Source organism: Ictalurus punctatus, chromosome 2 (genome assembly GCF_001660625.3).
Source record: "Ictalurus punctatus breed USDA103 chromosome 2, Coco_2.0, whole genome shotgun sequence".
NCBI lineage: Eukaryota > Metazoa > Chordata > Actinopteri > Siluriformes > Ictaluridae > Ictalurus > Ictalurus punctatus.
In genome coordinates, this window is record NC_030417.2 from 32,691,964 (window position 1) to 32,745,728 (window position 53,765).

A 53,765-nucleotide genomic window follows, 5' to 3' on the forward strand; every position below is an offset into this window, starting at 1 on the left:
ACATGCCCACAGTGTAACAAGAAAACATTCCCCACGCCGTTACACCCACTCCACCGGCTTGGACTGTTGACACAAGGCAGGATGCGTCCATGGATTCATGCTGTTGGCGCCAATTCTGACACAAGCATCTGTGTGCCATTAGAAGAACCCGAAATTCATCGGTCATCAAAAACACCGCGTTCGTTCCCCTGTTTGGCTGAGCAGTGCTGATGAGCTTGTGCCCACTGCATCCGCGGCTTCTTGTAGGTAGGGCACTTTAATGCACAACAAGAGATTGGGGTTAAAATCTGTTTTCCCCCTGTCTAGTCAGCAACAATCCTCAAATAGCCTGTGGCTTTCAAGTGATGGTCGACTGGAATTAACATGCCCACAGTGTAACAACAAAATATCCCCCACGCCGTTACACCCCCTCCACCGGCTTGGACTGTTGACACAAGGCAGGATACGTCCATGGATTCATGCTGTTGGCGCCAATTCTGACACAAGCATCTGTGTGCCATTAGAAGAACCCGAAATTCATCGGTCATCAAAAACACCGCGTTCGTTCCCCTGTTCGGCTGAGTAGTGTTGATGAGCCTGTGCCCACAGCATCCGCGGCTTCTTGTTCTTGGCTGACGGAAGTACGAAGTATGTTTTCAGTGGTAGAGCATTTGACTGCAGATCAAGAGGTCCCTAGTTCAAATCTGGATGCCCCCTGTCTGGCTTTCTTCACTCTCCCTTTAAGTGGTTTATACTCTAGACCAGGAATATGCAGATTGAAATGACCAATAGCATGATGGATGTCAAACAATTCAGTATTGTATTCAGATCCTGAGATTGAGAACGGCAAGGGAGAGCAAAGAACCCGTTTCCATTTTCATGAAAACAGTTTGAGATGACTGTTCTTAGAGACGTGGTGCATTATAGTTTGGAAGTAGTAGTTGATGGGGTGAATTGTGGCACATAGTCTGCAACAATCCTCAAATAGCCTGTGGCTTTCAAGTGATGGTCGACTGGAATTAACATGCCCACAGTGTAACAAGAAAACATTCCCCACGCCGTTACACCCACTCCACCGGCTTGGACTGTTGACACAAGGCAGGATGCGTCCATGGATTCATGCTGTTGGCGCCAATTCTGAAACAAGCATCTGTGTGCCATTAGAAGAACCCGAAATTCATCGGTCATCAAAAACACCGCGTTCGTTCCCCTGTTTGGCTGAGCAGTGTTGATGAGCTTGTGCCCACTGCATCCGCGGCTTCTTGTAGGTAGGGCACTTTAATGCAGAACAAGAGATTGGGGTTAAAATCTGTTTTCCCCCTGTCTAGTCAGCAACTATCCTCAAATAGCCTGTGGCTTTCAAGTGATGGTCGACTGGAATTAACATGCCCACAGTGTAACAAGAAAACATTCCCCACGCCGTTACACCGACTCCACCGGCTTGGACTGTTGACACAAGGCAGGATGCGTCCATGGATTCATGCTGTTGGCGCCAATTCTGACACAAGCATCTGTGTGCCATTAGAAGAACCCGAAATTCATCGGTCATCAAAAACACCGCGTTCGTTCCCCTGTTTGGCTGAGCAGTGTTGATGAGCTTGTGCCCACTGCATCCGCGGCTTCTTGTAGGTAGGGCACTTTAATGCAGAACAAGAGATTGGGGTTAAAATCTGTTTTCCCCCTGTCTAGTCAGCAACAATCCTCAAATAGCCTGTGGCTTTCAAGTGATGGTCGACTGGAATTAACATGCCCACAGTGTAACAACAAAATATTCCCCACGCCGTTACACCCCCTCCACCGGTTTGGACTGTTGACACAAGGCAGGATACGTCCATGGATTCATGCTGTTGGCGCCAATTCTGACACAAGCATCTGTGTGCCATTAGAAGAACCCGAAATTCATCGGTCATCAAAAACACCGCGTTCGTTCCCCTGTTCGGCTGAGTAGTGTTGATGAGCCTGTGCCCACAGCATCCGCGGCTTCTTGTAGGTAGGGCACTTTAATGCAGAACAAGAGATTGGGGTTAAAATCTGTTTTCCCCCTGTCTAGTCAGCAACAATCCTCAAATAGCCTGTGGCTTTCAAGTGATGGTCGACTGGAATTAACATGCCCACAGTGTAACAACAAAACATTCCCCACGCCGTTACACCCCCTCCACCGGCTTGGACTGTTGATACAAGGCAGGATGCGTCCATGGATTCATGCTGTTGGCGCCAATTCTGACACAAGCATCTGTGTGCCATTAGAAGAACCCGAAATTCATCGGTCATCAAAAACACCGCCTTCGTTCCCCTGTTCGGCTGAGCAGTGTTGATGAGCCTGTGCCCACTGCATCCGCGGCTTCTTGTAGGTAGGGCACTTTAATGCAGAACAAGAGATTGGGGTTAAAATCTGTTTTCCCCCTGTCTAGTCAGCAACAATCCTCAAATAGCCTGTGTCTTTCAAGTGATGGTCGACTGGAATTAACATGCCCACAGTGTAACAACAAAATAGTCCCCACACCGTTACACCCCCTCCACCGGCTTGGACTGTTGACACAAGGCAGGATGCGTCCATGGATTCATGCTGTTGGCGCCAATTCTGACACAAGCATCTGTGTGCCATTAGAAGAACCCAAAATTCATCGGTCATCAAAAACACCGCGTTCGTTCCCCTGTTCGGCTGAGCAGTGTTGATGAGCTTGTGCCCACAGCATCCGCGGCTTCTTGTTCTTGGCCGACAGAAGTAGGAAGTATGTTTTTTGGGGGCATTGCTGTGCGGTAGGGCACTTTAATGCAGAACAAGATATTGGGGTTAAAATCTGTTTTCCCCCTGTCTGGCTCTTGTCTGTATTGAGGTACTCTTAGCTGTGACATGATTATAACTGGCTTTGATTGCATTACAAAGGACCATCCTATACAAAGCAAGCAGTGATGCTGCGCAGTGGAGTTAACGTGGGGGTATAGCTCAGTGGTAGAGCATTTGACTGCAGATCAAGTGGTCCCTAGTTCAAATCTGGGTGCCCCCTGTCTGGCTTTCTTCACTCTCCTTTTAAGTGATTTATACTCTAGACCAGGAATATGCAGATTGAAATGACCAATAGCATGATGGATGTCAAACAATTCAGTATTGTATTCAGATCCTGCGATTGAGAACGGCAAGGGAGAGCAAAGAACCCGTTTCCATTTTCATGAAAACAGTTTGAGATGACTGTTCATAGAGACGTGGTGCATTATAGTTAGGAAGTAGTCAGTAGTGGATGGGGTGAATTGTGGCACATAGTCTGCAAGAATCCTCAAATAGCCTGTGGCATTCAAGTGATGGTCGACTGGAATTAACATGCCCACAGTGTAACAAGAAAACATTCCCCACGCCGTTACACCCCCTCCACCGGCTTGGACTGTTGACACAAGGCAGGATGCGTCCATGGATTCATGCTGTTGGCGCCAATTCTGACACAAGCATCTGTGTGCCATTAGAAGAACCCGAAATTCATCGGTCATCAAAAACACCGCGTTCGTTCCCCAGTTCGGCTGAGCAGTGTTGATGAGCCTGTGCCCACAGCATCCGCGGCTTCTTGTTCTTGGCTGACAGAAGTAGGAAGTATGTTTTCAGTGGTAGAGCATTTGACTGCAGATCAAGAGGTGCCTAGTTCAAATCTGGGTGCCCCCTGTCTGGCTTTCTTCACTCTCCCTTTAAGTGGTTTATACTCTAGACCAGGAATATGCAGATTGAAATGACCAATAGCATGATGGATGTCAAACAATTCAGTATTGTATTCAGATCCTGAGATTGAGAACGGCAAGGGAGAGCAAAGAACTTGTTTCCATTTTCACGAAAACAGTTTGAGATGACTGTTCTTAGAGACGTGGTGCATTATAGTTAGGACGTAGTCAGTAGTTGATGGGGTGAATTGTGGCACATAGTCTGCAACAATCCTCAAATAGCCTGTGGCTTTCAATTGATGGTCGACTGGAATTAACATGCCCACAGTGTAACAAGAAAACATTCCCCACGCCGTTACACCCACTCCACCGGCTTGGACTGTTGACACAAGGCAGGATGCGTCCATGGATTCATGCTGTTGGCGCCAATTCTGACACAAGCATCTGTGTGCCATTAGAAGAACCCGAAATTCATCGGTCATCAAAAACACCGCGTTCGTTCCCCTGTTTGGCTGAGCAGTGTTGATGAGCTTGTGCCCACTGCATCCGCGGCTTCTTGTAGGTAGGGCACTTTAATGCAGAACAAGAGATTGGGGTTAAAATCTGTTTTCCCCCTGTCTAGTCAGCAACAATCCTCAAATAGCCTGTGGCTTTCAAGTGATGGTCGACTGGAATTAACATGCCCACAGTGTAACAACAAAATATTCCCCACGCCGTTACACCCCCTCCACCGGTTTGGACTGTTGACACAAGGCAGGATACGTCCATGGATTCATGCTGTTGGCGCCAATTCTGACACAAGCATCTGTGTGCCATTAGAAGAACCCGAAATTCATCGGTCATCAAAAACACCGCGTTCGTTCCCCTGTTCGGCTGAGTAGTGTTGATGAGCCTGTGCCCACAGCATCCGCGGCTTCTTGTAGGTAGGGCACTTTAATGCAGAACAAGAGATTGGGGTTAAAATCTGTTTTCCCCCTGTCTAGTCAGCAACAATCCTCAAATAGCCTGTGGCTTTCAAGTGATGGTCGACTGGAATTAACATGCCCACAGTGTAACAACAAAACATTCCCCACGCCGTTACACCCCCTCCACCGGCTTGGACTGTTGATACAAGGCAGGATGCGTCCATGGATTCATGCTGTTGGCGCCAATTCTGACACAAGCATCTGTGTGCCATTAGAAGAACCCGAAATTCATCGGTCATCAAAAACAACGCCTTCGTTCCCCTGTTCGGCTGAGCAGTGTTGATGAGCCTGTGCCCACTGCATCCGCGGCTTCTTGTAGGTAGGGCACTTTAATGCAGAACAAGAGATTGGGGTTAAAATCTGTTTTCCCCCTGTCTAGTCAGCAACAATCCTCAAATAGCCTGTGTCTTTCAAGTGATGGTCGACTGGAATTAACATGCCCACAGTGTAACAACAAAATATTCCCCACGCCGTTACACCCCCTCCACCGGCTTGGACTGTTGACACAAGGCAGGATGCGTCCATGGATTCATGCTGTTGGCGCCAATTCTGACACAAGCATCTGTGTGCCATTAGAAGAACCCAAAATTCATCGGTCATCAAAAACACCGCGTTCGTTCCCCTGTTCGGCTGAGCAGTGTTGATGAGCTTGTGCCCACAGCATCCGCGGCTTCTTGTTCTTGGCCGACAGAAGTAGGAAGTATGTTTTTTGGGGGCATTGCTGTGCGGTAGGGCACTTTAATGCAGAACAAGATATTGGGGTTAAAATCTGTTTTCCCCCTTTCTGGCTCTTGTCTGTATTGAGGTACTCTTAGCTGTGACATGATTATAACTGGCTTTGATTGCACTACAAAGGACCATCCTATACAAAGCAGCAGTGATGCTGCGCAGTGGAGTTAATGTGGGGGTATAGCTCAGTGGTAGAGCATTTGACTGCAGATCAAGAGGTCCCTAGTTCAAATCTGGGTGCCCCCTGTCTGGCTTTCTTCACTCTCCCTTTAAGTGATTTATACTCTAGACCAGGAATATGCAGATTGAAATGACCAATAGCATGATGGATGTCAAACAATTCAGTATTGTATTCAGATCCTGCGTTTGAGAACGGCAAGGGAGAGCAAAGAACCCGTTTCCATTTTCATGAAAACAGTTTGAGATGACTGTTCTTAGAGACGTGGTGCATTATAGTTAGGAAGTAGTCAGTAGTTGATGGGGTGAATTGTGGCACATAGTGTGCAAGAATCCTCAAATAGCCTGTGGCATTCAAGTGATGGTCGACTGGAATTAACATGCCCACAGTGTAACAAGAAAACATTCCCCATGCCGTTACACCCCCTCCACCGGCTTGGACTGTTGACACAAGGCAGGATGCGTCCATGGATTCATGCTGTTGGCGCCAATTCTGACACAAGCATCTGTGTGCCATTATATTAGAAGAACCCGAAATTCATCGGTCATCAAAAACACCGCGTTCGTTCCCCTGTTCGGCTGAGCAGTGTTGATGAGCCTGTGCCCACTGCATCCGCGGCTTCTTGTAGGTAGGGCACTTTAATGCAGAACAAGAGATTGGGGTTAAAATCTGGGGTTAAAATCCATTAGAAGAACCTGAAATTCATCGGTCATCAAAAACACCGCGTTCGTTCCCCTGTTCGGCTGAGCAGTGTTGATGAGCCTGTGCCCACTGCATCCGCGGCTTCTTGTAGGTAGGGCACTTTAATGCAGAACAAGATATTGGGGTTAAAATCTGTTTTCCCCCTGTCTAGTCAGCAACAATCCTCAAATAGCCTGTGTCTTTCAAGTGATGGTCGACTGGAATTAACATGCCCACAGTGTAACAACAAAATATTCCCCACGCCGTTACACCCCCTCCACCGGCTTGGACTGTTGACACAAGGCAGGATGCGTCCATGGATTCATGCTGTTGGCGCCAATTCTGACACAAGCATCTGTGTGCCATTAGAAGAACCCAAAATTCATCGGTCATCAAAAACACCGCGTTCGTTCCCCTGTTCGGCTGAGCAGTGTTGATGAGCTTGTGCCCACTGCATCCGCGGCTTCTTGTAGGTAGGGCACTTTAATGCAGAACAAGAGATTGGGGTTAAAATCTGTTTTCCCCCTGTCTAGTCAGCAACAATCCTCAAATAGCCTGTGGCTTTCAAGTGATGGTCGACTGGAATTAACATGCCCACAGTGTAACAACAAAATATCCCCCACGCCGTTACACCCCCTCCACCGGCTTGGACTGTTGACACAAGGCAGGATACGTCCATGGATTCATGCTGTTGGCGCCAATTCTGACACAAGCATCTGTGTGCCATTAGAAGAACCCGAAATTCATCGGTCATCAAAAACACCGCGTTCGTTCCCCTTTTCGGCTGAGTAGTGTTGATGAGCCTGTGCCCACAGCATCCGCGGCTTCTTGTTCTTGGCTGACAGAAGTAGGAAGTATGTTTTCAGTGGTAGAGCATTTGACTGCAGATCAAGAGGTCCCTAGTTCAAATCTGGATGCCCCCTGTCTGGCTTTCTTCACTCTCCCTTTAAGTGATTTATACTCTAGACCAGGAATATGCAGATTGAAATGACCAATAGCATGATGGATGTCAAACAGTTCAGTATTGTATTCAGATCCTGAGATTGAGAACGGCAAGGGAGAGCAAAGAACCCGTTTCCATTTTCATGAAAACAGTTTGAGATGACTGTTCTTAGAGACGTGGTGCATTATAGTTAGGAAGTAGTCAGTAGTTGATGGGGTGAATTGTGGCACATAGTCTGCAACTATCCTCAAATAGCCTGTGGCTTTCAAGTGATGGTCGACTGGAATTAACATGCCCACAGTGTAACAAGAAAACATTCCCCACGCCGTTACACCCACTCCACCGGCTTGGACTGTTGACACAAGGCAGGATGCGTCCATGGATTCATGCTGTTGGCGCCAATTCTGACACAAGCATCTGTGTGCCATTAGAAGAACCCGAAATTCATCGGTCATCAAAAACACCGCGTTCGTTCCCCTGTTCGGCTGAGCAGTGTTGATGAGCCTGTGCCCACTGCATCCGCGGCTTCTTGTAGGTAGGGCACTTTAATGCAGAACAAGAGATTGGGGTTAAAATCTGTTTTCCCCCTGTCTAGTCAGCAACAATCCTCAAATAGCCTGTGGCTTTCAAGTGATGGTCGACTGGAATTAACATGCCCACAGTGTAACAAGAAAACATTCCCCACGCCGTTACACCGACTCCACCGGCTTGGACTGTTGACACAAGGCAGGATGCGTCCATGGATTCATGCTGTTGGCGCCAATTCTGACACAAGCATCTGTGTGCTATTAGAAGAACCCGAAATTCATCGGTCATCAAAAACACCGCGTTCGTTCCCCTGTTCGGCTGAGCATTGTTGATGAGCCTGTGCCCACTGCATCCGCGGCTTCTTGTAGGTAGGGCACTTTAATGCAGAACAAGAGATTGGGGTTAAAATCTGTTTTCCCCCTGTCTAGTCAGCAACAATCCTCAAATAGCCTGTGGCTTTCAAGTGATGGTCGACTGGAATTAACATGCCCACAGTGTAACAACAAAATATCCCCCACGCCGTTACACCCCCTCCACCGGCTTGGACTGTTGACACAAGGCAGGATACGTCCATGGATTCATGCTGTTGGCGCCAATTCTGACACAAGCATCTGTGTGCCATTAGAAGAACCCGAAATTCATCGGTCATCAAAAACACCGCGTTCGTTCCCCTTTTCGGCTGAGTAGTGTTGATGAGCCTGTGCCCACAGCATCCGCGGCTTCTTGTTCTTGGCTGACAGAAGTAGGAAGTATGTTTTCAGTGGTAGAGCATTTGACTGCAGATCAAGAGGTCCCTAGTTCAAATCTGGATGCCCCCTGTCTGGCTTTCTTCACTCTCCCTTTAAGTGATTTATACTCTAGACCAGGAATATGCAGATTGAAATGACCAATAGCATGATGGATGTCAAACAGTTCAGTATTGTATTCAGATCCTGAGATTGAGAACGGCAAGGGAGAGCAAAGAACCCGTTTCCATTTTCATGAAAACAGTTTGAGATGACTGTTCTTAGAGACGTGGTGCATTATAGTTAGGAAGTAGTCAGTAGTTGATGGGGTGAATTGTGGCACATAGTCTGCAACTATCCTCAAATAGCCTGTGGCTTTCAATTGATGGTCGACTGGAATTAACATGCCCACAGTGTAACAAGAAAACATTCCCCACGCCGTTACACCGACTCCACCGGCTTGGACTGTTGACACAAGGCAGGATGCGTCCATGGATTCATGCTGTTGGCGCCAATTCTGACACAAGCATCTGTGTGCTATTAGAAGAACCCGAAATTCATCGGTCATCAAAAACACCGCGTTCGTTCCCCTGTTCGGCTGAGCATTGTTGATGAGCCTGTGCCCACTGCATCCGCGGCTTCTTGTAGGTAGGGCACTTTAATGCAGAACAAGAGATTGGGGTTAAAATCTGTTTTCCCCCTGTCTAGTCAGCAACAATCCTCAAATAGCCTGTGGCTTTCAAGTGATGGTCGACTGGAATTAACATGCCCACAGTGTAACAACAAAACATTCCCCACGCCGTTACACCCCCTCCACCGGCTTGGACTGTTGATACAAGGCAGGATGCGTCCATGGATTCATGCTGTTGGCGCCAATTCTGACACAAGCATCTGTGTGCCATTAGAAGAACCCGAAATTCATCGGTCATCAAAAACACCGCGTTCGTTCCCCTGTTCGGCTGAGCAGTGTTGATGAGCCTGTGCCCACTGCATCCGCGGCTTCTTGTAGGTAGGGCACTTTAATGCAGAACAAGAGATTGGGGTTAAAATCTGTTTTCCCCCTGTCTAGTCAGCAACAATCCTCAAATAGCCTGTGTCTTTCAAGTGATGGTCGACTGGAATTAACATGCCCACAGTGTAACAACAAAATATTCCCCACGCCGTTACACCCCCTCCACCGGCTTGGACTGTTGACACAAGGCAGGATGCGTCCATGGATTCATGCTGTTGGCGCCAATTCTGACACAAGCATCTGTGTGCCATTAGAAGAACCCAAAATTCATCGGTCATCAAAAACACCGCGTTCGTTCCCCTGTTCGGCTGAGCAGTGTTGATGAGCTTGTGCCCACAGCATCCGCGGCTTCTTGTTCTTGGCCGACAGAAGTAGGAAGTATGTTTTTTGGGGGCATTGCTGTGCGGTAGGGCACTTTAATGCAGAACAAGATATTGGGGTTAAAATCTGTTTTCCCCCTTTCTGGCTCTTGTCTGTATTGAGGTACTCTTAGCTGTGACATGATTATAACTGGCTTTGATTGCACTACAAAGGACCATCCTATACAAAGCAGCAGTGATGCTGCGCAGTGGAGTTAACGTGGGGGTATAGCTCAGTGGTAGAGCATTTGACTGCAGATCAAGAGGTCCCTAGTTCAAATCTGGGTGCCCCCTGTCTGGCTTTCTTCACTCTCCCTTTAAGTGATTTATACTCTAGACCAGGAATATGCAGATTGAAATGACCAATAGCATGATGGATGTCAAACAATTCAGTATTGTATTCAGATCCTGCGTTTGAGAACGGCAAGGGAGAGCAAAGAACCCGTTTCCATTTTCATGAAAACAGTTTGAGATGACTGTTCTTAGAGACGTGGTGCATTATAGTTAGGAAGTAGTCAGTAGTTGATGGGGTGAATTGTGGCACATAGTGTGCAAGAATCCTCAAATAGCCTGTGGCATTCAAGTGATGGTCGACTGGAATTAACATGCCCACAGTGTAACAAGAAAACATTCCCCATGCCGTTACACCCCCTCCACCGGCTTGGACTGTTGACACAAGGCAGGATGCGTCCATGGATTCATGCTGTTGGCGCCAATTCTGACACAAGCATCTGTGTGCCATTATATTAGAAGAACCCGAAATTCATCGGTCATCAAAAACACCGCGTTCGTTCCCCTGTTCGGCTGAGCAGTGTTGATGAGCCTGTGCCCACTGCATCCGCGGCTTCTTGTAGGTAGGGCACTTTAATGCAGAACAAGAGATTGGGGTTAAAATCTGGGGTTAAAATCCATTAGAAGAACCCGAAATTCATCGGTCATCAAAAACACCGCGTTCGTTCCCCTGTTCGGCTGAGCAGTGTTGATGAGCATGTGCCCACTGCATCCGCGGCTTCTTGTAGGTAGGGCACTTTAATGCAGAACAAGAGATTGGGGTTAAAATCTGTTTTCCCCCTGTCTAGTCAGCAACAATCCTCAAATAGCCTGTGTCTTTCAAGTGATGGTCGACTGGAATTAACATGCCCACAGTGTAACAACAAAATATTCCCCACGCCGTTACACCCCCTCCACCGGCTTGGACTGTTGACACAAGGCAGGATGCGTCCATGGATTCATGCTGTTGGCGCCAATTCTGACACAAGCATCTGTGTGCCATTAGAAGAACCCAAAATTCATCGGTCATCAAAAACACCGCGTTCGTTCCCCTGTTCGGCTGAGCAGTGTTGATGAGCTTGTGCCCACAGCATCCGCGGCTTCTTGTAGGTAGGGCACTTTAATGCAGAACAAGAGATTGGGGTTAAAATCTGTTTTCCCCCTGTCTAGTCAGCAACAATCCTCAAATAGCCTGTGTCTTTCAAGTGATGGTCGACTGGAATTAACATGCCCACAGTGTAACAACAAAATAGTCCCCACGCCGTTACACCCCCTCCACCGGCTTGGACTGTTGACACAAGGCAGGATGCGTCCATGGATTCATGCTGTTGGCGCCAATTCTGACACAAGCATCTGTGTGCCATTAGAAGAACCCAAAATTCATCGGTCATCAAAAACACCGCGTTCGTTCCCCTGTTCGGCTGAGCAGTGTTGATGAGCTTGTGCCCACAGCATCCGCGGCTTCTTGTTCTTGGCCGACAGAAGTAGGAAGTATGTTTTTTGGGGGCATTGCTGTGCGGTAGGGCACTTTAATGCAGAACAAGAGATTGGGGTTAAAATCTGTTTTCCCCCTGTCTAGTCAGCAACAATCCTCAAATAGCCTGTGTCTTTCAAGTGATGGTCGACTGGAATTAACATGCCCACAGTGTAACAACAAAATATTCCCCACGCCGTTACACCCCCTCCACCGGCTTGGACTGTTGACACAAGGCAGGATGCGTCCATGGATTCATGCTGTTGGCGCCAATTCTGACACAAGCATCTGTGTGCCATTAGAAGAACCCAAAATTCATCGGTCATCAAAAACACCGCGTTCGTTCCCCTGTTCGGCTGAGCAGTGTTGATGAGCTTGTGCCCACAGCATCCGCGGCTTCTTGTAGGTAGGGCACTTTAATGCAGAACAAGAGATTGGGGTTAAAATCTGTTTTCCCCCTGTCTAGTCAGCAACAATCCTCAAATAGCCTGTGTCTTTCAAGTGATGGTCGACTGGAATTAACATGCCCACAGTGTAACAACAAAATAGTCCCCACGCCGTTACACCCCCTCCACCGGCTTGGACTGTTGACACAAGGCAGGATGCGTCCATGGATTCATGCTGTTGGCGCCAATTCTGACACAAGCATCTGTGTGCCATTAGAAGAACCCAAAATTCATCGGTCATCAAAAACACCGCGTTCGTTCCCCTGTTCGGCTGAGCAGTGTTGATGAGCTTGTGCCCACAGCATCCGCGGCTTCTTGTAGGTAGGGCACTTTAATGCAGAACAAGAGATTGGGGTTAAAATCTGTTTTCCCCCTGTCTAGTCAGCAACAATCCTCAAATAGCCTGTGGCTTTCAAGTGATGGTCGACTGGAATTAACATGCCCACAGTGTAACAACAAAACATTCCCCACGCCGTTACACCCCCTCCACCGGCTTGGACTGTTGATACAAGGCAGGATGCGTCCATGGATTCATGCTGTTGGCGCCAATTCTGACACAAGCATCTGTGTGCCATTAGAAGAACCCGAAATTGCCCTTCTTGTAGGTAGGGCACTTTAATGCAGAACAAGAGATTGGGGTTAAAATCTGTTTTCCCCCTGTCTAGTCAGCAACAATCCTCAAATAGCCTGTGTCTTTCAAGTGATGGTCGACTGGAATTAACATGCCCACAGTGTAACAACAAAATAGTCCCCACACCGTTACACCCCCTCCACCGGCTTGGACTGTTGACACAAGGCAGGATGCGTCCATGGATTCATGCTGTTGGCGCCAATTCTGACACAAGCATCTGTGTGCCATTAGAAGAACCCAAAATTCATCGGTCATCAAAAACACCGCGTTCGTTCCCCTGTTCGGCTGAGCAGTGTTGATGAGCTTGTGCCCACAGCATCCGTGGCTTCTTGTTCTTGGCCGACAGAAGTAGGAAGTATGTTTTTTGGGGGCATTGCTGTGCGGTAGGGCACTTTAATGCAGAACAAGATATTGGGGTTAAAATCTGTTTTCCCCCTGTCTGGCTCTTGTCTGTATTGAGGTACTCTTAGCTGTGACATGATTATAACTGGCTTTGATTGCATTACAAAGGACCATCCTATACAAAGCATGCAGTGATGCTGCGCAGTGGAGTTCAAGTGGGGGTATAGCTCTGTGGTAGAGCATTTGACTGCAGATCAAGTGGTCCCTAGTTCAAATCTGGGTGCCCCCTGTCTGCCTTTCTTCACTCTCCCTTTAAGTGATTTATACTCTAGACCAGGAATATGCAGATTGAAATGACCAATAGCATGATGGATGTCAAACAATTCAGTATTGTATTCAGATCCTGCGATTGAGAACGGCAAGGGAGAGCAAAGAACCCGTTTCCATTTTCATGAAAACAGTTTGAGATGACTGTTCATAGAGACGTGGTGCATTATAGTTAGGAAGTAGTCAGTAGTTGATGGGGTGAATTGTGGCACATAGTCTGCAAGAATCCTCAAATAGCCTGTGGCAATCAAGTGATGGTCGACTGGAATTAACATGCCCACAGTGTAACAAGAAAACATTCCCCACGCCGTTACACCCCCTCCACCGGCTTGGACTGTTGACACAAGGCAGGATGCGTCCATGGATTCATGCTGTTGGCGCCAATTCTGACACAAGCATCTGTGTGCCATTAGAAGAACCCGAAATTCATCGGTCATCAAAAACACCGCGTTCGTTCCCCAGTTCGGCTGAGCAGTGTTGATGAGCCTGTGCCCACAGCATCCGCGGCTTCTTGTTCTTGGCTGACAGAAGTAGGAAGTATGTTTTCAGTGGTAGAGCATTTGACTGCAGATCAAGAGGTGCCTAGTCCAAATCTGGGTGCCCCCTGTCTGGCTTTCTTCACTCTCCCTTTAAGTGGTTTATACTCTAGACCAGGAATATGCAGATTGAAATGACCAATAGCATGATGGATGTCAAACAATTCAGTATTGTATTCAGATCCTGAGATTGAGAACGGCAAGGGAGAGCAAAGAACCTGTTTCCATTTTCACGAAAACAGTTTGAGATGACTGTTCTTAGAGACGTGGTGCATTATAGTTAGGACGTAGTCAGTAGTTGATGGGGTGAATTGTGGCACATAGTCTGCAACAATCCTCAAATAGCCTGTGGCTTTCAATTGATGGTCGACTGGAATTAACATGCCCACAGTGTAACAAGAAAACATTCCCCACGCCATTACACCCACTCCACCGGCTTGGACTGTTGACACAAGGCAGGATGCGTCCATGGATTCATGCTGTTGGCGCCAATTCTGACACAAGCATCTGTGTGCCATTAGAAGAACCCGAAATTCATCGGTCATCAAAAACACCGCGTTCGTTCCCCTGTTTGGCTGAGCAATGTTGATGAGCTTGTGCCCACTGCATCCGCGGCTTCTTGTAGGTAGGGCACTTTAATGCAGAACAAGAGATTGGGGTTAAAATCTGTTTTCCCCCTGTCTAGTCAGCAACAATCCTCAAATAGCCTGTGGCTTTCAAGTGATGGTCGACTGGAATTAACATGCCCACAGTGTAACAACAAAATATCCCCCAAGCCGTTACACCCCCTCCACCGGCTTGGACTGTTGACACAAGGCAGGATACGTCCATGGATTCATGCTGTTGGCGCCAATTCTGACACAAGCATCTGTGTGCCATTAGAAGAACCCGAAATTCATCGGTCATCAAAAACACCGCGTTCGTTCCCCTTTTCGGCTGAGTAGTGTTGATGAGCCTGTGCCCACAGCATCCGCGGCTTCTTGTTCTTGGCTGACAGAAGTAGGAAGTATGTTTTCAGTGGTAGAGCATTTGACTGCAGATCAAGAGGTCCCTAGTTCAAATCTGGATGCCCCCTGTCTGGCTTTCTTCACTCTCCCTTTAAGTGATTTATACTCTAGACCAGGAATATGCAGATTGAAATGACCAATAGCATGATGGATGTCAAACAGTTCAGTATTGTATTCAGATCCTGAGATTGAGAACGGCAAGGGAGAGCAAAGAACCCGTTTCCATTTTCATGAAAACAGTTTGAGATGACTGTTCTTAGAGACGTGGTGCATTATAGTTAGGAAGTAGTCAGTAGTTGATGGGGTGAATTGTGGCACATAGTCTGCAACTATCCTCAAATAGCCTGTGGCTTTCAAGTGATGGTCGACTGGAATTAACATGCCCACAGTGTAACAAGAAAACATTCCCCACGCCGTTACACCCACTCCACCGGCTTGGACTGTTGACACAAGGCAGGATGCGTCCATGGATTCATGCTGTTGGCGCCAATTCTGACACAAGCATCTGTGTGCCATTAGAAGAACCCGAAATTCATCGGTCATCAAAAACACCGCGTTCGTTCCCCTGTTCGGCTGAGCAGTGTTGATGAGCCTGTGCCCACTGCATCCGCGGCTTCTTGTAGGTAGGGCACTTTAATGCAGAACAAGAGATTGGGGTTAAAATCTGTTTTCCCCCTGTCTAGTCAGCAACAATCCTCAAATAGCCTGTGGCTTTCAAGTGATGGTCGACTGGAATTAACATGCCCACAGTGTAACAAGAAAACATTCCCCACGCCGTTACACCGACTCCACCGGCTTGGACTGTTGACACAAGGCAGGATGCGTCCATGGATTCATGCTGTTGGCGCCAATTCTGACACAAGCATCTGTGTGCCATTAGAAGAACCCGAAATTCATCGGTCATCAAAAACACCGCGTTCGTTCCCCTGTTCGGCTGAGCAGTGTTGATGAGCCTGTGCCCACTGCATCCGCGGCTTCTTGTAGGTAGGGCACTTTAATGCAGAACAAGAGATTGGGGTTAAAATCTGGGGTTAAAATCCATTAGAAGAACCCGAAATTCATCGGTCATCAAAAACACCGCGTTCGTTCCCCTGTTCGGCTGAGCAGTGTTGATGAGCCTGTGCCCACTGCATCCGCGGCTTCTTGTAGGTAGGGCACTTTAATGCAGAACAAGAGATTGGGGTTAAAATCTGTTTTCCCCCTGTCTAGTCAGCAACAATCCTCAAATAGCCTGTGGCTTTCAAGTGATGGTCGACTGGAATTAACATGCCCACAGTGTAACAACAAAATAGTCCCCATGCCGTTACACCCCCTCCACCGGCTTGGACTGTTGACACAAGGCAGGATGCGTCCATGGATTCATGCTGTTGGCGCCAATTCTGACACAAGCATCTGTGTGCCATTAGAAGAACCCGAAATTCATCGGTCATCAAAAACACCGCGTTCGTTCCCCTGTTCGGCTGAGCAGTGTTGATGAGCCTGTGCCCACTGCATCCGCGGCTTCTTGTAGGTAGGGCACTTTAATGCAGAACAAGAGATTGGGGTTAAAATCTGGGGTTAAAATCCATTAGAAGAACCCGAAATTCATCGGTCATCAAAAACACCGCGTTCGTTCCCCTGTTCGGCTGAGCAGTGTTGATGAGCCTGTGCCCACTGCATCCGCGGCTTCTTGTAGGTAGGGCACTTTAATGCAGAACAAGAGATTGGGGTTAAAATCTGTTTTCCCCCTGTCTAGTCAGCAACAATCCTCAAATAGCCTGTGGCTTTCAATTGATGGTCGACTGGAATTAACATGCCCACAGTGTAACAAGAAAACATTCCCCACGCCATTACACCCACTCCACCGGCTTGGACTGTTGACACAAGGCAGGATGCGTCCATGGATTCATGCTGTTGGCGCCAATTCTGACACAAGCATCTGTGTGCCATTAGAAGAACCCGAAATTCATCGGTCATCAAAAACACCGCGTTCGTTCCCCTGTTTGGCTGAGCAGTGTTGATGAGCTTGTGCCCACTGCATCCGCGGCTTCTTGTAGGTAGGGCACTTTAATGCAGAACAAGAGATTGGGGTTAAAATCTGTTTTCCCCCTGTCTAGTCAGCAACAATCCTCAAATAGCCTGTGGCTTTCAAGTGATGGTCGACTGGAATTAACATGCCCACAGTGTAACAACAAAATATCCCCCAAGCCGTTACACCCCCTCCACCGGCTTGGACTGTTGACACAAGGCAGGATACGTCCATGGATTCATGCTGTTGGCGCCAATTCTGACACAAGCATCTGTGTGCCATTAGAAGAACCCGAAATTCATCGGTCATCAAAAACACCGCGTTCGTTCCCCTTTTCGGCTGAGTAGTGTTGATGAGCCTGTGCCCACAGCATCCGCGGCTTCTTGTTCTTGGCTGACAGAAGTAGGAAGTATGTTTTCAGTGGTAGAGCATTTGACTGCAGATCAAGAGGTCCCTAGTTCAAATCTGGATGCCCCCTGTCTGGCTTTCTTCACTCTCCCTTTAAGTGATTTATACTCTAGACCAGGAATATGCAGATTGAAATGACCAATAGCATGATGGATGTCAAACAGTTCAGTATTGTATTCAGATCCTGAGATTGAGAACGGCAAGGGAGAGCAAAGAACCCGTTTCCATTTTCATGAAAACAGTTTGAGATGACTGTTCTTAGAGACGTGGTGCATTATAGTTAGGAAGTAGTCAGTAGTTGATGGGGTGAATTGTGGCACATAGTCTGCAACTATCCTCAAATAGCCTGTGGCTTTCAAGTGATGGTCGACTGGAATTAACATGCCCACAGTGTAACAAGAAAACATTCCCCACGCCGTTACACCCACTCCACCGGCTTGGACTGTTGACACAAGGCAGGATGCGTCCATGGATTCATGCTGTTGGCGCCAATTCTGACACAAGCATCTGTGTGCCATTAGAAGAACCCGAAATTCATCGGTCATCAAAAACACCGCGTTCGTTCCCCTGTTCGGCTGAGCAGTGTTGATGAGCCTGTGCCCACTGCATCCGCGGCTTCTTGTAGGTAGGGCACTTTAATGCAGAACAAGAGATTGGGGTTAAAATCTGTTTTCCCCCTGTCTAGTCAGCAACAATCCTCAAATAGCCTGTGGCTTTCAAGTGATGGTCGACTGGAATTAACATGCCCACAGTGTAACAAGAAAACATTCCCCACGCCGTTACACCGACTCCACCGGCTTGGACTGTTGACACAAGGCAGGATGCGTCCATGGATTCATGCTGTTGGCGCCAATTCTGACACAAGCATCTGTGTGCCATTAGAAGAACCCGAAATTCATCGGTCATCAAAAACACCGCGTTCGTTCCCCTGTTCGGCTGAGCAGTGTTGATGAGCCTGTGCCCACTGCATCCGCGGCTTCTTGTAGGTAGGGCACTTTAATGCAGAACAAGAGATTGGGGTTAAAATCTGGGGTTAAAATCCATTAGAAGAACCCGAAATTCATCGGTCATCAAAAACACCGCGTTCGTTCCCCTGTTCGGCTGAGCAGTGTTGATGAGCCTGTGCCCACTGCATCCGCGGCTTCTTGTAGGTAGGGCACTTTAATGCAGAACAAGAGATTGGGGTTAAAATCTGTTTTCCCCCTGTGTAGTCAGCAACAGTCCTCAAATAGCCTGTGTCTTTCAAGTGATGGTCGACTGGAATTAACATGCCCACAGTGTAACAACAAAATAGTCCCCACGCCGTTACACCCCCTCCACCGGCTTGGACTGTTGACACAAGGCGGGATGCGTCCATGGATTCATGCTGTTGGCGCCAATTCTGACACAAGCATCTGTGTGCCATTAGAAGAACCCAAAATTCATCGGTCATCAAAAACACCGCGTTCGTTCCCCTGTTCGGCTGAGAAGTGTTGATGAGCCTGTGCCCACAGCATCCGCGGCTTCCTATTCTTGGCCGACAGAAGTAGGAAGTATGTTTTTTGGGGGCATTGCTGTGCGGTAGGGCACTTTAATGCAGAACAAGAGATTGGGGTTAAAATCTGTTTTCCCCCTGTCTGGCTCTTGTCTGTATTGAGGTACCCTTAGCTGTGACATGATTATAACTGGCTATGATTGCGTTACAAAGGTCCATCCTATACAAAGCAGCAGTGATGCTGTGCAGTTTAGTTAACGTGGGGGTATAGCTCAGTGGTAGAGCATTTGACTGCAGATCAAGAGGTCCCTAGTTCAAATCTGGGTGCCCCCTGTCTGGTTTTCTTCACTCTCCCTTTAAGTGATTTATACTCTAGACCAGGAATATGCAGATTGAAATGACCAATAGCATGATGGATGTCAAACAATTCAGTGTTGTATTCAGATCCTGAGATTGAGAACGGCAAGGGAGAGCAAAGAACCTGTTTCCATTTTCACGAAAACAGTTTGAGTTGACTGTTCTTAGAGACGTGGTGCATTATAGTTAGGAAGTAGTCAGTAGTTGATGGGGTGAATTGTGGCACATAGTCTGCAACAATCCTCAAATAGCCTGTGGCTTTCAATTGATGGTCGACTGGAATTAACATGCCCACAGTGTAACAAGAAAACATTCCCCACGCCGTTACACCCACTCCACCGGCTTGGACTGTTGACACAAGGCAGGATGCGTCCATGGATTCATGCTGTTGGCGCCAATTCTGATACAAGCATCTGTGTGCCATTAGAAGAACCCGAAATTCATCGGTCATCAAAAACACCGCGTTCGTTCCCCTGTTCGGCTGAGCAGTGTTGATGAGCCTGTTCCCACAGCATCCGCGGCTTCTTGTTCTTGGCTGACAGAAGTAGGAAGTATGTTTTCAGTGGTAGAGCATTTGACTGCAGATCAAGAGGTCCCTAGTTCAAATCTGGGTGCCCCCTGTCTGGCTTTCTTCACTCTCCCTTTAAGTGATTTATACTCTAGACCAGGAATATGCAGATTGAAATGTCCAACAGCATGATGGATGTCAAACAATTCAGTATTGTATTCAGATCCTGAGATTGAGAACAGCAAGGTAGAGCAACGAACCCGTTTCCATTTTCATGAAAACAGTTTGAGATGACTGTTCTTAGAGACGTGGTGCATTATACTTAGGAAGTAGTCAGTAGTTGATGGGGTGAATTGTGGCACATAGTCTGCAACAATCCTCAAATAGCCTGTGGCTTTCAAGTGATGGTCGACTGGAATTAACATGCCCACAGTGTAACAAGAAAACATTCCCCACGCCATTACACCCACTCCACCGGCTTGGACTGTTGACACAAGGCAGGATGCGTCCATGGATTCATGCTGTTGGCGCCAATTCTGACACAAGCATCTGTGTGCCATTAGAAGAACCCGAAATTCATCGGTCATCAAAAACACCGCGTTCGTTCCCCTGTTCGGCTGAGCAGTGTTGATGAGCCTGTGCCCACTGCATCCGCGGCTTCTTGTAGGTAGGGCACTTTAATGCAGAACAAGAGATTGGGGTTAAAATCTGTTTTCCCCCTGTCTAGTCAGCAACAATCCTCAAATAGCCTGTGGCTTTCAAGTGATGGTCGGCTGGAATTAACATGCCCACAGTGTAACAACAAAACATTCCCCACGCCGTTACACCCCCTCCACCGGCTTGGACTTTTGACACAAGGCAGGATGCGTCCATGGATTCATGCTGTTGGCGGCAATTCTGACACAAGCATCAGTGTGCCATCAGAAGAACCCGAAATTCATCGGTCATCAAAAACACCGCGTTCGTTCCCCTGTTCGGCTGAGCAGTGTTGATGAGCCTGTGCCCACTGCATCCGCGGCTTCTTGTTCTTGGCTGACAGAAGTAGGAAGTATGTTTTCAGTGGTAGAGTATTTGACTGCAGATCAAGAGGTCCCTAGTTCAAATCTGGGTGCCCCCTGTCTGGCTTTCTTCACTCTCCCTTTAAGTGATTTATACTCTAGACCAGGAATATGCAGATTGAAATGACCAATAGCATGATGGATGTCAAACAATTCAGTATTGTATTCAGATCCTGAGATTGAGAACGGCAAGGGAGAGCAAAGAACCTGTTTCCATTTTCACGAAAACAGTTTGAGATGACTGTTCTTAGAGACGTGGTGCATTATAGTTAGGAAGTAGTCAGTAGTTGATTGGGTGAATTGTGGCACATAGTCTGCAACAATCCTCAAATAGCCTGTGGCTTTCAATTGATGGTCGACTGGAATTAACATGCCCACAGTGTAACAACAAAATATTCCCCACGCCGTTCCACCCCCTCCACCGGCTTGGACTGTTGACACAAGGCAGGATGCGTCCATGGATTCATGCTGTTGGCGCCAATTCTGACACAAGCATCTGTGTGCCATTATAAGAACCCGAAATTCATCGGTCATCAAAAACACCGCGTTCGTTCCCCTGTTCGGCTGAGCAGTGTTGATGAGCCTGTGCCCACAGCATCCGCGGCTTCTTGTTCTTGGCTGACAGAAGTAGGAAGTATGTTTTCAGTGGTAGAGCATTTGACTGCATATCAAGAGGTCCCTAGTTCAAATCTGGGTGCCCCCTGTCTGGCTTTCTTCACTCTCCCTTTAAGTGATTTATACTCTAGACCAGGAATATGCAGATTGAAATGACCAACAGCATGATGGATGTCAAACAACTCAGTATTGTATTCAGATCCTGAGATTGAGAACAGCAAGGTAGAGCAAAGAACCCGTTTCCATTTTCATGAAAACAGTTTGAGATGACTGTTCTTAGAGACGTGGTGCATTATAGTTAGGAAGTAGTCAGTAGTTGATGGGGTGAATTGTGGCACATAGTCTGCAACAATCCTCAAATAGCCTGTGGCTTTCAAGTGATGGTCGACTGGAATTAACATGCCCACAGTGTAACAAGAAAACATTCCCCACGCTGTTACACCCACTCCACCGGCTTGGACTGTTGACACAAGGCAGGATGCGTCCATGGATTCATGCTGTTGGCGCCAATTCTGACACAAGCATCTGTGTGCCATTAGAAGAACCTGAAATTCATCGGTCATCAAAAACACCGCGTTCGTTCCCCTGTTCGGCTGAGCAGTGTTGATGAGCCTGTGCCCACTGCATCCGTGGCTTCTTGTAGGTAGGGCACTTTAATGCAGAACAAGAGATTGGGGTTAAAATCTGTTTTCCCCCTGTCTAGTCAGCAACAATCCTCAAATAGCCTGTGGCTTTCAAGTGATGGTCGACTGGAATTAACATGCCCACAGTGTAACAACAAAATATTCCCCACGCCGTTACACCCCCTCCACCGGCTTGGACTGTTGACACAAGGCAGGATACGTCCATGGATTCATGCTGTTGGCGCCAATTCTGACACAAGCATCTGTGTGCCATTAGAAGAACCCGAAATTCATCGGTCATCAAAAACACCGCGTTCGTTCCCCTGTTCGGCTGAGCAGTGTTGATGAGCCTGTGCCCACAGCATCCGCGGCTTCTTGTTCTTGGCTGACAGAAGTAGGAAGTATGTTTTCAGTGGTAGAGCATTTGACTGCAGATCAAGAGGTCCCTAGTTCAAATCTGGGTGCCCCCTGTCTGGCTTTCTTCACTCTCCCTTTAAGTGATTTATACTCTAGACCAGGAATATGCAGATTGAAATGACCAACAGCATGATGGATGTCAAACAATTCAGTATTGTATTCAGATCCTGAGATTGAGAACAGCAAGGTAGAGCAAAGAACCCGTTTCCATTTTCATGAAAACAGTTTGAGATGACTGTTCTTAGAGACGTGGTGCATTATAGTTAGGAAGTAGTCAGTAGTTGATGGGGTGAATTGTGGCACATAGTCTGCAACAATCCTCAAATAGCCTGTGGCTTTCAATTGATGGTCGACTGGAATTAACATGCCCACAGTGTAACAAGAAAACATTCCCCACGCTGTTACACCCACTCCACCGGCTTGGACTGTTGACACAAGGCAGGATGCGTCCATGGATTCATGCTGTTGGCGCCAATTCTGACACAAGCATCTGTGTGCCATTAGAAGAACCCGAAATTCATCGGTCATCAAAAACACCGCGTTCGTTCCCTTGTTTGGCTGAGCAGTGTTGATGAGCTTGTGCCCACTGCATCCGCGCCTTCTTGTAGGTAGGGCACTTTAATGCAGAACAAGAGATTGGGGTTAAAATCTGTTTTCCCCCTGTCTAGTCAGCAACAATCCTCAAATAGCCTGTGGCTTTCAAGTGATGGTCGACTGGAATTAACATGCCCACAGTGTAACAACAAAATATTCCCCACGCCGTTACACCCCCTCCACCGGCTTGGACTGTTGACACAAGGCAGGATACGTCCATGGATTCATGCTGTTGGCGCCAATTCTGACACAAGCATCTGTGTGCCATTAGAAGAACCCGAAATTCATCGGTCATCAAAAACACCGCGTTCGTTCCCCTGTTCGGCTGAGTAGTGTTGATGAGCCTGTGCCCACAGCATCCGCGGCTTCTTGTTCTTGGCTGACAGAAGTAGGAAGTATGTTTTCAGTGGTTGAGCATTTGACTGCAGATCAAGAGGTCCCTAGTTCAAATCTGGATGCCCCCTGTCTGGCTTTCTTCACTCTCCCTTTAAGTGGTTTATACTCTAGACCAGGAATATGCAGATTGAAATGACCAATAGCATGATGGATGTCAAACAATTCAGTATTGTATTCAGATCCTGAGATTGAGAACGGCAAGGGAGAGCAAAGAACCCGTTTCCATTTTCATGAAAACAGTTTGAGATGACTGTTCTTAGAGACGTGGTGCATTATAGTTAGGAAGTAGTCAGTAGTTGATGGGGTGAATTGTGGCACATAGTCTGCAACAATCCTCAAATAGCCTGTGGCTTTCAATTGATGGTCGACTGGAATTAACATGCCCACAGTGTAACAAGAAAACATTCCCCACGCCGTTACACCCACTCCACCGGCTTGGACTGTTGACACAAGGCAGGATGCGTCCATGGATTCATGCTGTTGGCGCCAATTCTGACACAAGCATCTGTGTGCCATTAGAAGAACCCGAAATTCATCGGTCATCAAAAACACCGCGTTCGTTCCCCTGTTCGGCTGAGCAGTGTTGATGAGCCTGTGCCCACTGCATCCGTGGCTTCTTGTAGGTAGGGCACTTTAATGCAGAACAAGAGATTGGGGTTAAAATCTGTTTTCCCCCTGTCTAGTCAGCAACAATCCTCAAATAGCCTGTGGCTTTCAAGTGATGGTCGACTGGAATTAACATGCCCACAGTGTAACAACAAAATATTCCCCACGCCGTTACACCCCCTCCACCGGCTTGGACTGTTGACACAAGGCAGGATACGTCCATGGATTCATGCTGTTGGCGCCAATTCTGACACAAGCATCTGTGTGCCATTAGAAGAACCCGAAATTCATCGGTCATCAAAAACACCGCGTTCGTTCCCCTGTTCGGCTGAGCAGTGTTGATGAGCCTGTGCCCACAGCATCCGCGGCTTCTTGTTCTTGGCTGACAGAAGTAGGAAGTATGTTTTCAGTGGTAGAGCATTTGACTGCAGATCAAGAGGTCCCTAGTTCAAATCTGGGTGCCCCCTGTCTGGCTTTCTTCACTCTCCCTTTAAGTGATTTATACTCTAGACCAGGAATATGCAGATTGAAATGACCAACAGCATGATGGATGTCAAACAATTCAGTATTGTATTCAGATCCTGAGATTGAGAACAGCAAGGTAGAGCAAAGAACCCGTTTCCATTTTCATGAAAACAGTTTGAGATGACTGTTCTTAGAGACGTGGTGCATTATAGTTAGGAAGTAGTCAGTAGTTGATGGGGTGAATTGTGGCACATAGTCTGCAACAATCCTCAAATAGCCTGTGGCTTTCAAGTGATGGTCGACTGGAATTAACATGCCCACAGTGTAACAAGAAAACATTCCCCACGCTGTTACACCCACTCCACCGGCTTGGACTGTTGACACAAGGCAGGATGCGTCCATGGATTCATGCTGTTGGCGCCAATTCTGACACAAGCATCTGTGTGCCATTAGAAGAACCCGAAATTCATCGGTCATCAAAAACACCGCGTTCGTTCCCCTGTTTGGCTGAGCAGTGTTGATGAGCTTGTGCCCACTGCATCCGCGACTTCTTGTAGGTAGGGCACTTTAATGCAGAACAAGAGATTGGGGTTAAAATCTGTTTTCCCCCTGTCTAGTCAGCAACAATCCTCAAATAGCCTGTGTCTTTCAAGTGATGGTCGACTGGAATTAACATGCCCACAGTGTAACAACAAAATAGTCCCCACGCCGTTACACCCCCTCCACCGGCTTGGACTGTTGACACAAGGCAGGATGCGTCCATGGATTCATGCTGTTGGCGCCAATTCTGACACAAGCATCTGTGTGCCATTAGAAGAACCCAAAATTCATCGGTCATCAAAAACACCGCGTTCGTTCCCCTGTTCGGCTGAGCAGTGTTGATGAGCTTGTGCCCACAGCATCCGCGGCTTCTTGTTCTTGGCCGACAGAAGTAGGAAGTATGTTTTTTGGGGGCATTGCTGTGCGGTAGGGCACTTTAATGCAGAACAAGGGATTGGGGTTAAAATCTGTTTTCCCCCTGTCTGGCTCTTGTCTGTATTGAGGTACCCTTAGCTGTGACATGATTATAACTGGCTATGATTGCGTTACAAAGGTCCATCCTATACAAAGCAGCAGTGATGCTGTGCAGTTTAGTTAATGTGGGGGTATAGCTCAGTGGTAGAGCATTTGACTGCAGATCAAGAGGTCCCTAGTTCAAATCTGGGTGCCCCCTGTCTGGCTTTCTTCACTCTCCCTTTAAGTGGTTTATACTCTAGACCAGGAATATGCAGATTGAAATGACCAATAGCATGATGGATGTCAAACAATTCAGTGTTGTATTCAGATCCTGAGATTGAGAACGGCAAGGGAGAGCAAAGAACCTGTTTCCATTTTCACGAAAACAGTTTGAGATGACTGTTCTTAGAGACGTGGTGCATTATAGTTAGGAAGTAGTCAGTAGTTGATGGGGTGAATTGTGGCACATAGTCTGCAACAATCCTCAAATAGCCTGTGGCTTTCAAGTGATGGTCGACTGGAATTAACATGCCCACAGTGTAACAAGAAAACATTCCCCACGCCGTTACACCCCCTCCACCGGCTTGGACTGTTGACACAAGGCAGGATGCGTCCATGGATTCATGCTGTTGGCGCCAATTCTGACACAAGCATCTGTGTGCCATTAGAAGAACCCGAAATTCATCGGTCACCGCGTTCGTTCCCCTGTTCGGCTGAGCAGTGTTGATGAGCCTGTGCCCACTGCATCCGCGGCTTCTTGTAGGTAGGGCACTTTAATGCAGAACAAGAGATTGGGGTTAAAATCTGTTTTCCCCCTGTCTAGTCAGCAACAATCCTCAAATAGCCTGTGGCTTTCAAGTGATGGTCGACTGGAATTAACATGCCCACAGTGTAACAACAAAATAGTCCCCACGCCGTTACACCCCCTCCACCGGCTTGGACTGTTGACACAAGGCAGGATGCGTCCATGGATTCATGCTGTTGGCGCCAATTCTGACACAAGCATCTGTGTGCCATTAGAAGAACCCGAAATTCATCGGTCATCAAAAACACCGCGTTCGTTCCCCTGTTCGGCTGAGCAGTGTTGATGAGCCTGTGCCCACTGCATCCGTGGCTTCTTGTAGGTAGGGCACTTTAATGCAGAACAAGAGATTGGGGTTAAAATCTGTTTTCCCCCTGTCTAGTCAGCAACAATCCTCAAATAGCCTGTGGCTTTCAAGTGATGGTCGACTGGAATTAACATGCCCACAGTGTAACAACAAAATATTCCCCACGCCGTTACACCCCCTCCACCGGCTTGGACTGTTGACACAAGGCAGGATACGTCCATGGATTCATGCTGTTGGCGCCAATTCTGACACAAGCATCTGTGTGCCATTAGAAGAACCCGAAATTCATCGGTCATCAAAAACACCGCGTTCGTTCCCCTGTTCGGCTGAGCAGTGTTGATGAGCCTGTGCCCACAGCATCCGCGGCTTCTTGTTCTTGGCTGACAGAAGTAGGAAGTATGTTTTCAGTGGTAGAGCATTTGACTGCAGATCAAGAGGTCCCTAGTTCAAATCTGGGTGCCCCCTGTCTGGCTTTCTTCACTCTCCCTTTAAGTGGTTTATACTCTAGACCAGGAATATGCAGATTGAAATGACCAATAGCATGATGGATGTCAAACAATTCAGTGTTGTATTCAGATCCTGAGATTGAGAACGGCAAGGGAGAGCAAAGAACCTGTTTCCATTTTCACGAAAACAGTTTGAGATGACTGTTCTTAGAGACGTGGTGCATTATAGTTTGGAAGTAGTCAGTAGTTGATGGGGTGAATTGTGGCACATAGTCTGCAACAATCCTCAAATAGCCTGTGGCTTTCAAGTGATGGTCGACTGGAATTAACATGCCCACAGTGTAACAAGAAAACATTCCCCACGCCGTTACACCCCCTCCACCGGCTTGGACTGTTGACACAAGGCAGGATGCGTCCATGGATTCATGCTGTTGGCGCCAATTCTGACACAAGCATCTGTGTGCCATTAGAAGAACCCGAAATTCATCGGTCACCGCGTTCGTTCCCCTGTTCGGCTGAGCAGTGTTGATGAGCCTGTGCCCACTGCATCCGCGGCTTCTTGTAGGTAGGGCACTTTAATGCAGAACAAGAGATTGGGGTTAAAATCTGTTTTCCCCCTGTCTAGTCAGCAACAATCCTCAAATAGCCTGTGGCTTTCAAGTGATGGTCGACTGGAATTAACATGCCCACAGTGTAACAACAAAATAGTCCCCACGCCGTTACACCCCCTCCACCGGCTTGGACTGTTGACACAAGGCAGGATGCGTCCATGGATTCATGCTGTTGGCGCCAATTCTGACACAAGCATCTGTGTGCCATTAGAAGAACCCAAAATTCATCGGTCATCAAAAACACCGCGTTCGTTCCCCTGTTCGGCTGAGCAGTGTTGATGAGCTTGTGCCCACAGCATCCGCGGCTTCTTGTTCTTGGCCGACAGAAGTAGGAAGTATGTTTTTTGGGGGCATTGCTGTGCGGTAGGGCACTTTAATGCAGAACAAGAGATTGGGGTTAAAATCTGTTTTCCCCCTGTCTGGCTCTTGTCTGTATTGAGGTACCCTTAGCTGTGACATGATTATAACTGGCTATGATTGCGTTACAAAGGTCCATCCTATACAAAGCAGCAGTGATGCTGTGCAGTTTAGTTAACGTGGGGGTATAGCTCAGTGGTAGAGCATTTGACTGCAGATCAAGAGGTCCCTAGTTCAAATCTGGGTGCCCCCTGTCTGGCTTTCTTCACTCTCCCTTTAAGTGGTTTATACTCTAGACCAGGAATATGCAGATTGAAATGACCAATAGCATGATGGATGTCAAACAATTCAGTATTATATTCAGATCCTGCGATTGAGAACGGCAAGGGAGAGCAAAGAACCCGTTTCCATTTTCATGAAAACAGTTTGAGATGACTGTTCTTAGAGACGTGGTGCATTATAGTTAGGAAGTAGTCAGTAGTTGATGGGGTGAATTGTGGCACATAGTGTGCAAGAATCCTCAAATAGCCTGTGGCTTTCAAGTGATGGTCGACTGGAATTAACATGCCCACAGTGTAACAACAAAACATTCCCCACGCCGTTACACCCACTCCACCGGCTTGGACTGTTGACACAAGGCAGGATGCGTCCATGGATTCATGCTGTTGGCGCCAATTCTGACACAAGCATCTGTGTGCCATTAGAAGAACCCGAAATTCATCGGTCATCAAAAACACCGCGTTCGTTCCCCAGTTCGGCTGAGCAGTGTTGATGAGCCTCTGCCCACAGCATCCGCGGCTTCTTGTTCTTGGCTGACAGAAGTAGGAAGTATGTTTTCAGTGGTAGAGCATTTGACTGCAGATCAAGAGGTGCCTAGTTCAAATCTGGGTGCCCCCTGTCTGGCTTTCTTCACTCTCCCTTTAAGTGGTTTATACTCTAGACCAGGAATATGCAGATTGAAATGACCAATAGCATGATGGATGTCAAACAATTCAGTATTGTATTCAGATCCTGAGATTGAGAACGGCAAGGGAGAGCAAAGAACCTGTTTCCATTTTCACGAAAACAGTTTGAGATGACTGTTCTTAGAGACGTGGTGCATTATAGTTAGGACGTAGTCAGTAGTTGATGGGGTGAATTGTGGCACATAGTCTGCAACAGTCCTCAAATAGCCTGTGGCTTTCAATTGATGGTCGACTGGAATTAACATGCCCACAGTGTAACAAGAAAACATTCCCCACGCCGTTACACCCACTCCACCGGCTTGGACTGTTGACACAAGGCAGGATGCGTCCATGGATTCATGCTGTTGGCGCCAATTCTGACACAAGCATCTGTGTGCCATTAGAAGAACCCGAAATTCATTGGTCATCAAAAACACCGCGTTCGTTCCCCTGTTTGGCTGAGCAGTGCTGATGAGCTTGTGCCCACTGCATCCGCGGCTTCTTGTAGGTAGGGCACTTTAATGCAGAACAAGAGATTGGGGTTAAAATCTGTTTTCCCCCTGTCTAGTCAGCAACAATCCTCAAATAGCCTGTGGCTTTCAAGTGATTGTCGACTGGAATTAACATGCCCACAGTGTAACAACAAAATATCCCCCACGCCGTTACACCCCCTCCACCGGCTTGGACTGTTGACACAAGGCAGGATACGTCCATGGATTCATGCTGTTGGCGCCAATTCTGACACAAGCATCTGTGTGCCATTAGAAGAACCCGAAATTCATCGGTCATCAAAAACACCGCGTTCGTTCCCCTGTTCGGCTGAGTAGTGTTGATGAGCCTGTGCCCACAGCATCCGCGGCTTCTTGTTCTTGGCTGACAGAAGTAGGAAGTATGTTTTCAGTGGTAGAGCATTTGACTGCAGATCAAGAGGTCCCTAGTTCAAATCTGGATGCCCCCTGTCTGGCTTTCTACACTCTCCCTTTAAGTGGTTTATACTCTAGACCAGGAATATGCAGAATGAAATGACCAATAGCATGATGGATGTCAAACAATTCAGTATTGTATTCAGATCCTGAGATTGAGAACGGCAAGGGAGAGCAAAGAACCTGTTTCCATTTTCATGAAAACAGTTTGAGATGACTGTTCTTAGAGACGTGGTGCATTATAGTTAGGACGTAGTCAGTAGTTGATGGGGTGAATTGTGGCACATAGTCTGCAACAGTCCTCAAATAGCCTGTGGCTTTCAATTGATGGTCGACTGGAATTAACATGCCCACAGTGTAACAAGAAAACATTCCCCACGCCGTTACACCCACTCCACCGGCTTGGACTGTTGACACAAGGCAGGATGCGTCCATGGATTCATGCTGTTGGCGCCAATTCTGACACAAGCATCTGTGTGCCATTAGAAGAACCCGAAATTCATCGGTCATCAAAAACACCGCGTTCGTTCCCCTGTTCGGCTGAGTAGTGTTGATGAGCCTGTGCCCACAGCATCCGCGGCTTCTTGTTCTTGGCTGACAGAAGTAGGAAGTATGTTTTCAGTGGTAGAGCATTTGACTGCAGATCAAGAGGTCCCTAGTTCAAATCTGGATGCCCCCTGTCTGGCTTTCTTCACTCTCCCTTTAAGTGGTTTATACTCTAGACCAGGAATATGCAGATTGAAATGACCAATAGCATGATGGATGTCAAACAATTCAGTATTGTATTCAGATCCTGAGATTGAGAACGGCAAGGGAGAGCAAAGAACCCGTTTCCATTTTCATGAAAACAGTTTGAGATGACTGTTCTTAGAGACGTGGTGCATTATAGTTTGGAAGTAGTAGTTGATGGGGTGAATTGTGGCACATAGTCTGCAACAATCCTCAAATAGCCTGTGGCTTTCAAGTGATGGTCGACTGGAATTAACATGCCCACAGTGTAACAAGAAAACATTCCCCACGCCGTTACACCCACTCCACCGGCTTGGACTGTTGACACAAGGCAGGATGCGTCCATGGATTCATGCTGTTGGCGCCAATTCTGAAACAAGCATCTGTGCGCCATTAGAAGAACCCGAAATTCATCGGTCATCAAAAACACCGCGTTCGTTCCCCTGTTCGGCTGAGCATTGTTGATGAGCCTGTGCCCACTGCATCCGCGGCTTCTTTTAGGTAGGGCACTTTAATGCAGAACAAGAGATTGGGGTTAAAATCTGTTTTCCCCCTGTCTAGTCAGCAACTATCCTCAAATAGCCTGTGGCTTTCAAGTGATGGTCGACTGGAATTAACATGCCCACAGTGTAACAACAAAACATTCCCCACACCGTTACACCCACTCCACCGGCTTGGACTGTTGACACAAGGCAGGATGCGTCCATGGATTCATGCTGTTGGCGCCAATTCTGACACAAGCATCTGTGTGCCATTAGAAGAACCCGAAATTCATCGGTCATCAAAAACACCGCGTTCGTTCCCCTGTTTGGCTGAGCAGTGTTGATGAGCTTGTGCCCACTGCATCCGCGGCTTCTTGTAGGTAGGGCACTTTAATGCAGAACAAGAGATTGGGGTTAAAATCTGTTTTCCCCCTGTCTAGTCAGCAACAATCCTCAAATAGCCTGTGGCTTTCAATTGATGGTCGACTGGAATTAACATGCCCACAGTGTAACAACAAAATATTCCCCACGCCGTTCCACCCCCTCCACCGGCTTGGACTGTTGACACAAGGCAGGATGCGTCCATGGATTCATGCTGTTGGCGCCAATTCTGACACAAGCATCTGTGTGCCATTAGAAGAACCCGAAATTCATCAGTCATCAAAAACACCGCGTTCGTTCCCCTGTTCGGCTGAACAGTGTTGATGAGCCTGTGCCCACAGCATCCGCGGCTTCTTGTTCTTGGCTGACAGAAGTAGGAAGTATGTTTTCAGTGGTAGAGCATTTGACTGCAGATCAAGAGGTCCCTAGTTCAAATCTGGGTGCCCCCTGTCTGGCTTTCTTCACTCTCCCTTTAAGTGATTTATACTCTAGACCAGGAATATGCAGATTGAAATGACCAACAGCATGATGGATGTCAAACAATTCAGTATTGTATTCAGATCCTGAGATTGAGAACGGCAAGGGAGAGCAAAGAACCCGTTTCCATTTTCACGAAAACAGTTTGAGATGACTGTTCTTAGAGACGTGGTGCATTATAGTTAGGAAGTAGTCAGTAGTTGATGGGGTGAATTGTGGCACATAGTCTGCAACAATCCTCAAATAGCCTGTGGCTTTCAAGTGATGGTCGACTGGAATTAACATGCCCACAGTGTAACAACAAAACATTCCCCACGCCGTTACACCCCCTCCACCGGCTTGGACTGTTGACACAAGGCAGGATGCGTCCATGGATTCATGCTGTTGGCGCCAATTCTGACACAAGCATCTGTGTGCCATTAGAAGAACCCGAAATTCATCGGTCATCAAAAACACCGCGTTCGTTCCCCTGTTCGGCTGAGCAGTGTTGATGAGCCTGTGCCCACTGCATCCGCGGCTTCTTGTAGGTAGGGCACTTTAATGCAGAACAAGAGATTGGGGTTAAAATCTGTTTTCCCCCTGTCTAGTCAGCAACAATCCTCAAATAGCCTGTGGCTTTCAAGTGATGGTCGACTGGAATTAACATGCCCACAGTGTAACAACAAAACATTCCCCACGCCGTTACACCCCCTCCACCGGCTTGGACTGTTGATACAAGGCAGGATGCGTCCATGGATTCATGCTGTTGGCGCCAATTCTGACACAAGCATCTGTGTGCCATTAGAAGAACCCGAAATTCATCGGTCATCAAAAACACCGCGTTCGTTCCCCTGTTCGGCTGAGCAGTGTTGATGAGCCTGTGCCCACTGCATCCGCGGCTTCTTGTAGGTAGGGCACTTTAATGCAGAACAAGAGATTGGGGTTAAAATCTGTTTTCCCCCTGTCTAGTCTGCAACAATCCTCAAATAGCCTGTGGCTTTCAAGTGATGGTCGACTGGAATTAACATGCCCACAGTGTAACAACAAAACATTCCCCACGCCGTTACACCCCCTCCACCGGCTTGGACTGTTGATACAAGGCAGGATGCGTCCATGGATTCATGCTGTTGGCGCCAATTCTGACACAAGCATCTGTGTGCCATTAGAAGAACCCGAAATTCATCGGTCATCAAAAACACCGCGTTCGTTCCCCTGTTCGGCTGAGCAGTGTTGATGAGCCTGTGCCCACTGCATCCGCGGCTTCTTGTAGGTAGGGCACTTTAATGCAGAACAAGAGATTGGGGTTAAAATCTGTTTTCCCCCTGTCTAGTCAGCAACAATCCTCAAATAGCCTGTGTCTTTCAAGTGATGGTCGACTGGAATTAACATGCCCACAGTGTAACAAGAAAACATTCCCCACGCCGTTACACCCCCTCCACCGGCTTGGACTGTTGACACAAGGCAGGATGCGTCCATGGATTCATGCTGTTGGCGCCAATTCTGACACAAGCATCTGTGTGCCATTAGAAGAACCCGAAATTCATCGGTCATCAAAAACACCGCGTTCGTTCCCCTGTTCGGCTAAGCAGTGTTGATGAGCTTGTGCCCACAGCATCCGCGGCTTCTTGTTCTTGGCTGACAGAAGTAGGAAGTATGTTTTCAGTGGTAGAGCATTTGACTGCAGATCAAAAGGTCCCTAGTTCAAATCTGGGTGCCCCCTGTCTGGCTTTCTTCACTCTCCCTTTAAGTGATTTATACTCTAGACCAGGAATATGCAGATTGAAATGACCAACAGCATGATGGATGTCAAACAATTCAGTATTGTATTCAGATCCTGAGATTGAGAACAGCAAGGTAGAGCAAAGAACCCGTTTCCATTTTCATGAAAACAGTTTGAGATGACTGTTCTTAGAGACGTGGTGCATTATAGTTAGGAAGTAGTCAATAGTTGATGGGGTGAATTGTGGCACATAGTCTGCAACAATCCTCAAATAGCCTGTGGCTTTCAAGTGATGGTCGACTGGAATTAACATGCCCACAGTGTAACAAGAAAACATTCCCCACGCCATTACACCCACTCCACCGGCTTGGACTGTTGACACAAGGCAGGATGCGTCCATGGATTCATGCTGTTGGCGCCAATTCTGACACAAGCATCTGTGTGCCATTAGAAGAACCCGAAATTCATCGGTCATCAAAAACACCGCGTTCGTTCCCCTGTTCGGCTGAGCAGTGTTGATGAGCCTGTGCCCACTGCATCCGCGGCTTCTTGTAGGTAGGGCACTTTAATGCAGAACAAGAGATTGGGGTTAAAATCTGTTTTCCGCCTGTCTAGTCAGCAACAATCCTCAAATAGCCTGTGGCTTTCAAGTGATGGTCGGCTGGAATTAACATGCCCACAGTGTAACAACAAAACATTCCCCACGCCGTTACACCCCCTCCACCGGCTTGGACTTTTGACACAAGGCAGGATGCGTCCATGGATTCATGCTGTTGGCGCCAATTCTGACACAAGCATCAGTGTGCCATCAGAAGAACCCGAAATTCATCGGTCATCAAAAACACCGCGTTCGTTCCCCTGTTCGGCTGAGCAGTGTTGATGAGCCTGTGCCCACTGCATCCGCGGCTTCTTGTTCTTGGCTGACAGAAGTAGGAAGTATGTTTTCAGTGGTAGAGTATTTGACTGCAGATCAAGAGGTCCCTAGTTCAAATCTGGGTGCCCCCTGTCTGGCTTTCTTCACTCTCCCTTTAAGTGATTTATACTCTAGACCAGGAATATGCAGATTGAAATGACCAATAGCATGATGGATGTCAAACAATTCAGTATTGTATTCAGATCCTGAGATTGAGAACGGCAAGGGAGAGCAAAGAACCTGTTTCCATTTTCACGAAAACAGTTTGAGATGACTGTTCTTAGAGACGTGGTGCATTATAGTTAGGAAGTAGTCAGTAGTTGATGGGGTGAATTGTGGCACATAGTCTGCAACAATCCTCAAATAGCCTGTGGCTTTCAAGTGATGGTCGACTGGAATTAACATGCCCACAGTGTAACAACAAAATATTCCCCACGCCGTTCCACCCCCTCCACCGGCTTGGACTGTTGACACAAGGCAGGATGCGTCCATGGATTCATGCTGTTGGCGCCAATTCTGACACAAGCATCTGTGTGCCATTATAAGAACCCGAAATTCATTGGTCATCAAAAACACCGCGTTCGTTCCCCTGTTCGGCTGAGCAGTGTTGATGAGCCTGTGCCCACAGCATCCGCGGCTTCTTGTTCTTGGCTGACAGATGTAGGAAGTATGTTTTCAGTGGTAGAGCATTTGACTGCATATCAAGAGGTCCCTAGTTCAAATCTGGGTGCCCCCTGTCTGGCTTTCTTCACTCTCCCTTTAAGTGATTTATACTCTAGACCAGGAATATGCAGATTGAAATGACCAACAGCATGATGGATGTCAAACAATTCAGTATTGTATTCAGATCCTGAGATTGAGAACAGCAAGGTAGAGCAAAGAACCTGTTTCCATTTTCATGAAAACAGTTTGAGATGACTGTTCTTAGAGACGTGGTGCATTATAGTTAGGAAGTAGTCAGTAGTTGATGGGGTGAATTGTGGCACATAGTCTGCAACAATCCTCAAATAGCCTGTGGCTTTCAAGTGATGGTCGACTGGAATTAACATGCCCACAGTGTAACAAGAAAACATTCCCCACGCTGTTACACCCACTCCACCGGCTTGGACTGTTGACACAAGGCAGGATGCGTCCATGGATTCATGCTGTTGGCGCCAATTCTGACACAAGCATCTGTGTGCCATTAGAAGAACCCAAAATTCATCGGTCATCAAAAACACCGCGTTCGTTCCCCTGTTCGGCTGAGCAGTGTTGATGAGCCTGTGCCCACTGCATCCGCGGCTTCTTGTAGGTAGGGCACTTTAATGCAGAACAAGAGATTGGGGTTAAAATCTGTTTTCCCCCTGTCTAGTCAGCAACAATCCTCAAATAGCCTGTGGCTTTCAAGTGATGGTCGACTGGAATTTACATGCCCACAGTGTAACAACAATACATTCCCCACGCCGTTACACCCCCTCCACCGGCTTGGACTGTTGACACAAGGCAAGATACGTCCATGGATTCATGCTGTTGGCGCCAATTCTGACACAAGCATCTGTGTGCCTTTAGAAGAACCCGAAATTCATCGGTCATCAAAAACACCGCGTTCGTTCCCCTGTTCGGCTGAGCAGTGTTGATGAGCCTGTTCCCACAGCATCCGCGGCTTCTTGTTCTTGGCTGACAGAAGTAGGAAGTATGTTTTCAGTGGTAGAGTATTTGACTGCAGATCAAGAGGTCCCTAGTTCAAATCTGGGTGCCCCCTGTCTGGCTTTCTTCACTCTCCCTTTAAGTGATTTATACTCTAGACCAGGAATATGCAGATTGAAATGACCAATAGCATGATGGATGTCAAACAATTCAGTATTGTATTCAGATCCTGAGATTGAGAACGGCAAGGGAGAGCAAAGAACCCGTTTCCATTTTCACGAAAACAGTTTGAGATGACTGTTCTTAGAGACGTGGTGCATTATAGTTAGGAAGTAGTCAGTAGTTGATGGGGTGAATTGTGGCACATAGTCTGCAACAATCCTCAAATAGCCTGTGGCTTTCAATTGATGGTCGACTGGAATTAACATGCCCACAGTGTAACAAGAAAACATTCCCCACGCCGTTACACCCACTCCACCGGCTTGGACTGTTGACACAAGGCAGGATGCGTCCATGGATTCATGCTGTTGGCGCCAATTCTGACACAAGCATCTGTGTGCCATTAGAAGAACCCGAAATTCATCGGTCATCAAAAACACCGCGTTCGTTCCCCTGTTCGGCTGAGCAGTGTTGATGAGCCTGTGCCCACTGCATCCGTGGCTTCTTGTAGGTAGGGCACTTTAATGCAGAACAAGAGATTGGGGTTAAAATCTGTTTTCCCCCTGTCTAGTCAGCAACAATCCTCAAATAGCCTGTGGCTTTCAATTGATGGTCGACTGGAATTAACATGCCCACAGTGTAACAACAAAATATTCCCCACGCCGTTCCACCCCCTCCACCGGCTTGGACTGTTGACACAAGGCAGGATGCGTCCATGGATTCATGCTGTTGGCGCCAATTCTGACACAAGCATCTGTGTGCCATTATAAGAACCCGAAATTCATCGGTCATCAAAAACACCGCGTTCGTTCCCCTGTTCGGCTGAGCAGTGTTGATGAGCCTGTGCCCACAGCATCCGCGGCTTCTTGTTCTTGGCTGACAGAAGTAGGAAGTATGTTTTCAGTGGTAAAGCATTTGACTGCAGATCAAGAGGTCCCTAGTTCAAATCTGGGTGCCCCCTGTCTGGCTTTCTTCACTCTCCCTTTAAGTGATTTATACTCTAGACCAGGAATATGCAGATTGAAATGACCAACAGCATGATGGATGTCAAACAATTCAGTATTGTATTCAGATCCTGAGATTGAGAACAGCAAGGTAGAGCAAAGAACCCGTTTCCATTTTCATGAAAACAGTTTGAGATGACTGTTCTTAGAGACGTGGTGCATTATAGTTAGGAAGTAGTCAGTAGTTGATGGGGTGAATTGTGGCACATAGTCTGCAACAATCCTCAAATAGCCTGTGGCTTTCAAGTGATGGTCGACTGGAATTAACATGCCCACAGTGTAACAAGAAAACATTCCCCACGCTGTTACACCCACTCCACCGGCTTGGACTGTTGACACAAGGCAGGATGCGTCCATGGATTCATGCTGTTGGCGCCAATTCTGACACAAGCATCTGTGTGCCATTAGAAGAACCCGAAATTCATCGGTCATCAAAAACACCGCGTTCGTTCCCCTGTTTGGCTGAGCAGTGTTGATGAGCTTGTGCCCACTGCATCCGCGCCTTCTTGTAGGTAGGGCACTTTAATGCAGAACAAGAGATTGGGGTTAAAATCTGTTTTCCCCCTGTCTAGTCAGCAACAATCCTCAAATAGCCTGTGTCTTTCAAGTGATGGTCGACTGGAATTAACATGCCCACAGTGTAACAACAAAATAGTCCCCACGCCGTTACACCCCCTCCACCGGCTTGGACTGTTGACACAAGGCAGGATGCGTCCATGGATTCATGCTGTTGGCGCCAATTCTGACACAAGCATCTGTGTGCCATTAGAAGAACCCGAAATTCATCGGTCATCAAAAACACCGCGTTCGTTCCCCTGTTCGGCTGAGCAGTGTTGATGAGCCTGTGCCCACAGCATCCGCGGCTTCTTGTTCTTGGCTGACAGAAGTAGGAAGTATGTTTTCAGTGGTAGAGCATTTGACTGCAGATCAAGAGGTCCCTAGTTCAAATCTGGGTGCCCCCTGTCTGGCTTTCTTCACTCTCCCTTTAAGTGATTTATACTCTAGACCAGGAATATGCAGATTGAAATGACCAACAGCATGATGGATGTCAAACAATTCAGTATTGTATTCAGATCCTGAGATTGAGAACAGCAAGGTAGAGCAAAGAACCCGTTTCCATTTTCATGAAAACAGTTTGAGATGACTGTTCTTAGAGACGTGGTGCATTATAGTTAGGAAGTAGTCAGTAGTTGATGGGGTGAATTGTGGCACATAGTCTGCAACAATCCTCAAATAGCCTGTGGCTTTCAATTGATGGTCGACTGGAATTAACATGCCCACAGTGTAACAAGAAAACATTCCCCACGCTGTTACACCCACTCCACCGGCTTGGACTGTTGACACAAGGCAGGATGCGTCCATGGATTCATGCTGTTGGCGCCAATTCTGACACAAGCATCTGTGTGCCATTAGAAGAACCCGAAATTCATCGGTCATCAAAAACACCGCGTTCGTTCCCTTGTTTGGCTGAGCAGGGTTGATGAGCTTGTGCCCACTGCATCCGCGCCTTCTTGTAGGTAGGGCACTTTAATGCAGAACAAGAGATTGGGGTTAAAATCTGTTTTCCCCCTGTCTAGTCAGCAACAATCCTCAAATAGCCTGTGGCTTTCAAGTGATGGTCGACTGGAATTAACATGCCCACAGTGTAACAACAAAATATTCCCCACGCCGTTACACCCCCTCCACCGGCTTGGACTGTTGACACAAGGCAGGATACGTCCATGGATTCATGCTGTTGGCGCCAATTCTGACACAAGCATCTGTGTGCCATTAGAAGAACCCGAAATTCATCGGTCATCAAAAACACCGCGTTCGTTCCCCTGTTCGGCTGAGTAGTGTTGATGAGCCTGTGCCCACAGCATCCGCGGCTTCTTGTTCTTGGCTGACAGAAGTAGGAAGTATGTTTTCAGTGGTTGAGCATTTGACTGCAGATCAAGAGGTCCCTAGTTCAAATCTGGATGCCCCCTGTCTGGCTTTCTTCACTCTCCCTTTAAGTGGTTTATACTCTAGACCAGGAATATGCAGATTGAAATGACCAATAGCATGATGGATGTCAAACAATTCAGTATTGTATTCAGATCCTGAGATTGAGAACGGCAAGGGAGAGCAAAGAACCCGTTTCCATTTTCATGAAAACAGTTTGAGATGACTGTTCTTAGAGACGTGGTGCATTATAGTTAGGAAGTAGTCAGTAGTTGATGGGGTGAATTGTGGCACATAGTCTGCAACAATCCTCAAATAGCCTGTGGCTTTCAATTGATGGTCGACTGGAATTAACATGCCCACAGTGTAACAAGAAAACATTCCCCACGCCGTTACACCCACTCCACCGGCTTGGACTGTTGACACAAGGCAGGATGCGTCCATGGATTCATGCTGTTGGCGCCAATTCTGACACAAGCATCTGTGTGCCATTAGAAGAACCCGAAATTCATCGGTCATCAAAAACACCGCGTTCGTTCCCCTGTTCGGCTGAGCAGTGTTGATGAGCCTGTGCCCACTGCATCCGTGGCTTCTTGTAGGTAGGGCACTTTAATGCAGAACAAGAGATTGGGGTTAAAATCTGTTTTCCCCCTGTCTAGTCAGCAACAATCCTCAAATAGCCTGTGGCTTTCAAGTGATGGTCGACTGGAATTAACATGCCCACAGTGTAACAACAAAATATTCCCCACGCCGTTACACCCCCTCCACCGGCTTGGACTGTTGACACAAGGCAGGATACGTCCATGGATTCATGCTGTTGGCGCCAATTCTGACACAAGCATCTGTGTGCCATTAGAAGAACCCGAAATTCATCAGTCATCAAAAACACCGCGTTCGTTCCCCTGTTCGGCTGAGCAGTGTTGATGAGCCTGTGCCCACAGCATCCGCGGCTTCTTGTTCTTGGCTGACAGAAGTAGGAAGTATGTTTTCAGTGGTAAAGCATTTGACTGCAGATCAAGAGGTCCCTAGTTCAAATCTGGGTGCCCCCTGTCTGGCTTTCTTCACTCTCCCTTTAAGTGATTTATACTCTAGACCAGGAATATGCAGATTGAAATGACCAACAGCATGATGGATGTCAAACAATTCAGTATTGTATTCAGATCCTGAGATTGAGAACAGCAAGGTAGAGCAAAGAACCCGTTTCCATTTTCATGAAAACAGTTTGAGATGACTGTTCTTAGAGACGTGGTGCATTATAGTTAGGAAGTAGTCAGTAGTTGATGGGGTGAATTGTGGCACATAGTCTGCAACAATCCTCAAATAGCCTGTGGCTTTCAAGTGATGGTCGACTGGAATTAACATGCCCACAGTGTAACAAGAAAACATTCCCCACGCTGTTACACCCACTCCACCGGCTTGGACTGTTGACACAAGGCAGGATGCGTCCATGGATTCATGCTGTTGGCGCCAATTCTGACACAAGCATCTGTGTGCCATTAGAAGAACCCGAAATTCATCGGTCATCAAAAACACCGCGTTCGTTCCCCTGTTTGGCTGAGCAGTGTTGATGAGCTTGTGCCCACTGCATCCGCGCCTTCTTGTAGGTAGGGCACTTTAATGCAGAACAAGAGATTGGGGTTAAAATCTGTTTTCCCCCTGTCTAGTCAGCAACAATCCTCAAATAGCCTGTGTCTTTCAAGTGATGGTCGACTGGAATTAACATGCCCACAGTGTAACAACAAAATAGTCCCCACGCCGTTACACCCCCTCCACCGGCTTGGACTGTTGACACAAGGCAGGATGCGTCCATGGATTCATGCTGTTGGCGCCAATTCTGACACAAGCATCTGTGTGCCATTAGAAGAACCCAAAATTCATCGGTCATCAAAAACACCGCGTTCGTTCCCCTGTTCGGCTGAGCAGTGTTGATGAGCTTGTGCCCACAGCATCCGCGGCTTCTTGTTCTTGGCCGACAGAAGTAGGAAGTATGTTTTTTGGGGGCATTGCTGTGCGGTAGGGCACTTTAATGCAGAACAAGGGATTGGGGTTAAAATCTGTTTTCCCCCTGTCTGGCTCTTGTCTGTATTGAGGTACCCTTAGCTGTGACATGATTATAACTGGCTATGATTGCGTTACAAAGGTCCATCCTATACAAAGCAGCAGTGATGCTGTGCAGTTTAGTTAACGTGGGGGTATAGCTCAGTGGTAGCGCATTTGACTGCAGATCAAGAGGTCCCTAGTTCAAATCTGGGTGCCCCCTGTCTGGCTTTCTTCACTCTCCCTTTAAGTGGTTTATACTCTAGACCAGGAATATGCAGATTGAAATGACCAATAGCATGATGGATGTCAAACAATTCAGTGTTGTATTCAGATCCTGAGATTGAGAACGGCAAGGGAGAGCAAAGAACCTGTTTCCATTTTCACGAAAACAGTTTGAGATGACTGTTCTTAGAGACGTGGTGCATTATAGTTAGGAAGTAGTCAGTAGTTGATGGGGTGAATTGTGGCACATAGTCTGCAACAATCCTCAAATAGCCTGTGGCTTTCAATTGATGGTCGATTGGAATTAACATGCCCACAGTGTAACAAGAAAACATTCCCCACGCCGTTACACCCACTCCACCGGCTTGGACTGTTGACACAAGGCAGGATGCGTCCATGGATTCATGCTGTTGGCGCCAATTCTGATACAAGCATCTGTGTGCCATTAGAAGAACCCGAAATTCATCGGTCATCAAAAACACCGCGTTCGTTCCCCTGTTCGGCTGAGCAGTGTTGATGAGCCTGTTCCCACAGCATCCGCGGCTTCTTGTTCTTGGCTGACAGAAGTAGGAAGTATGTTTTCAGTGGTAGAGCATTTGACTGCAGATCAAGAGGTCCCTAGTTCAAATCTGGGTGCCCCCTGTCTGGCTTTCTTCACTCTCCCTTTAAGTGATTTATACTCTAGACCAGGAATATGCAGATTGAAATGACCAACAGCATGATGGATGTCAAACAATTCAGTATTGTATTCAGATCCTGAGATTGAGAACAGCAAGGTAGAGCAAAGAACCCGTTTCCATTTTCATGAAAACAGTTTGAGATGACTGTTCTTAGAGACGTGGTGCATTATAGTTAGGAAGTAGTCAGTAGTTGATGGGGTGAATTGTGGCACATAGTCTGCAACAATCCTCAAATAGCCTGTGGCTTTCAAGTGATGGTCGACTGGAAGTAACATGCCCACAGTGTAACAAGAAAACATTCCCCACGCCATTACACCCACTCCACCGGCTTGGACTGTTGACACAAGGCAGGATGCGTCCATGGATTCATGCTGTTGGCGCCAATTCTGACACAAGCATCTGTGTGCCATTAGAAGAACCCGAAATTCATCGGTCATCAAAAACACCGCGTTCGTTCCCCTGTTCGGCTGAGCAGTGTTGATGAGCCTGTGCCCACTGCATCCGCGGCTTCTTGTAGGTAGGGCACTTTAATGCAGAACAAGAGATTGGGGTTAAAATCTGTTTTCCCCCTGTCTAGTCAGCAACAATCCTCAAATAGCCTGTGGCTTTCAAGTGATGGTCGGCTGGAATTAACATGCCCACAGTGTAACAACAAAACATTCCCCACGCCGTTACACCCCCTCCACCGGCTTGGACTTTTGACACAAGGCAGGATGCGTCCATGGATTCATGCTGTTGGCGCCAATTCTGACACAAGCATCAGTGTGCCATCAGAAGAACCCGAAATTCATCGGTCATCAAAAACACCGCGTTCGTTCCCCTGTTCGGCTGAGCAGTGTTGATGAGCCTGTGCCCACTGCATCCGCGGCTTCTTGTTCTTGGCTGACAGAAGTAGGAAGTATGTTTTCAGTGGTAGAGTATTTGACTGCAGATCAAGAGGTCCCTAGTTCAAATCTGGGTGCCCCCTGTCTGGCTTTCTTCACTCTCCCTTTAAGTGATTTATACTCTAGACCAGGAATATGCAGATTGAAATGACCAATAGCATGATGGATGTCAAACAATTCAGTATTGTATTCAGATCCTGAGATTGAGAACGGCAAGGGAGAGCAAAGAACCTGTTTCCATTTTCACGAAAACAGTTTGAGATGACTGTTCTTAGAGACGTGGTGCATTATAGTTAGGAAGTAGTCAGTAGTTGATGGGGTGAATTGTGGCACATAGTCTGCAACAATCCTCAAATAGCCTGTGGCTTTCAATTGATGGTCGACTGGAATTAACATGCCCACAGTGTAACAACAAAATATTCCCCACGCCGTTCCACCCCCTCCACCGGCTTGGACTGTTGACACAAGGCAGGATGCGTCCATGGATTCATGCTGTTGGCGCCAATTCTGACACAAGCATCTGTGTGCCATTAGAAGAACCCGAAATTCATCGGTCATCAAAAACACCGCGTTCGTTCCCCTGTTTGGCTGAGCAGTGTTGATGAGCTTGTGCCCACTGCATCCGCGCCTTCTTGTAGGTAGGGCACTTTAATGCAGAACAAGAGATTGGGGTTAAAATCTGTTTTCCCCCTGTCTAGTCAGCAACAATCCTCAAATAGCCTGTGTCTTTCAAGTGATGGTCGACTGGAATTAACATGCCCACAGTGTAACAACAAAATAGTCCCCACGCCGTTACACCCCCTCCACCGGCTTGGACTGTTGACACAAGGCAGGATGCGTCCATGGATTCATGCTGTTGGCGCCAATTCTGACACAAGCATCTGTGTGCCATTAGAAGAACCCAAAATTCATCGGTCATCAAAAACACCGCGTTCGTTCCCCTGTTCGGCTGAGCAGTGTTGATGAGCTTGTGCCCACAGCATCCGCGGCTTCTTGTTCTTGGCCGACAGAAGTAGGAAGTATGTTTTTTGGGGGCATTGCTGTGCGGTAGGGCACTTTAATGCAGAACAAGGGATTGGGGTTAAAATCTGTTTTCCCCCTGTCTGGCTCTTGTCTGTATTGAGGTACCCTTAGCTGTGACATGATTATAACTGGCTATGATTGCGTTACAAAGGTCCATCCTATACAAAGCAGCAGTGATGCTGTGCAGTTTAGTTAACGTGGGGGTATAGCTCAGTGGTAGAGCATTTGACTGCAGATCAAGAGGTCCCTAGTTCAAATCTGGGTGCCCCCTGTCTGGCTTTCTTCACTCTCCCTTTAAGTGGTTTATACTCTAGACCAGGAATATGCAGATTGAAATGACCAATAGCATGATGGATGTCAAACAATTCAGTGTTGTATTCAGATCCTGAGATTGAGAACGGCAAGGGAGAGCAAAGAACCTGTTTCCATTTTCACGAAAACAGTTTGAGATGACTGTTCTTAGAGACGTGGTGCATTATAGTTAGGAAGTAGTCAGTAGTTGATGGGGTGAATTGTGGCACATAGTCTGCAACAATCCTCAAATAGCCTGTGGCTTTCAAGTGATGGTCGACTGGAATTAACATGCCCACAGTGTAACAAGAAAACATTCCCCACGCCGTTACACCCCCTCCACCGGCTTGGACTGTTGACACAAGGCAGGATGCGTCCATGGATTCATGCTGTTGGCGCCAATTCTGACACAAGCATCTGTGTGCCATTAGAAGAACCCGAAATTCATCGGTCACCGCGTTCGTTCCCCTGTTCGGCTGAGCAGTGTTGATGAGCCTGTGCCCACTGCATCCGCGGCTTCTTGTAGGTAGGGCACTTTAATGCAGAACAAGAGATTGGGGTTAAAATCTGTTTTCCCCCTGTCTAGTCAGCAACAATCCTCAAATAGCCTGTGGCTTTCAAGTGATGGTCGACTGGAATTAACATGCCCACAGTGTAACAACAAAATAGTCCCCACGCCGTTACACCCCCTCCACCGGCTTGGACTGTTGACACAAGGCAGGATGCGTCCATGGATTCATGCTGTTGGCGCCAATTCTGACACAAGCATCTGTGTGCCATTAGAAGAACCCGAAATTCATCGGTCATCAAAAACACCGCGTTCGTTCCCCTGTTCGGCTGAGCAGTGTTGATGAGCCTGTGCCCACTGCATCCGTGGCTTCTTGTAGGTAGGGCACTTTAATGCAGAACAAGAGATTGGGGTTAAAATCTGTTTTCCCCCTGTCTAGTCAGCAACAATCCTCAAATAGCCTGTGGCTTTCAAGTGATGGTCGACTGGAATTAACATGCCCACAGTGTAACAACAAAATATTCCCCACGCCGTTACACCCCCTCCACCGGCTTGGACTGTTGACACAAGGCAGGATACGTCCATGGATTCATGCTGTTGGCGCCAATTCTGACACAAGCATCTGTGTGCCATTAGAAGAACCCGAAATTCATCGGTCATCAAAAACACCGCGTTCGTTCCCCTGTTCGGCTGAGCAGTGTTGATGAGCCTGTGCCCACAGCATCCGCGGCTTCTTGTTCTTGGCTGACAGAAGTAGGAAGTATGTTTTCAGTGGTAGAGCATTTGACTGCAGATCAAGAGGTCCCTAGTTCAAATCTGGGTGCCCCCTGTCTGGCTTTCTTCACTCTCCCTTTAAGTGGTTTATACTCTAGACCAGGAATATGCAGATTGAAATGACCAATAGCATGATGGATGTCAAACAATTCAGTGTTGTATTCAGATCCTGAGATTGAGAACGGCAAGGGAGAGCAAAGAACCTGTTTCCATTTTCACGAAAACAGTTTGAGATGACTGTTCTTAGAGACGTGGTGCATTATAGTTAGGAAGTAGTCAGTAGTTGATGGGGTGAATTGTGGCACATAGTCTGCAACAATCCTCAAATAGCCTGTGGCTTTCAAGTGATGGTCGACTGGAATTAACATGCCCACAGTGTAACAAGAAAACATTCCCCACGCCGTTACACCCCCTCCACCGGCTTGGACTGTTGACACAAGGCAGGATGCGTCCATGGATTCATGCTGTTGGCGCCAATTCTGACACAAGCATCTGTGTGCCATTAGAAGAACCCGAAATTCATCGGTCACCGCGTTCGTTCCCCTGTTCGGCTGAGCAGTGTTGATGAGCCTGTGCCCACTGCATCCGCGGCTTCTTGTAGGTAGGGCACTTTAATGCAGAACAAGAGATTGGGGTTAAAATCTGTTTTCCCCCTGTCTAGTCAGCAACAATCCTCAAATAGCCTGTGGCTTTCAAGTGATGGTCGACTGGAATTAACATGCCCACAGTGTAACAACAAAATAGTCCCCACGCCGTTACACCCCCTCCACCGGCTTGGACTGTTGACACAAGGCAGGATGCGTCCATGGATTCATGCTGTTGGCGCCAATTCTGACACAAGCATCTGTGTGCCATTAGAAGAACCCAAAATTCATCGGTCATCAAAAACACCGCGTTCGTTCCCCTGTTCGGCTGAGCAGTGTTGATGAGCTTGTGCCCACAGCATCCGCGGCTTCTTGTTCTTGGCCGACAGAAGTAGGAAGTATGTTTTTTGGGGGCATTGCTGTGCGGTAGGGCACTTTAATGCAGAACAAGAGATTGGGGTTAAAATCTGTTTTCCCCCTGTCTGGCTCTTGTCTGTATTGAGGTACCCTTAGCTGTGACATGATTATAACTGGCTATGATTGCGTTACAAAGGTCCATCCTATACAAAGCAGCAGTGATGCTGTGCAGTTTAGTTAACGTGGGGGTATAGCTCAGTGGTAGAGCATTTGACTGCAGATCAAGAGGTCCCTAGTTCAAATCTGGGTGCCCCCTGTCTGGCTTTCTTCACTCTCCCTTTAAGTGGTTTATACTCTAGACCAGGAATATGCAGATTGAAATGACCAATAGCATGATGGATGTCAAACAATTCAGTATTATATTCAGATCCTGCGATTGAGAACGGCAAGGGAGAGCAAAGAACCCGTTTCCATTTTCATGAAAACAGTTTGAGATGACTGTTCTTAGAGACGTGGTGCATTATAGTTAGGAAGTAGTCAGTAGTTGATGGGGTGAATTGTGGCACATAGTGTGCAAGAATCCTCAAATAGCCTGTGGCTTTCAAGTGATGGTCGACTGGAATTAACATGCCCACAGTGTAACAACAAAACATTCCCCACGCCGTTACACCCACTCCACCGGCTTGGACTGTTGACACAAGGCAGGATGCGTCCATGGATTCATGCTGTTGGCGCCAATTCTGACACAAGCATCTGTGTGCCATTAGAAGAACCCGAAATTCATCGGTCATCAAAAACACCGCGTTCGTTCCCCAGTTCGGCTGAGCAGTGTTGATGAGCCTCTGCCCACAGCATCCGCGGCTTCTTGTTCTTGGCTGACAGAAGTAGGAAGTATGTTTTCAGTGGTAGAGCATTTGACTGCAGATCAAGAGGTGCCTAGTTCAAATCTGGGTGCCCCCTGTCTGGCTTTCTTCACTCTCCCTTTAAGTGGTTTATACTCTAGACCAGGAATATGCAGATTGAAATGACCAATAGCATGATGGATGTCAAACAATTCAGTATTGTATTCAGATCCTGAGATTGAGAACGGCAAGGGAGAGCAAAGAACCTGTTTCCATTTTCACGAAAACAGTTTGAGATGACTGTTCTTAGAGACGTGGTGCATTATAGTTAGGACGTAGTCAGTAGTTGATGGGGTGAATTGTGGCACATAGTCTGCAACAGTCCTCAAATAGCCTGTGGCTTTCAATTGATGGTCGACTGGAATTAACATGCCCACAGTGTAACAAGAAAACATTCCCCACGCCGTTACACCCACTCCACCGGCTTGGACTGTTGACACAAGGCAGGATGCGTCCATGGATTCATGCTGTTGGCGCCAATTCTGACACAAGCATCTGTGTGCCATTAGAAGAACCCGAAATTCATCGGTCATCAAAAACACCGCGTTCGTTCCCCTGTTTGGCTGAGCAGTGCTGATGAGCTTGTGCCCACTGCATCCGCGGCTTCTTGTAGGTAGGGCACTTTAATGCAGAACAAGAGATTGGGGTTAAAATCTGTTTTCCCCCTGTCTAGTCAGCAACAATCCTCAAATAGCCTGTGGCTTTCAAGTGATTGTCGACTGGAATTAACATGCCCACAGTGTAACAACAAAATATCCCCCACGCCGTTACACCCCCTCCACCGGCTTGGACTGTTGACACAAGGCAGGATACGTCCATGGATTCATGCTGTTGGCGCCAATTCTGACACAAGCATCTGTGTGCCATTAGAAGAACCCGAAATTCATCGGTCATCAAAAACACCGCGTTCGTTCCCCTGTTCGGCTGAGTAGTGTTGATGAGCCTGTGCCCACAGCATCCGCGGCTTCTTGTTCTTGGCTGACAGAAGTAGGAAGTATGTTTTCAGTGGTAGAGCATTTGACTGCAGATCAAGAGGTCCCTAGTTCAAATCTGGATGCCCCCTGTCTGGCTTTCTACACTCTCCCTTTAAGTGGTTTATACTCTAGACCAGGAATATGCAGATTGAAATGACCAATAGCATGATGGATGTCAAACAATTCAGTATTGTATTCAGATCCTGAGATTGAGAACGGCAAGGGAGAGCAAAGAACCTGTTTCCATTTTCATGAAAACAGTTTGAGATGACTGTTCTTAGAGACGTGGTGCATTATAGTTAGGACGTAGTCAGTAGTTGATGGGGTGAATTGTGGCACATAGTCTGCAACAGTCCTCAAATAGCCTGTGGCTTTCAATTGATGGTCGACTGGAATTAACATGCCCACAGTGTAACAAGAAAACATTCCCCACGCCGTTACACCCACTCCACCGGCTTGGACTGTTGACACAAGGCAGGATGCGTCCATGGATTCATGCTGTTGGCGCCAATTCTGACACAAGCATCTGTGTGCCATTAGAAGAACCCGAAATTCATCGGTCATCAAAAACACCGCGTTCGTTCCCCTGTTCGGCTGAGTAGTGTTGATGAGCCTGTGCCCACAGCATCCGCGGCTTCTTGTTCTTGGCTGACAGAAGTAGGAAGTATGTTTTCAGTGGTAGAGCATTTGACTGCAGATCAAGAGGTCCCTAGTTCAAATCTGGATGCCCCCTGTCTGGCTTTCTTCACTCTCCCTTTAAGTGGTTTATACTCTAGACCAGGAATATGCAGATTGAAATGACCAATAGCATGATGGATGTCAAACAATTCAGTATTGTATTCAGATCCTGAGATTGAGAACGGCAAGGGAGAGCAAAGAACCCGTTTCCATTTTCATGAAAACAGTTTGAGATGACTGTTCTTAGAGACGTGGTGCATTATAGTTTGGAAGTAGTAGTTGATGGGGTGAATTGTGGCACATAGTCTGCAACAATCCTCAAATAGCCTGTGGCTTTCAAGTGATGGTCGACTGGAATTAACATGCCCACAGTGTAACAAGAAAACATTCCCCACGCCGTTACACCCACTCCACCGGCTTGGACTGTTGACACAAGGCAGGATGCGTCCATGGATTCATGCTGTTGGCGCCAATTCTGAAACAAGCATCTGTGTGCCATTAGAAGAACCCGAAATTCATCGGTCATCAAAAACACCGCGTTCGTTCCCCTGTTCGGCTGAGCAGTGTTGATGAGCCTGTGCCCACTGCATCCGCGGCTTCTTGTAGGTAGGGCACTTTAATGCAGAACAAGAGATTGGGGTTAAAATCTGTTTTCCCCCTGTCTAGTCAGCAACAATCCTCAAATAGCCTGTGGCTTTCAATTGATGGTCGACTGGAATTAACATGCCCACAGTGTAACAACAAAATATTCCCCACGCCGTTCCACCCCCTCCACCGGCTTGGACTGTTGACACAAGGCAGGATGCGTCCATGGATTCATGCTGTTGGCGCCAATTCTGACACAAGCATCTGTGTGCCATTAGAAGAACCCGAAATTCATCAGTCATCAAAAACACCGCGTTCGTTCCCCTGTTCGGCTGAGCAGTGTTGATGAGCCTGTGCCCACAGCATCCGCGGCTTCTTGTTCTTGGCTGACAGAAGTAGGAAGTATGTTTTCAGTGGTAGAGCATTTGACTGCAGATCAAGAGGTCCCTAGTTCAAATCTGGGTGCCCCCTGTCTGGCTTTCTTCACTCTCCCTTTAAGTGATTTATACTCTAGACCAGGAATATGCAGATTGAAATGACCAACAGCATGATGGATGTCAAACAATTCAGTATTGTATTCAGATCCTGAGATTGAGAACGGCAAGGGAGAGCAAAGAACCCGTTTCCATTTTCACGAAAACAGTTTGAGATGACTGTTCTTAGAGACGTGGTGCATTATAGTTAGGAAGTAGTCAGTAGTTGATGGGGTGAATTGTGGCACATAGTCTGCAACAATCCTCAAATAGCCTGTGGCTTTCAAGTGATGGTCGACTGGAATTAACATGCCCACAGTGTAACAACAAAACATTCCCCACGCCGTTACACCCCCTCCACCGGCTTGGACTGTTGACACAAGGCAGGATGCGTCCATGGATTCATGCTGTTGGCGCCAATTCTGACACAAGCATCTGTGTGCCATTAGAAGAACCCGAAATTCATCGGTCATCAAAAACACCGCGTTCGTTCCCCTGTTCGGCTGAGCAGTGTTGATGAGCCTGTGCCCACTGCATCCGCGGCTTCTTGTAGGTAGGGCACTTTAATGCAGAACAAGAGATTGGGGTTAAAATCTGTTTTCCCCCTGTCTAGTCAGCAACAATCCTCAAATAGCCTGTGGCTTTCAAGTGATGGTCGACTGGAATTAACATGCCCACAGTGTAACAACAAAAAATTCCCCACGCCGTTACACCCCCTCCACCGGCTTGGACTGTTGATACAAGGCAGGATGCGTCCATGGATTCATGCTGTTGGCGCCAATTCTGACACAAGCATCTGTGTGCCATTAGAAGAACCCGAAATTCATCGGTCATCAAAAACACCGCGTTCGTTCCCCTGTTCGGCTGAGCAGTGTTGATGAGCCTGTGCCCACTGCATCCGCGGCTTCTTGTAGGTAGGGCACTTTAATGCAGAACAAGAGATTGGGGTTAAAATCTGTTTTCCCCCTGTCTAGTCTGCAACAATCCTCAAATAGCCTGTGGCTTTCAAGTGATGGTCGACTGGAATTAACATGCCCACAGTGTAACAACAAAATATTCCCCACGCCGTTCCACCCCCTCCACCGGCTTGGACTGTTGACACAAGGCAGGATGCGTCCATGGATTCATGCTGTTGGCGCCAATTCTGACACAAGCATCTGTGTGCCATTAGAAGAACCCGAAATTCATCAGTCATCAAAAACACCGCGTTCGTTCCCCTGTTCGGCTGAGCAGTGTTGATGAGCCTGTGCCCACAGCATCCGCGGCTTCTTGTTCTTGGCTGACAGAAGTAGGAAGTATGTTTTCAGTGGTAGAGCATTTGACTGCAGATCAAGAGGTCCCTAGTTCAAATCTGGGTGCCCCCTGTCTGGCTTTCTTCACTCTCCCTTTAAGTGATTTATACTCTAGACCAGGAATATGCAGATTGAAATGACCAACAGCATGATGGATGTCAAACAATTCAGTATTGTATTCAGATCCTGAGATTGAGAACGGCAAGGGAGAGCAAAGAACCCGTTTCCATTTTCACGAAAACAGTTTGAGATGACTGTTCTTAGAGACGTGGTGCATTATAGTTAGGAAGTAGTCAGTAGTTGATGGGGTGAATTGTGGCACATAGTCTGCAACAATCCTCAAATAGCCTGTGGCTTTCAAGTGATGGTCGACTGGAATTAACATGCCCACAGTGTAACAACAAAACATTCCCCACGCCGTTACACCCCCTCCACCGGCTTGGACTGTTGACACAAGGCAGGATGCGTCCATGGATTCATGCTGTTGGCGCCAATTCTGACACAAGCATCTGTGTGCCATTAGAAGAACCCGAAATTCATCGGTCATCAAAAACACCGCGTTCGTTCCCCTGTTCGGCTGAGCAGTGTTGATGAGCCTGTGCCCACTGCATCCGCGGCTTCTTGTAGGTAGGGCACTTTAATGCAGAACAAGAGATTGGGGTTAAAATCTGTTTTCCCCCTGTCTAGTCAGCAACAATCCTCAAATAGCCTGTGGCTTTCAAGTGATGGTCGACTGGAATTAACATGCCCACAGTGTAACAACAAAACATTCCCCACGCCGTTACACCCCCTCCACCGGCTTGGACTGTTGATACAAGGCAGGATGCGTCCATGGATTCATGCTGTTGGCGCCAATTCTGACACAAGCATCTGTGTGCCATTAGAAGAACCCGAAATTCATCGGTCATCAAAAACACCGCGTTCGTTCCCCTGTTCGGCTGAGCAGTGTTGATGAGCCTGTGCCCACTGCATCCGCGGCTTCTTGTAGGTAGGGCACTTTAATGCAGAACAAGAGATTGGGGTTAAAATCTGTTTTCCCCCTGTCTAGTCTGCAACAATCCTCAAATAGCCTGTGGCTTTCAAGTGATGGTCGACTGGAATTAACATGCCCACAGTGTAACAACAAAACATTCCCCACGCCGTTACACCCCCTCCACCGGCTTGGACTGTTGATACAAGGCAGGATGCGTCCATGGATTCATGCTGTTGGCGCCAATTCTGACACAAGCATCTGTGTGCCATTAGAAGAACCCGAAATTCATCGGTCATCAAAAACACCGCGTTCGTTCCCCTGTTCGGCTGAGCAGTGTTGATGAGCCTGTGCCCACTGCATCCGCGGCTTCTTGTAGGTAGGGCACTTTAATGCAGAACAAGAGATTGGGGTTAAAATCTGTTTTCCCCCTGTCTAGTCAGCAACAATCCTCAAATAGCCTGTGTCTTTCAAGTGATGGTCGATTGGAATTAACATGCCCACAGTGTAACAAGAAAACATTCCCCACGCCGTTACACCCACTCCACCGGCTTGGACTGTTGACACAAGGCAGGATGCGTCCATGGATTCATGCTGTTGGCGCCAATTCTGATACAAGCATCTGTGTGCCATTAGAAGAACCCGAAATTCATCGGTCATCAAAAACACCGCGTTCGTTCCCCTGTTCGGCTGAGCAGTGTTGATGAGCCTGTGCCCACAGCATCCGCGGCTTCTTGTTCTTGGCTGACAGAAGTAGGAAGTATGTTTTCAGTGGTAGAGCATTTGACTGCAGATCAAGAGGTCCCTAGTTCAAATCTGGGTGCCCCCTGTCTGGCTTTCTTCACTCTCCCTTTAAGTGATTTATACTCTAGACCAGGAATATGCAGATTGAAATGACCAACAGCATGATGGATGTCAAACAATTCAGTATTGTATTCAGATCCTGAGATTGAGAACAGCAAGGTAGAGCAAAGAACCCGTTTCCATTTTCATGAAAACAGTTTGAGATGACTGTTCTTAGAGACGTGGTGCATTATAGTTAGGAAGTAGTCAGTAGTTGATGGGGTGAATTGTGGCACATAGTCTGCAACAATCCTCAAATAGCCTGTGGCTTTCAAGTGATGGTCGACTGGAAGTAACATGCCCACAGTGTAACAAGAAAACATTCCCCACGCCATTACACCCACTCCACCGGCTTGGACTGTTGACACAAGGCAGGATGCGTCCATGGATTCATGCTGTTGGCGCCAATTCTGACACAAGCATCTGTGTGCCATTAGAAGAACCCGAAATTCATCGGTCATCAAAAACACCGCGTTCGTTCCCCTGTTCGGCTGAGCAGTGTTGATGAGCCTGTGCCCACTGCATCCGCGGCTTCTTGTAGGTAGGGCACTTTAATGCAGAACAAGAGATTGGGGTTAAAATCTGTTTTCCCCCTGTCTA

The 53,765-nt window shown here is 47.5% G+C and overlaps 10 non-coding genes across 10 annotated transcripts; all 10 read left to right on the forward strand.

Moving 5' to 3' along the window:
* Positions 1–2,915: 2,915 nt before the first annotated feature.
* Positions 2,916–2,987, forward strand: trnac-gca (transfer RNA cysteine (anticodon GCA)). Its single transcript has one exon. It is a non-coding gene; the product is annotated as a tRNA-Cys (tRNA).
* Positions 2,988–5,492: 2,505 nt separating this feature from the next.
* trnac-gca (transfer RNA cysteine (anticodon GCA)) lies at positions 5,493–5,564 on the forward strand. Its single transcript has one exon. It is a non-coding gene; the product is annotated as a tRNA-Cys (tRNA).
* Positions 5,565–9,966: 4,402 nt separating this feature from the next.
* Positions 9,967–10,038, forward strand: trnac-gca (transfer RNA cysteine (anticodon GCA)). Its single transcript has one exon. It is a non-coding gene; the product is annotated as a tRNA-Cys (tRNA).
* A 3,086-nt stretch (positions 10,039–13,124) lies between these two features.
* On the forward strand, positions 13,125–13,196 carry trnac-gca (transfer RNA cysteine (anticodon GCA)). Its single transcript has one exon. It is a non-coding gene; the product is annotated as a tRNA-Cys (tRNA).
* Positions 13,197–18,928: 5,732 nt separating this feature from the next.
* On the forward strand, positions 18,929–19,000 carry trnac-gca (transfer RNA cysteine (anticodon GCA)). The gene has a single exon. It is a non-coding gene; the product is annotated as a tRNA-Cys (tRNA).
* Positions 19,001–25,447: 6,447 nt separating this feature from the next.
* trnac-gca (transfer RNA cysteine (anticodon GCA)) lies at positions 25,448–25,519 on the forward strand. Its single transcript has one exon. It is a non-coding gene; the product is annotated as a tRNA-Cys (tRNA).
* A 2,487-nt stretch (positions 25,520–28,006) lies between these two features.
* Positions 28,007–28,078, forward strand: trnac-gca (transfer RNA cysteine (anticodon GCA)). The gene has a single exon. It is a non-coding gene; the product is annotated as a tRNA-Cys (tRNA).
* A 13,195-nt stretch (positions 28,079–41,273) lies between these two features.
* On the forward strand, positions 41,274–41,345 carry trnac-gca (transfer RNA cysteine (anticodon GCA)). Its single transcript has one exon. It is a non-coding gene; the product is annotated as a tRNA-Cys (tRNA).
* Positions 41,346–44,133: 2,788 nt separating this feature from the next.
* trnac-gca (transfer RNA cysteine (anticodon GCA)) lies at positions 44,134–44,205 on the forward strand. The gene has a single exon. It is a non-coding gene; the product is annotated as a tRNA-Cys (tRNA).
* Positions 44,206–46,692: 2,487 nt separating this feature from the next.
* Positions 46,693–46,764, forward strand: trnac-gca (transfer RNA cysteine (anticodon GCA)). Its single transcript has one exon. It is a non-coding gene; the product is annotated as a tRNA-Cys (tRNA).
* Positions 46,765–53,765: the final 7,001 nt, after the last annotated feature.